The 69,521-nt window shown below is 39.9% G+C and overlaps 5 protein-coding genes across 13 annotated transcripts in view; 3 read left to right on the forward strand and 2 right to left on the reverse strand.

Annotated features, from left to right (window-relative positions):
* The first annotated feature begins 13,209 nt into the window (after positions 1 to 13,209).
* CCDC110 (coiled-coil domain containing 110) lies at positions 13,210 to 18,475 on the forward strand. Its single transcript, XM_075149761.1, has 6 exons — positions 13,210 to 13,285; positions 13,583 to 13,635; positions 14,899 to 14,964; positions 15,628 to 15,738; positions 16,505 to 16,919; positions 17,025 to 18,475. Exons 1-6 carry the CDS (start codon positions 13,210 to 13,212, stop codon positions 18,473 to 18,475), a joined length of 2,172 nt encoding a protein of 723 aa, XP_075005862.1.
* Positions 18,476 to 21,745: 3,270 nt separating this feature from the next.
* CFAP96 (cilia and flagella associated protein 96) lies at positions 21,746 to 35,319 on the reverse strand. The gene is made up of 7 exons (XM_075149224.1): positions 35,134 to 35,319; positions 33,865 to 34,084; positions 28,477 to 28,614; positions 28,313 to 28,388; positions 26,913 to 27,092; positions 23,744 to 23,916; positions 21,746 to 21,890 (listed from the first exon to the last, which is right to left on the reverse strand). Exons 1-7 carry the CDS (start codon positions 35,228 to 35,230, stop codon positions 21,842 to 21,844), a joined length of 933 nt encoding a protein of 310 aa, XP_075005325.1. The 5' UTR covers positions 35,231 to 35,319; the 3' UTR covers positions 21,746 to 21,841.
* A 2,236-nt stretch (positions 35,320 to 37,555) lies between these two features.
* On the forward strand, positions 37,556 to 53,653 carry UFSP2 (UFM1 specific peptidase 2). Of its 3 annotated transcripts, none has more exons than XM_075149227.1 (12): positions 37,556 to 37,666; positions 39,531 to 39,609; positions 41,749 to 41,929; positions 42,013 to 42,079; positions 42,405 to 42,562; positions 43,381 to 43,573; positions 45,079 to 45,225; positions 45,683 to 45,847; positions 47,202 to 47,326; positions 49,422 to 49,498; positions 50,981 to 51,105; positions 52,552 to 53,653. In XM_075149227.1, exons 1-12 carry the CDS (start codon positions 37,625 to 37,627, stop codon positions 52,636 to 52,638), a joined length of 1,446 nt encoding a protein of 481 aa, XP_075005328.1. In that variant the 5' UTR covers positions 37,556 to 37,624; the 3' UTR covers positions 52,639 to 53,653. The 3 variants fall into 3 exon arrangements, with proteins under 3 accessions (XP_075005328.1, XP_075005327.1, XP_075005326.1); XM_075149226.1 differs by having other exon boundaries at positions 37,572 to 37,666; positions 42,408 to 42,562; positions 52,552 to 53,644; XM_075149225.1 differs by lacking the exon at positions 37,556 to 37,666 and adding an exon at positions 38,224 to 38,308 and having other exon boundaries at positions 52,552 to 53,644.
* Positions 47,322 to 56,580, reverse strand: ANKRD37 (ankyrin repeat domain 37). 3 transcript variants are annotated; one of them, XM_075149230.1, is made up of 5 exons: positions 55,679 to 56,027; positions 55,222 to 55,374; positions 54,429 to 54,520; positions 53,711 to 53,940; positions 47,322 to 49,252 (listed from the first exon to the last, which is right to left on the reverse strand). In XM_075149230.1, exons 1-5 carry the CDS (start codon positions 55,703 to 55,705, stop codon positions 49,179 to 49,181), a joined length of 576 nt encoding a protein of 191 aa, XP_075005331.1. In that variant the 5' UTR covers positions 55,706 to 56,027; the 3' UTR covers positions 47,322 to 49,178. The 3 variants fall into 3 exon arrangements, with proteins under 3 accessions (XP_075005331.1, XP_075005329.1, XP_075005330.1); XM_075149228.1 differs by lacking the exon at positions 55,679 to 56,027 and adding an exon at positions 56,310 to 56,580 and having other exon boundaries at positions 49,146 to 49,252; XM_075149229.1 differs by lacking the exons at positions 47,322 to 49,252; positions 55,679 to 56,027 and adding exons at positions 53,346 to 53,433; positions 56,310 to 56,577.
* A 2,834-nt stretch (positions 56,581 to 59,414) lies between these two features.
* Positions 59,415 to 69,521, forward strand: part of LRP2BP (LRP2 binding protein) — a 10,198-nt gene continuing 91 nt past the window's right edge. Inside the window, exons 1-8 of one of the 5 annotated variants that reach the window (XM_075149254.1) lie at positions 59,415 to 59,625; positions 60,003 to 60,115; positions 62,163 to 62,276; positions 63,827 to 63,969; positions 64,050 to 64,155; positions 64,607 to 64,830; positions 67,463 to 67,628; positions 69,479 to 69,521. The exon at positions 69,479 to 69,521 is cut by the window's right edge and continues 91 nt beyond it. In XM_075149254.1, coding sequence (XP_075005355.1) covers positions 59,562 to 59,625; positions 60,003 to 60,115; positions 62,163 to 62,276; positions 63,827 to 63,969; positions 64,050 to 64,155; positions 64,607 to 64,830; positions 67,463 to 67,628; positions 69,479 to 69,521 — 973 coding nt within the window. In that variant the 5' untranslated portion in view covers positions 59,415 to 59,561. Of the gene's footprint in view, positions 59,626 to 59,656; positions 60,334 to 62,162; positions 62,277 to 63,826; positions 63,970 to 64,049; positions 64,156 to 64,606; positions 64,831 to 67,462; positions 67,629 to 69,478 lie in introns of those variants that run through there. The other 4 variants (XM_075149255.1, XM_075149253.1, XM_075149257.1 and 1 more) reach the window with 4 other exon arrangements.

The raw sequence follows: 69,521 nt of genomic DNA on the forward strand, positions 1-69,521 counted from the left end.
TATCAATTGTTCCAAGTCAAATGCTTTTGGTCTTTTAAGTAATACTGAAGTGTTGCCAACAATTTGAAACCTAAAAAGTTCTCTAAAGCAGTTAAAGGAAACTATGTTGTTTCCATCGATTTAATAACTTTTTTCAGTTTTTTAACCACATTTCACCATTTAAAAAATTAGACTAACACTTTTGTTCAGATCAGAAGTATGCCATTGAAAGTAAACCCCCCATCACCCCCGGTTCCTGCATTTTGGTTGACAACACACAACAGCTTCAGAATGCACAAAGTGGTTTACTTTATGATGAAATTCAACTAGAAGATGATCTCTGGGAGCACTGCTAATGCGCACCAACCACTAACGGGAATTCAGTCCATAGAATCAAACCAGAGCTAAATAGCCCCTCCCTGAAACACATATTAGGGAGATGCCAGGTCCTCAATACCAACTGATCTGCTCCTACTGCACCACACTGCCTGCTCACCCAGACATAACTTGAAGCATTTCTTGCAACTTTCATAGAGAAAAAGTTTCTTAACAGAAATTAAATTACTGACTGTTTAAAACTAGAGATATATCCAGTCACAGAATTTGGACCCGGCTTCAGATGTTCCAAAGCTCAGAGGTGTTTGATCAAGAATTTTGGTTCAAATTCCTATAAACCATATAAAAGGGAACAATTGTACTGTTGGGTATAGATCTGACTTGTATGTAAAACACATACACTTGATTTAAACTCTATTTTAGGGGGGCTTTTTCACGAGGACAAGATTATTATTTACCTAGTGGGTTCATACATTTATAAATAAAATGGTGGGAAATAAACATGTTTGTTGGCATACATCCAGCAAATTTTATCTCTAAAGGCAACCATACTCTGCAGATTTTCCCTTTTGTGTTTCTCTTTATTCTCCTCTCATCCCAGCTATTCAGATTTCTTTTGAAATTGTTAACAAGAAATTTCCACAAGCAGATTATTCCTTTTTTCTTAATACATGAAATTTTAAAATAAAATGCATACAACAAGTCTTCAGCATATGCTCAGTACCACCGACTAAAATCTTTGTCTCCACAGTATAATATGCTTGGTAAGTAATATTATCTACATAATGTCCAAGTTCACAAAGGATTTTGTTTCTCTATATGGTAAAGCACACATTTGTTTTAGCATACATGAATGAGTGTTTTTAGTTACACTCAGTCTACTTAATCCTCCCTTTCCCCACACTAGGGCATGATCCAAACACCAGTAAAGCTTTTAGGAGCGTCTTGAAAGATTGTATATTATATTACCCTGAAAAAAATGCTCTCTTTGGCACAGGCTAGGACAGTTGTTCAAATTAAAACTTTAAAGAAACACTGTTTCATTCAGTTCATGTGCTGACAAAATTACAGCTGTGTTGGAGTGACAAATCCAGAAACACAGAAACTCTAGAGTAGTTAAAGATTATTATTTATTACTCAGAAAACAAAACATTCAGTAAATACCAAGAGGATTCTGAGGAAGAGGAAAAATCTCTTACAAGCTTTTCACATTCTTTCTTTTCCAGACACTGTTCAAAAACAGCGTTTTATAGATGTCTCATTCTCTGTATAATGATTTTTTAAAAAAATCTTTTTAGTATATTCTTGATTTAAGCGGTTTATTATTATCCTGCTAAACCAGCAGCCTATAAAAAGTCAAATATTAATTAGACCAGATACACTAAAGAGATATGACTGGAACAATATGTTCAATGAAAAAAAAAAAGGAAAAAAAAAAATACATGCAGCCAAATTGTCTCAGGACATTCAGGCCAAAACCAAGTTTCCATATTACAGCGAAGAGCAATGTTGTTTGTGATTTTATGCAAAACCTGTAGGGCGTCAATAGCAACACCTTACACTCCTGCCACAAGGCACAGAAATATTCAGTCCATTTGCATGTAGAAAGGAATCTAAGTTTCCCAGCACCAGCTTTGCAGCCAGTGTAATTACAAGGTGCTTGCAGGTTGTGCAGATACACAAAGCACAGGCATAGGTAGTTTTCTTTGAGCAAGAGTAAATCCCAAAGAGGATCAATGATTGCACAAATTACAATCAGTCTTTTGGTCTACTTACAGGTAAAATATCCTTTTCATATATTGCCTATTCAGTTTGAGTATAGAACTCATTCAACCTATTAATTATAAATGAATGCTATTTAGTAATCATATTTCTGACTAAAATTTCTCTGATTGGAAGCATCATAAATAATTCTCACCACTGCTATACTTTGCAGAGATTGGACTTGTAACATTTTTACTTATACAGCTTGCACATTTAAGAAAGTTGGGAGTGGGTTAAAACTGTCAAATATGAGACACTTAACTAAGACACTTTTATTTTGGCTTTCTATTATTTTCCAAGAATTGCATCCCTTTCTGCTGTTTTACTCTTGCAAATTCCCTCAATTTCATTTTACTTTCACTGCAAGAATACCCCTACCTTCCAAACCACAGTCACTTTTACAGAGAGCTCCTGTTCACTGCTCCAGATCTCTTGCACCTCTTTGAGCAAGCCAATTCAAAACTATATGCAAGTAGGATGTATGAGGTGAAAAGTATAATTGTTTCAAAGTGAGATTATTCCACTGTTGACCTTATCTCGTTTTATTATTTATAAGAAAAGCATATATTACAAGAACACTCAGAAGCAGAGATGGCCCAACTGTATCAGCCACTGTATAGAGAATAAGAAATAATTGGTAGCCCACAGTTTAAAATTCAGACTGAACAGACAAGGCAGTTACAGTTTGGAAGGGAAAAGACACAATATGAAGGATAAATGACATGATTTATAAACATTTTGTTCTTTTGCTTTTTTTCACATAAGGTTGGTGGACTGAGGTTGAAGTAAAGAAGCTCTAAGAGTTACAAAGTGAGAGAAAAAGGCACAAATAACCATTCAGCACAAAGAAAGAACACACAGTAAAATGTGTAAAAATTAGTCATATATCAAGACGCCAGCAAGATCTTTCATCAGCTGATCCAGTTGCTGGCTGGCTCATAACAATTTCTCTCTTCCCTAACCTCAAATGAATTGAAAAAATGAGAGACCAGGTAAGGATTCTGCACTGCGTTAACAGAACTAGTTCTCTACACTTCTGTTCAAGTATATATTAATTTATGACTACACAGTCTCAGGGATTTCAGAAGATTCTTTGATGCTATACAGGATTATAATTCTAAAAATGTTCACTTATTTCTTCTCCGACTCATAGTTCATCTATCCTTTTCCATTCTCACTATGACTTGTTATGAGATTTTTCTCTATGCATCCATACACCACGCAGCTCTGTTAATTGCCTTTCCTGCATATTTCCTATTCACTGCTTATTAACAGCTGACCTTTTTGAATCAAGAGCTACTCTCACCCTTGACAGAGTGTGAAATGATGCACTGAGATACAGTGCTGTCTTTCCTTACAGGTTCACAAAAATGCTAATGAGGTAAGTCCCTTTATTAAGTGTAGAGATCTAATGACCCTGTGACATAAAGGCTGTTCTTTGAAAGTCACACCTAAACACAGACGTAGCTTTTGATGTCTGTCAGCAAAAATTGTACCAGCTATTGCCCTGCTGTAGGCAAAAGTAAGGATTGAGTAAAATATGCTTTACAGTAGTAGTATCTGGGCAAATAATGAGCTGTCAAATCAATCATAGTTCTACTGTGGCATGTAAGGAAAAAGGCAAAATCTTTGAGGCATTCAGACTGCAGTGTTGCACTGGATCTCATTGCTGTTTGCCAAAAGGCTTTTCAAGGCAATTAAATTTCCTGAAAACAACCCCTCTTCTTGAATGCTGAAAAGCCTCAAACTCATGTTCTCACCATGATACGAAAGATAATATAGTAATCTGAAAGTAGGACAATCTCTTTTTCCCCCAAATTCCAAGGTCAGACAAAAATGTTAAATGTCTAATCTCATATCTTATGTACCAATAACAGAGGATATTGGATACATGGTAAAAATTTATTAATAGAGTAGAACAATATAATTACACACATACAGATTCCTACACAAAAAAGTGAGCAAGTTTGCCGCAGTGGTGATAAAAGAATCCTCTTTTGAATTTATATCTTAAATTATTCTGCCCTTGATACTTCAGAACTCCCTGAAAGACGATTTATGTAAGCTGACAGTAGCTCTGACTTATACATTACCTCTCAAGTTAGACAACCAAACTACATCTCCAAATATTTAACATATTCTGCCTCCATGATCACCCTGTCAGATCCCAATGCCTCACATACTTATATACTTACTGCTATCATGTTTTATAAACCTGTCTAGGTTGCACCTGTTCAAAGGTTCGTGGAACATGCCCACTCATCGTCTCACAATAATCAAGAGGTGGCAGCTGTCCCAGTAGCTGATTCTAACATTTCTATCATATTTAGGGACACAGACAAATTTAATTAGCTGTTCATATTTAGCCCACATTTCCCTAAGAAGATTCATGGGGCTATAAAGACCTGAGCCATGCAGTCTCAAGACAGGTTGGCATCTGATACTGCAAGTTATGAGAACAATGGACTGTTTCCAGATTTGTCTCTCTTCTTTTTTTTCTTTTTTTTTTTTTTAAATAATAACAACATACTGTTGCTGACTCTTTCTGTGAAAGCTTTTTTTAAGGAAGAGACAATCAATGTCAAATACCAGTTAAGGAAAATAATAGTAATCCTTGGCACTTCTAGCACCCTCATACTAAAATAGAAATGCCTGCCATTTTTCTGAAGTTTTGCATTAGATGATGTTGAAGTGTTTTGTAAAATAAATCAGTATTTTTGCAATCTTTTTAAGGGTGGGAAATGTATTCAGCATCAGTTTTTAAAATTATACTAATTCTGATTTTATTCAAATTATTAGCCTCTAATCATATCTGCTTATTGGAATCATAAAAAAAAAAAAAAGAAGGAAAAGCAGAATTCTCCTCAGGTCTTCAAGAAGAAAAGATTTACCTTCACCTTCAGAGAATGTCTCTTCCACCTTAAAATGACTACCTGTAAGAGGTAAGAGAAAGACTTAACTCATATCATAAGATTAAACACTGCTTCACATCACTGGCTATAGCAACCTCTTCCAAAGGTTTCTTTTTCGTGCTTAGCTCAGCAACTCAAGATAAGGGCCGAGCAAGCACAGGGTTTTTCTCAGGCAAAACATTCACCCAAAATATATCACTTGCCCCTCCCCCAAAGAAGAATGTTTTAATCCAATACAGATACAGGTACACCTTTTTCTAAGTATGGAAGAATTTTAGATGTTCACAGCTAAATGACTATAGCTGGAAGAGGCAAGAATTTGGTATGTAAAGGATGCTTACTTTCTGTTGCTTTGAGGTGAGACCTAAAGACTTCTCCTACCCCTTCTCTCTATCTGCTCTTGTCTAGTAAACCCACCAAGGGAGTAACTTCATGACAAACAACTGACTACTTTGTACATATATTTATCCAAAAAAGACATTTTGAAATTGATCTTCCTCATTTATTGGAACTTGTTCTACAGTTTATATACTCTTTCTGAGGCCTGGAATAGCTACTCTTTCTCAAAAAATAGTTATTTACTTTCTCTTTTCAGGATCGGGTTTTACCTCCACATCCACATTTTGGGGGAGAAATCAGCAGCCCACTCAAGTGCATCTATACCAATGCACGCAGCATGGGCGGCAAACAGCAGGAGCTGGAAGCCATCGTGCAGCGGGGTAGCTATGATTTAGTCGCCATCACGGAAACATGGTGGGATGAGTCTCACGACTGGAGTGTTGCAATGGATGGCTATAAGCTCTTCAGAAGGGACAGGCGAGGAAGGAGAGGCGGTGGGGTAGCCCTGTATGTTAGGGAGTGCTTCGACTGTCTAGAGCTCGATGGTAGTGATGACGAGGTCGAGTGCTTGTGGGTAAGGATGAGGGGGAAGGCCAACAAGGCAGATATCCTGCTGGGAGTCTGTTATAGACCACCTAACCAGGATGAGGAGGCACACGAAATGTTCTACAAGAGGCTGGCAGAAGTCTCACAGTCGCTAGCCCTTGTTCTCGTGGGGGACTTCAACTTTCTGGACGTCTGCTGGAAATACCACACGGCAGAGAGGAAACAGTCGAGGAGGTTCCTGGAGTGTGTGGAAGATCACTTCCTGACGCAGCTGGTAAGCGAGCCCACTAGGGGAAGTGCCTCACTTGACCTGCTGTTCACAAACAGAGAAGGACTGGTGGGAGATGTGGTGGTCGGAGGCCAGCTTGGGTTTAGCGACCATGAAATGACAGAATACTCAATACTTAGTGAAGTAAAGAGGGGGGCCAGCAAAACCGCTACCATGGACTTCCGGAGGGCGGACTTTGGCCTGCTCAGGACACTGGTCGAGAAGGTCCCTTGGGAGACAGTCCTGAAGGGCAAAGGGGTCCAGGAAGGCTGGACGTTCTTCAAGAAGGAAGTCTTGAAGGCACAGGAGCGGGCTGTCCCCATGTGCCATAAGAAGAACGGGCGGGGAAGATGTCCGGCCTGGCTAAACGGGGAGCTCTGGTTGGGACTCAGGAAACAAAGGAGAGTTTATCACCTTTGGAAGAAGGGGCAGGCAACTCAAGAAGAGTACAGGGATCTCGTTAGGTCGTGCAGAGAGGAAATTAGAAAGGCAAAAGCCCGGCTAGAACTCAACCTGGCCACTGTCGTGAGAGACAACAAAAAATGCTTTTACAAGTATATTAATGACAAAAGGAGAGCCAAGGAGAATCTCCACACTCTATTGGATGCGGGGGGGAACGTTGCCACCAAGGACGAGGATAAGGCTGAGGTACTCAACGCCTTCTTTGCCTCAGTCTTTAATAGTCAGAGCAGTTATCCTCAGGGTACTCAGCCCCCTGAGCTGGAAGACAAGGACGACGAGCAGGATAAACCCCCCATAATCCAAGAGGAAGAAGTTAATGACCTGCTACGCCACCTGGACACTCACAAGTCTATGGGGCCGGATGGGATCCACCCGAGGGTACTGAGGGAGCTGGCGGAGGAGCTTGCCGAGCCGCTCTCCATCATTTACCAGCAGTCCTGGTTAACTGGGGAGGTCCCGGACGACTGGAGGCTTGCCAGTGTGACGCCCATCTACAAGAAGGGCCGGAAGGAGGATCCGGGGAACTACAGGCCGGTCAGCCTGACCTCGGTGCCGGGGAAGATCATGGAGCGGTTCGTTTTGAGGGCGCTCACGAGCCATGTCCAGAACAACCAGGGGATCAGGCCCAGCCAGCAGGGGTTCATGGAAGGCAGGTCCTGCTTGACCTACCTGATCTGCTCCTATGACCAGGTGACCCGCCTAGTGGATGAAGGAAAGGCTGTGGATGTGGTCTACCTGGACTTCAGTAAAGCCTTTGACACTGTCTCCCACAGCATTCTCCTAGAGAAGCTGGCGGCTCACGGCCTAGACAGGTACACTCTTTGCTGGGTAAAAAACTGGCTGGACGGCCGAGCCCAGAGAGTTGTGGTGAACGGAGTTAAATCCAGTTGGCGGCCGGTCACGAGCGGTGTTCCCCAGGGCTCAGTATTGGGGCCGGTCCTGTTCAATATCTTTATCAATGATCTGGACGAGGGGATCGAGTGCTCCCTCAGTAAGTTTGCAGACGACACCAAGCTGGGCAGGAGTGTTGATCTGCTGGAGGGTAGGAAGGCTCTGCAGAGAGACCTGGACAGGCTGGATCGATGGGCCGAGGCCAACTGTATGAGGTTCAACAAGGCCAAGTGCCGGGTCCTGCACTTCAGCCACAACAACCCCAGGCAACGCTACAGGCTTGGGGAAGAGTGGCTGGAAAGCTGCCTGGAGGAAAAGGACCTGGGGGTGCTGGTTGACAGCTGGCTGAACATGAGCCGGCAGTGTGCCCAGGTGGCCAAGAAGGCCAACGGCATCCTGGCCTGTATTAGAAATAGTGTGGCCAGCAGGAGTAGGGAGGTGATCGTGCCCCTGTACTCGGCACTGGTGAGGCTGCACCTCGAATACTGTGTTCAGTTTTGGGACTCTCACTACAAGAAGGACATGGAGGTGCTGGAGGGTGTCCAGAGGAGGGCAACGAAGCTGGTGAAGGGCCTGGAGCACAAGTCTTATGAGGAGCAGCTGAGGGAACTGGGGTTGTTTAGTCTGGAGAAGAGGAGGCTGAGGGGAGACCTCATTGCACTCTACAACTACCTGAAAGGAGGTTGTAGCGAGGTGGGTGTTGGTCTCTTCTCCCAAGTAACTAGCGATAGGACGAGAGGAAATGGCCTCAAGTTGCACCAAGGGAGGTTTAGATTGGACATTAGGAGAAATTTCTTTACTGAAAGAGTGGTCAGGCCTTGGAACAGGCTGCCCAGGGAAGTGGTTGAGTCACCGACCCTGGAAGTATTTAAAAGACGTGTAGATGAGGCGCTTAGGGACATGGTGTAGTGGGCATGGTGTGTTGGGTTGACGGTTGGACACGATGATCTTAGAGGTCTTTTCCAACCTTAATGATTCTGTGATTCTATGACTCTATCCAATTCACCTACCCATAAAGCAGAAATTATTTTCTGGTGATGTGTCCAAGCAGTTACACACTTTCATCCCACAACTCTTTTTTTTTTTATTTTTCACCAAACCCTTTAATGTGACATTAGGTTTCACATTCACCTTTTGTAGCACTTCCCAGCCTAAAAGGCATCCAGTCAGCAGCCCTCAGCTCTTAAGGCAAACAGTGGGGAATGAGGTGAGGCCACCCTAGGTACCATACAAGCATAATGGCATCCACACGGTCCCATTCAGAAACTAATGCCAAAACCATCTTCTGGAGCACAAAGGGGATCTTCACCACTTGTACACGGAGACTGGGACTGTGCAACAAGTGTTCTGCTGAGAGATTTCTCCCCTGTTCCTGCCTTGGTGGCCACGGAAGTCCTGGTCTGGCAAGCTCTCTGAAAAGCCTTCATGTCCCAAGTCATGGGAGAACACGGGCAGCTGGGAGATCTTGAAAGTTACCCTTGAAATACTTCTCATCGCACAAGGTGCTGTACATCATTGTTTCTTTATCGGTTTGTACTGTTCCTGTTTGCTGGCTTTGTTAAGATGGGTTTTGCTCTTGTACATACCAACTGGTCACTGCATTTGTTTATTTACTTCCATTAAGTGCATGCCTAGCTCTTCCCTACAATGTAACTGCTTGCATCATATCATCTCCTCCTTACAATTTTTACTTTGCTTTGCCCCGGCATATGTCAGCAGATTTTCTTTCCTGTTTTTTTTCCCAAGATTGCAATCTGATTAATTACTGAAGCCTAGCAAATTCTAAAATATTATCTTTAAAGTGAACTTTAGGCTTCTTCTATTAGACTTTTTCCCCATTTTTTACTCTTTGATCACCGTTAAAATCTGAGGCTGAATTATGGATTCTATCAGCTCTTCCAAGCTAGCTTAACAGCCTGAAGATTAAGAATGTTTCATAAATTTCTTCCTATTTTAAATCTGTCATATAAAATTGATACCTTTTGGAAGTGTTTTTCTTTTCCTTAAACACTACATTATTCCTCAAACTTAGTAATACAACCTCATAACTAATTGCCTTGTCCTTACTCAGGCAACTGCATGCTGCTAAACAAATCCTGTATCTCAGAATCCTGACTACTCCTTTTCCTATTTTACTTGTCAGTGTTTCCTGAATTTCATCCACTCATTGCTATGTTTCTGGCAATTTTCAGATACACTGAATTTTTAGATGCTGCTCTATTTTATCTACTCCTGTCCTCGGTTTTCAGTTTATTTTCCCTCCACATCTCTTGTGAAGATTTTTAGGTGGTTTTTAATAAGAAGCCTGTTGCGTTGGAGCTGCAATTCAGATGAGTCTTTATCTTAACCACAGGTAACTAAAATATTATGGAAAAAAGCTCATGAGAGAAGGAAGGACAGCTACATATATCTCCACTGATGGCTAACATAAAACTAACTCAAACTGGCTAAACCAATTCTTCATTTGCAGCCGATTACCTAATGGCCCACTGTTGTTTTCTGTGATTTCGTGCAGCGTTTAACTTCCTGGCACTTCTTTCTCTACTGGAAAATTTTCCTGTACATTGCATAAGAAATCCAAAAAGAACATTCTGTTATTTTTCAGTTTTTCTTGCTGGAGAAATACAGAGGACCTCTCATGGGTCAATCTCCGGACGTGTTTATATAAAACGAAGTGCACAATATAGTTTATTTCTAAACAAAACAAGGTACTGGTCTTGTTTCAGACAAACATGTACATCAGAATTTTACAATGATCATGTTTTCAGGCCATGACTTCCATATGTTTTCAGGTCAAGACTTCCATGCCCATTCTCCATTTATCTCAAATTTGGGACTAGATGCTTCTCTCTATGTAGGAAACTGTTTTATTTTCAGTTTTCAAATAGCTGATCTTGTTTATTTAACTGCAAACAGGAGCTGAGAACTCCAGAAGGCGTTTGTTGTTGTCCTTACTGTTTTTACTGGCTTTTCAGGAATCCAGGAAGATCACAATGCGGATATATTAAGAACAGTCTCTATAGCACACACCCCCTCTGATGGCACAAACAGGCAGAATACCATGAAGAAACTTCCAAGGAAATGTTCTTTTTCAGGGTAGATTTATAGTTTCATTATTCAGAACCATTCTTTGGTCTTTAAACTGGTAGTATAGCACAGGATTTACTCTGTCACTGCCTGAGATTCACACACAGACTCTTGGTAATACTAATTTGATGTGTTGTGTATGTCAATTCCTACACGTATCAGTGGCAGAACTCACTGGTCTTAATGGTTCTATCTTCACTGACAAAGAAGATGCAATATTCTGAGAAATTTCTACAATTTGGATGGCTTATACCAGAATCATGAAGGAGCTGAGCCTGAAAATTATTTTTATATTTATTCAAAACAGTGAATTTTTCTTGCACCACTAGTTCATTCTTCTTCCTCTTGCACTGCTTGGCAGCAAAGCCTTCTGCCATCTTCCAGATCTTTCATGGTATAATATGGTCTTTTACAACTTACAAACATTTTGTAAGTTATCTTTGACAAAACAACCCAATGTAAAAAAAGTCATACTTGATTTGCTAGCATAGCTTAAGGACAAGCTGAAATGCCTGATTCAAAAATCAAAAACATTAACTGTTAAAAAGCCAAAGAAGTTTAAGGGCAAATTTCTCCGTCAGTGACTCCCAGTGAAAGGTTCTGATTCTAGTTCATGGAAGACTACTGAAGAAACACCTCTGGAGAGAACATTGTCACTAATGTTAGAATGGCATAAAAAAAACCTCAAAAATTGTAAGTGGGGGACAGATTCCAGTGACAGTTTTTATGTTCTATTAATTATGGATTGCAAACATAAGCCAAAACTTGTTTTTCCCCTTATGATGCCACAAAAATGAAAAAAAAATTATTTGTGGGTTGGAAAGTAAGTAGCTAAATATAAGATTTATGTTTGCTGGTGTTGTGTAATACTGCTGGACTAATTCCAGCTACTAAACTCTTCAGCTGTCCCTTGACAGGTGTAAAATGGTTTCACTAACCTTGTACTTCTGCAAAAACACGTTAGAACTATTCGGAGAGTCTGAAAACCTCGAATATTACAGCTATGCCATTCTTAAGGACTGAGAGTCATGATCCCAACTTAACTTTTATATATACATATTTGCAAACTATCCTTCCAAAATGATGTTCAAATGTGCCATTATCAACATCTTTGCTAGCCTGTGGCACTATAATCTTCTGATGCTATAAGCACATGTGTAAACTTTTAGCATAAGCACTGAATGACAAGTCCCATGACTGAATATTAAAAACCTCAAATTTCTTCAACATCTCCCACCACTAAACTAGTTAACCCATTATATTACAGATTTCATCCACTTTCTCTCTTCCTATTAAAAAAAAAGTTAAAAGAAATAACTACACACAATTTGAATGTGAAATAAAAAGGCTGAGGTTGAATTTGTTCTTTCATCAACAAATCCCACCAAATCTTTAGCGTTTATGCAATATTGGGTTTAAAACAAAATGTAACTTCCACCAATTAACTGTTACACATGTTTTAACTTAAAAGCCTGACACAGATCAAAATTAAAATAAAATTTAAAAAAACACTTTGCCTTTGGTAGTACTGCTTTCCAAAATAATGTCAATGACATATGGTAGCAGTTGCTTTTGCAACCAAAGGTTTCCCATGCACGTCAGCCTTAAAGATGCTTCAGGAGAAGCAATCAGGCTTAACAGCCGGTGTCTAGTATTACAGACTTTATACACCTGAGCCCCCCAGTTACGTGAGGAGTCTTTCAGTGAGTCTACTCAGGCAAATACCAGTTATTCATAGTGAACGTCTGCTTCTGTACTTCAAGCGCAGAAAACACTAACAATGAATATCGTTCATATACTTTTTAGGAGCTCCAAATATTTTGGTAGGGAAACTTTTTTCTCTTTTTTTTTTTCCTGGCAGGATGAAACCACACTCATGCAATCTGTTTAAATTTAAACAACGTATGGCAGAATATTACTTTTAAAACATAAACGACAAAATCACGTATCACAGCTGCGACTGTGCTACAGAGCAAGCCCACCCAGAGTGACAACACATGGAGGTGTGTGCAATAAAAAGTAAAAAAAAAACCGCAACAAACAAACCCCCCCTCCCCCCAAAAAAACAACCCCAAACAGCAAAAAAAAAAGGTAAAGAAAGAAAGGAGGAGGCACCTGGCGCACAGGCACGCTCCCCTCAGGGTTGCAGGCAGCTGGGGCCGGGCCCTCAGCGACGGGCGGCAGGCTGAGCCGGAGGGGCTGCTATCGCCACGGGGGCGACGGGGCAGTAAAGCCTCCCCGGGGCACTCACGTCCGACACCCGGCGGGCTCTCCGGGCTCTCCGGGCCGCCGAGGGGAGCTCAGGCCGGGCTGCCGGCGGGAAAACGGTGCCGGGCAGCGCCGCCGCGCGGGGGCGGCCGGACTCGAGACCGTTGGGGCGCGAGGGGCGGCTCTAGCGGGTCCCCCTCCGCGCGGGCGGCGCGAGGGGCGGCGTCACCGCAAACTGTGATGTCGTTGTCACAGAAGGGGGCAGCACGCCGCGCTGCGTCAGCGCGGTGAGGGGACCAGCGCGCTGGGCTGTCCCCCCTCCTGCTCTTCAGGGAGGGCTGGGATGGTGTGGCCAAAGCAGCCCCCCGGCATCGGAAAAATGATGGACACACGGTGCAGAGGGGAGCCAGTGCTGGAATGAGGGGCTGCCCCGCCTTCTCCGGCGGCCAGCCCCCACACCTGACCCGCGTGGCCGTGACAGAGGTGCCTCGAGGTACATGTTTTGCCTCGGCTGCTTCACCCCTTTCGAAGAGATACTGGCTCTTGGTGAGCGCCAGGGCTGCTTCCTCAGGGACCTTGCAGACGCTAATTCTCCTGCAGATGATCCCGCCTGTGCCAGGACCTGCAGCAGGGCTCAGACAATCCAGAGCGGGAGAAATAAGCAATTATGTCCTTCCTCAGGCTGAATAGCAAGCCTGAATTCTCTCAGTTTCCCCTTGTTAGAGCTGAAATCCCTCTCCCTGTGAACTTCAAGCACTGCTAATTGTAGAAGTGTCATTTTTACTTGCAGATAATCACACAGTAGGAGCAGAAGACCCAATTGACCCGCAAACAACATTGAAAGTAAGCTGGTTTCATTCTGACTGCAAACGGGAGGAGGATGACTAGGCATAAATAGTCTCAGCTACCAGAATTTCCGTATGGTCTATTTATTTAAGTGTATGGATGTGCCTAGTGCCAAAACACCGCTGACAAACTGGCCTGCACCAGACTTCACCAGAGCAGCAAGAGCAGCTCAGGCTAGCTGCTGATTGCAGGTGCCTTATTGCAGGAGCTGCTCGGGTGAACTGTTAATTCTCAGTATTCATAGATTCTCTAATTTAAAGCTAGTCTCTTCTACATTGCTCAGCAAAGTGGTTAATATGAATATAAATACAGTGGTTGTTTGTTTCAATACACTTCTAACTGTATGCAGGGCTAGGACCATACAATAGGAGCTGTCACTCTTTACTGATGTTTTTCAGTAAGAAATCAGACTTGCTGAAGTATTCTGAAATTGAGAGCATTACTTGCAAACTACAATTTCTACTTGAATAATGACTAGCAAAGTATGTTTGGGTTTTCGTTTTAATATTAGTATAGCTGCATAACTCAGGTATATGATGTACAGTACTTCTCTGCCTGCCTATTTTCTTCCTCTTTCATGTTTTGGGGAATTTTCTTCCAAAGCAGAACACATGGAAAGCTAGACAAATTTTGCTCTATGCACATGCTCATTCCTTTAGCTGAGATTTTCATTGAGCTTCTGAATTTCTGTGACCTAAGCATGATTCATTCAGAGAAAAATCCTTTGATCTATGTAAAGAATTTGCACTATTTATTTTAGAGCACTTCTAAGTCATTAAACTTAGCCAATATTATTTCTGTTATTGCAGAATACTAGGGTTTCCCTTTACTAATTCCAGAAACAGTCCAACTTTCTCATGTTATCCAATCAGTACACCACAGTCTAAACCAGAAAGATGATTTTTGGAGCTGGAGTATGAATTCTAACAGAAGCACCTTCGGTCTCACTGCAAAGACTAAGATCCGAAGTAATGCCAGATCTGACAGTGCTTTCTGTAACATGAGCAACTATCTGTGAAGAACGATGCTGAAATCCTTCCAATATTGCAACTAAGTTTCTAAATGGCTATTGAATGGTGAAAGAAGCATTTGATGAACTCCTGTTGACTCAGGCTGGGTGAAAACAATCTTGCACTGGAAAAGAAACATAATTTGAACTGAGAAAATATCCTAACTCATCTCAATATTTAAAACAAACAAACAAAACAGCAAAAAAAACCCTGCCTACCAATTTTCTGATATTTATTTTATACATTTTAGATTCTTCAGCAACAGCTGGAATCATTTCAGACGCTTCGGCGACAAACTGTGGAGAATATTAGCACGGTAAAAGTAGAAAACAAATGCCCTTAAAATACAAAAGCCTCCTGCTGCATTTTTAGATACTGCCATAAGTGTTTTAAGTAATATCTATTCTTAGACTATTGTGTACATTAAGTACACATTTAATCATTTGTCCATCTTAAAATAGCTGATAAGATAATCTCACTTCTAGGTTCTTGCTCTTTCTTAGTCACAGTATTATTTGGGGGCTTATAAAAACTATTTCAAAATGTTAGAAAAACAGAGGAAAACCAAAACTGAGTTAGGAACAAAAAAGGGAAGGACTAGATCCTTCTCTCACTTATATCACTGTAAACTGAAGGAAGCTCTGTTGTTTTGAAAGAAGTTAATTCTACATTATGTCACTGTCAGCAGAACCTGTTCTATTGTCGCAAATCGCCATGTTTCACAAAATGCTAAGCCACCTTTTGAGGAGCATTTTTCTGCCATCGTTTTATCTGGTTCTTTATATAAAAGCTAAATATCTGATGCTGGAAGGACACTTAGCTTTACATTTTGTTGGTTATAAACAATTCCATATTCCTACATGCCCCCTCCATCTGGTCTGTCCTTCCTAAGAGAGAACTTCCTCAGTAATAGGGTATTTTTGGAAAATTAAATATTTCTACATTTAAGTTTTCTGTAAACAACCTCAATCTTTTTCAGGTACAGTCTAAAATCTATGAGATATTAAATAAAAATATATTTGAAAGGAAAACTCCACTATGTAGTTCAGACAAGATTCTGATGACTTGCACACCAAGTGATGCAACTCTGGTATGTTTAACAATTTTTACCTACAAACAAGTTATTCTTTAGCTGGACCTTGGGTTTTGAGAGTGATGTGTTTTTTGGAAAATAATCCAAGGAGTATTCTGGATTTAAAAAAAAAAACAACGGTATTTTCTGCCTGAGATTTTTCTGGGTAGCAGAACTTTAGCCATAATTACATATACTATTCCCTCCCATCCATTATAATTAAAACTCAGTTTCTCTTCTGCACAGGTAAAACTGTAACCTGGTTTTCCCCAAATTAATTTGGATTATCTTCAGTGGGCATGGAATGCAATGCAAAGCATATAGGGAGACAGGGCAGAGAGTCAAGGAGAGAAGAGAGAGAAACGAGAAGAGGGAATAAATTTTGTCCCTCTCCTATGAAATGCTGCATAAACTTCACTTTTTCTGTCTATATTTCATGTGAATTCCAGTTTGCCCTTATTTCATAGGGACTGGAATGACAAAAACAATCAAAGACAAGCTATAGTCTCTCCTCTGCTGGAAATATACTTAATCAATTTAAGACACTTACTTGGTATTTTGTGCTTGCTCCAAAGCCCAGTACTGAATGAAATGGGGCCTACGATAATTATTTACATTCTTTTAATGGGTAAATGGCATTGGCAGAGGTAAACTGTACACATCTTGATTGATAAGTGGCTTTGATATAAGACAGTTTAGTTGTCTTATGCTTCCAGTACTGCAATGTTTCGCAATTTTTATAACATGACAGTTTTGTACATTTGTTTTTAATTTTGTGGGGTAGCTTATGGAAAACCGTGAATCACTGCCTTCTAAGAGAAAAGTTCATCATGATCAACAACCCTGTTCAGATGACCATGTGGAAACAAATTCCAATACTGGAAATGTTGTCAGTGATATAAGTATTCCACACAAGATTTCACTTAAAACTATGGCAACTGAAAAGGTTGAAAATTCAGAAGATCTGTTTGGAAACAACAGGATACTTGCAACAAAAAATGAACATAGATGTGGATATTTGCTATCTAGCACTGATTTGGAGACAGAAAGGTTGAATGCTGCCCATGAGAAGGTAATTTTGAGTGAATCTAAACATCATATACCTTTTCCCAAATTTGGGAAAGAATTTCATAAAATAGACACTACTAACTACCAAGACACTACCAAGTTGCTGAAACAAGAATTTCAGAAGTCAGTTCGTAATGATTTGGATTTGTTAGCAGATAATACAGAAAAATCTGGCTTTTTATACAGAGAAAAAATAAATAACTTACAAGAAAGTGCAGAAATTGTGACCTCTTTAGATGAATCACATATTGGTTTAGTTCCAGTTAAAGAAAATGGCCTCTATTTTGATCAAGAATTTTATAAAGACTCAGAATTTGCCAATGTATGGGGTGGGTCTCCTACGACAGTATACAGTGAAAAAGCAGAATCTCAAAGCAAAAATGTACATAAAGAATTTAGCATCAATTACAGTGAAGGTGACAGATTCCAGGTTAATTCTTTTTCCAAGATGGTGAAAGATAAGCTACTAATGCTTGATAACAAAGAGCAACTAAAAAAAGAAAAAGAACAACAACAGACTACTTTAAATCGAACATTACTGAGGCCAGGAATTCAGAAGTTCAGTGAAATCAAAGTAGTCTCTGAATATGATGGCACAATTGAAGCATCGCAAAAGTCCCTGAAAAATTCTAAGCGTTTGCAAAAAACAGTACATGATCTTCCAAATGAAAATTCAGCACTCAAGAACAAAGTGGAACTTCTTACTGTTACTATACAGTCTTCAAAAGAAAAAATATCAAAATGTAACACACAAATTAAGGATTTAGCTGAAGAAAAGAAAAGTGTGCAAATCCAGTTGGTTAAATCACAAGAAGATAACAAGGAACATATTAAGGAACCAAAGAACTTCTTAAGAAAATGTAAAGAACTCCAAAACCAGAAAAACATCCCTGAGGAAGAAAGGAATCAACTCCATAATGGAAACCAACATTCAATACAGACACAATATTATTTTCAAATTAGGAACCAGAAAGTAGAAGAAAAGATGTCTGCTGTTACCTGTGAAAGAGAGAGGCTCAGTGCAGTCCTAAAGTTCTTGCAAAAGGAATGCTTCAAGTTACAAGAAACAAATAAAAAACTTAAGATAGAAATATCCCAGCTCACAAAAGAAAACAGTTTCCTAGAGCAAGAGCTTGAAAGAAATCAGAGTGAAATGCAACAAATAAAAGAAAAAGAAACCGCGACGAAATCTGAACTGGAAACTTATCTTCAGTTAATGCAAACATTGGAAGCCAAAAAAACTAACCTTGAAATGACCCTGCAGGAATGTTCTGATACTAAACAGATGCTGCAGAAGGACTTTGAGAAACTCCAATCAGATAAAGCTTATACAGAAAAGAAACTCATGACTGAACTCCGAAATGCAAAAGCAGATATTGATCTTTTAAAGTCTAACTTGACCAGTGCAAACAGAGAATGCAAGAAGTTATCAACTGCAGTAACAAACATCACAGAGGAAAATCAGTTACTTAAGAAAGAACTGCAGGAATATAGACAATTCACTTCCAAATATGAAAGCGACATTAGAAAATTGACCGAAGAACGCTTACTATTAGAAAATGTCCTGTGGACTACTGAAAATGAGAGAGATGTATTACAGTTGCAGTTCTCCCATTTGCATGAGGATTATATTTATCTCCGACACCAAGCTACAGCTCTAGTCTGTGGGCAAAGGAAACCTGGTTAACAGGTACCATGATACTCATACTATGCAATATAACTGATACTCTGAATATTCCACTAGAATTTGTACAGAAATTTCTGTTCTAAGTATAAAGCCTTGGAATATGATTCACAAAGTATGAGCTTTATTCTGCAATATCTTATTAGCCGATTTTCTTTTCCAGGCAATTCCTGATAATCTACAACAGTCTATTGCTTCAAATAAATTGTAATAAACTATTTTCTTTTGTAAAACATATACAATTCTGATGTCCAGTCATGTCCATGTTTTTGTTATGTTCTAAAAAGAGCTGCCTGGTTTTTTGATACTTGGCTGAATTTCACAGATTCACAAAAGCAAATCCTTACACAATGTAAGTAGTATAAAGAAATTTAATGAAACTGTGACAGTTTACAGGAGATGATAGATTTCTGTCCCTAGGATTTCAGAGTGAGAAGGGAATCTTCACAACCTTTTAGCTGAACAGCTTAATACATGCCACAACATTTCACTGTTGAAAGTGAAATGCTGAAAGTCCTAAATTAAGTTTAATCTATGTTTACGTATGTTTTAGATTACATCTAATTCTGGTCTATGTTTAACCAACACAAGGTACCCTTTATCTCTTTATACTAGATACTGACTTAGAAAGCTTATTAGTTAAAACATGAGTTTTAACATTTTCGGTGTAAACATATTCAGAGAACATGGTCATACCTATGAAAGGTGCAAAAATTATCCTCTTAGATATAATCACTGCACAAATACTCTGATTTTCTCAGCCAAGGGACTATGGTGAGAAGAATTTCTCAAAAATACTGCATATAATATTCTGTGCAGTTGAAGCTGCCTGTATGCAGTGTCTCTACAACACTATTAGGACTTTTTTTGGAACTTCTTTTTTTACTCACTCCTTAATAAATAAATCCATGAAAGTAAAAACATGTAATTAGTTAATGGTGTTTCCAGAACAGACTTAGAGGTAATTATTTATCTTCACTTTCCTATTAGTACAACACTAAGTGTTCAAGCTCCTGGGCAATAAAGGGCATGATCTCTTCAGAGACATAGAAGTAATCCACTTCCTCCTATTTCTCCAATAATTCATAAAGACTGATTGCAGCAAATTAACAATTATTTATCTGGTTTGTAATACAGCACTGTAAATGTAATAGAGCGTGTTTTTGTTTCATGACTGATACATGTAGTAGAACTACTAAAAACTACATTAAAGATCTAAGTCTAGTTCTTAATGCTTTTTCCTGTAAAAAATGTTTAAAAGATACAAAAGGGTTTGTTGTGGTTTTTTACTGGAGATAGGCAAAAGTATTATGCCACAATTTTGCATTGCACAGCCAAAGTCAATATGGACATTAAAATGGTAAATACTTGGGCTATTGAGTAGATGGTCAGGTGTTTAATGGCATTTAATGCTTGCATAAACATGAAGTTGCTTCAGATTGTAACTATTAAATTGTGGTCGGAATCAGTTATAAAGGTGACTGGCTACTGTAAGGATATAGGGAAGCGGTTATTATGAAAACAATGTAAGTAACGTCTAATGTCCTCCTTACCTTAGATAACTGGGTAACGAAATTTAAGAAAGTTCTAAATTCCACCATCACAGTCAAAGGTACTGCTAAGAAGCCAAGGGACACAGTTATCATTTGTATTAAAACAACATACTGAGGCCCTAGCTAGAATTGGGTGTCAGCTCCTTGGGACCACACGTTTCCTGGTGGGGACTTATCAGGTGAAGTTATTGGCTCCCATGATGCCCACACGAGGCTAGTCCACATACACTAACATATTCTCAAACAAGCTGGATTGATTTTTTTTTTTAAATTAAGCTCCATACATTTTAATCAGCTTTCAGTATTTCCATCTTGTAAGTGAATGAAAGATTATTGAAGATATTGAAATACAGAAGAAAATAGAAGAGGAAGAATTGCAAAAAGAGAAAAGACAGAAGGACATAAAGCAAAACTTCAGAGCAGTCTTCATCAGCTGTACTTCATCAGAACAGCAGTTAGGAGGAAGTACAGAACAATTCAATCTACCTACGAATGCTGTGTCTGCAGACTTCACAAGTGAACAACATGGCAAATGCTCCATAGATACTCCGTACAAAGATGACACTAAGGTACCTGAGGTCAGCATCAGTACCATTATCTAATACAAAGTCTAAACAAAGAAAGAAGGAATTCTGTTATAGGTCTTTAGATAGACAAAACATCAAAATTCTTGTATAAATTAATATTTCAAAATATTGTTGGGTCCTGTTGATCTCAAGATAAGGGCTTTTATGCTTCAACACATGCTGGAAGACCTGATCAACAATTCTTGGTTTTATTTTTATTTTCATTGATGTGAGGAAATGTGAGATCCAGTCTGGAATTTCTTTAAAAAATATTATCCTGTGAACAACAGTAAGGATACAATTTCATGAATATTATACAGTGGTAGGATAAATCTTTAATAAAAATGAATAAAGAAATTTTGTCTTCATGTAATAATTTGGATAAATACATGCTAAGAATTTTTTTTTTAAATAATAAATTAGCTTTGATTTACATGAACTAATTTCTTGGACTACATATAAAAACCTGACAAAAATTATTAAGATGGAGGTAAGATGTACATTTAGGGTCACAGTTCCATCTGAGAAGAAGCTAGCTTGAAAGCCAGATCAGATTCGTTAGGAACCTTCCATGTACGCAAAGTGAAATTAAGCTGCTCTTGGAGAATATGGCAGCACTTACAGTTGTCAGGAAATTGAGGAAGAGCGGTAAATAGATGCTGGTAAATAGAGATGAATCCTCCCTTCATGACAGCCTGCTTGTGGTCTGGTTTTGAACAATGCTTGATATCGGTCATTTTGAGAAGGTCATCAAAACTAAAAATTATATCTTTTTAAGACAGTTCTTGCACAAATTTATAGTTGAAATAAAGTACAAGTTGTAATTCTACCAAAGGGAAACAATGACCTTAGTTTCACTGTGGGTCACATGTGACTAACTTGGTTAATACATACACTGATACTCACTTTAAAATATATGCACTTTCTTCCACTGTAATATATAGTCAATTTGCAACCCAAATTACTCATTAGAAAGTATGTTTTCTGAAAGTACACTTCAAAAGTCCAGTTAAGCAATAAGATGAAAATTTATATAAAAATACAACCTTGGAGCTAAAAAATAAATGATCTTAAATTATTTGTTATAGCTTTATATTTAGAAACAAAAGATTGCATTCTCAATAATTAAACAGATTGGATTGTCCTATATACTTGAATTCCACTTTTCACATTTTCATTTGGTTTGTTAACAGTTTACAGAGTCAGTGTAACGGTACACAAAAATGTACCCTTCCTTTCACCTTTTGTACCTAGTAAGATGTCATCTGTGCAGTCTTGTAGTTCTTTACATTTAATGATCTGAAATGTAAACGAAGATAAACTTATTAGATTTTTGTAGAATATCACCATAAAAATTAGAAGAGTTTTTGTAAAAATGAAAAACTGTGGTACACCCAGTCCTGTAATTAGATTTAATGACTTGAATCCTCATGAAGTCAAATTTATTTCAATAGAGCTCTGCGTGACAGCAAGAATCTACGCTAGCAAATCCAATTATAGGATTATGGTCCAAATAGCAGAAGATAAGCTTTCCATTGGAAAGTACATAAAGAACTGTAATTCACTGGGGAAGCAGATGATTTGAAAAATGTCTCACCACATTTCTTAAAATCTGTGAGCTATGAGCTTCATATTTATAATAAATTCAGTTCACAATTCTCATTCTATTAAACCTAGGAATAATGAACCAAAAATAAATACATTCTTTAAAATTCTGAGGAGAGAAATACTAGTGGAGAATTTTAAATACTAGTTTTGATTTCTCTCTGTGGAATTTCTGTTGGATATGTGAAATTAAAAATATTTGTAAAGAGAAAAATGAATCCATCATAACTGTATCTGTGACCATATAGTGGTAATTCACAATCAGTCTCCCCCTTTCAATTTTGAAACCTACTTCACATACAGTTAGGTTTTTTTCCCAATAAAAACATTTCATTTGGGAACATGAATTTTTATTCTGTTGATAAAACAACAATACAAACAATTACAGTGATAAGAAGGCTACTCAGACTTTTTCCCTTTTACTAGTTTAAAAACACCAGTGCATACATGGAAGGTTGTACTTTCTTACATCGGTGCTGGTAGTTACCATGCTTTTTGGTGTACCAAAAAAGTTACTTTCAATTCTTTCTTACTTTCCATTATGTAATGAAAAGCAATGTGGAGTAATATGTAGCTTCTGGTTCTGCCTTGTCAGTGTAAAAAAAACTTCAAACTATCCCTGCAACTTAAAAAGTGATTATGCAAATGCTGATACATGTTGAAATAAAGTAAATAGAACAGCAACGGGTGAATAAGGGTGGTATATTTCTTAGACTTCATATACGATATGTAAAAGACAAATCACAAATATGAAGCAGATTCCTTTAAGACAGTTCTTCAAATTTTACTCAAGTATTTCTAAAATATTTCATGTTACTTATGGAGTATGCAAAATAATATGCTTAACTGTTCTACATGCAATCTTAGAAGTCTGCATTTGAAAGTGATTTCTCAAAATAACTCTGAAGAACAGAGTCTTGATTTTCTGCTTGAATTACAACAGAGCCAAAACCAGAAAATAAATTTGTTTAAATACAAGGGTTATAGCTTAGTAAGATAAAAAACTAAAGAATTATGTGCTTATCTACCTATATACAGACACTGTGTACTATAAATTTCTTCTAACATTGCACAGTGACATGTTTGTAGTTAGGAATCCAATTTGAGTGCCATTGTTTCAAAAGTTTCACAGGCTTAGATTACCTAATATTATGTTTGACAGCAGAGGGAGCCAATTTTATTCCATAAACATAAGGGAAAACAAAAACAGATTTTTTTTTAACAGGAACATTCCTGGTCTTCTTGTATTTATCGAGTCAGAAAAGAATAAAAAATAATAATTTTTCAGTGACATCTGTATACCATGATTTTGAAGGTCTCTACAATACGTGTAGCCTTATAAACCTGAATTTACAGAAGAAAACCTGAATTTACAGAAGAAAGTAGGAATAAATTTTAAAAGCCAAATTCCTTATATGTTTCTTATCCTTTTGTTAATAATTCATTGCTTCATTTATTCAATTATTTTAGACAGTAATAAACAGCTGTGCTAATGACTTTTGGTAGACAGCATACACGAAACATAAACTCAAATTAAAGGAGCTTACCTTGTGACATTTAAAGTTATTATGCTTGTAACAGGTCTGCTTTTTGGTCCAGGAGGAGGATGAAAAATCTGTCGTTCTTTATTAGTTGTGACAGCCTTAGATGTTTTAGTTACATACGGGTCAGTGGAATGGCTTGGGTAAGGATCAAATGTGCCTCCTTTCATGCCCCCTGACTGAATAAAAACAGAACTTTTCGAAGTGCCAATTTACAATATAATTGAGTTAATTAAAATATTTTTCATGCAAAAGCAAGTAAGAATACTGAATAACAGACTGTATCATATTATACTGTCCTGGTTTCGGCTGGGATAGAGTTAAATTTCTTCCGAGTGCTGTGTTTTGGATTTAGTATGAGAAGAATGTTGATAACACACTGATGGTTTTAGTTGTTGCTAAGTACCCTATAGTCAAGGACTTTTCAGCTTCCCGTGCTCTGCCAAGAGCACAAGAGGCTGGGAGGCAGCGTAGCCAGGACAGCTCGCCCAGTTGGCCAACGGGGTATTCCATACCATATGACGTCATGCTCAGTATATGGTCCAGGAAGTAGCGATTGCTACTTGGTTACCTGTCAGCATCACTCACTTTATATATTCTACCACTATTATTATTATTATTACTATTATTATTATTATCCCTTCCTTTTTTGTTCTATCAAACTGTCTTTATCTCAATCCACGAATTTTCCTTTTTTTTCCCCCGATTCTCTCCCCCATCCCACTGTGTGTGGGGGGTGGGAAGTGAGCAAGTGGCTGTGTGGTGTTTGGCTGCCTGTGGGGTTAAACCACAACATATATATAAAAAAACCCCCAAATATTCCTTAAATTTGCAAAGGAAAATTTTAGTCTTTATTTTGATGAATTCTTAGTTTCAAATGTTCTTTCATAAGTCTGGATTTTGAGGAAAGGATCTTAAAAACGTGACAGAAAAAGTAAAAACATAACTCACTAAAATGAGCTATGTTGTGGCAAAAGAAGGGAATTCCTATGTCACTATTAGTTTACTAGTACACCTCCATGTCCAGTACTGGTGTAGGGATTGTTATGTACAGCAGGGCTTGGACATTATTATCAATATGCTTTCTGACACATAGGATTGAATACAGCGTTGGCTTTTCCTCAAACATTATATCCACTAGTACTACAAGAGTGGCAAATTTTAGTTAAAAAACATGCAGAGACCTGATTAATTCTTTGTAATCCCCTAGTACAGCTAAACCCCACAGTCTGCTGAGGCTGCATTCCTGAAAAGTGCAGCAGTAAGCGATTCAATCAACAATAAAGCAATTTTTCCCGTAAGAATTTATACAGCAGAGAGGGAAAGTGTGCAGTAGCTTGGGAAGTACACATAATTTAAATATATGGGGAAAGCATATATGGTGTGAAGGATGGAGAGCCTGGAGCAGGATCACCAGCACTGTCAGCCAGACGAGGTGCTGATTTTCTAGCAGCTAAATTTTCTGAACGGATTTCCATTCTGAAAGATCTCAGCTGCCTCATCTGTGAGGCCAAACACCCAACACAATTATTCGTGTGTAAGCATTTTTGCTGTCTCTTTCTGAATAGTTATATTTTCCTTGCTGTCACCATCTTCCTCAGATGAATCAATGTCAGTCAAATAAGCCAAGGGTGAAGGACATAATAGTAGGAAAATAGTGGTTAGCAGAGCACAGTATTAAGTGACTAACAATGGAACTTCAAAATGAAGAGCTGAAAAGTGACAGATTAAGGGGTGTTACTGTATTAGGTACCTGGAGTCATTTAAGAGAGAGATATTTATGCATCTTAAACCCATTTCAAAGTGAAATTAAAGTTTAGCCTAAGGTGAATGGCATAAATCTAGTATCTTATCTTAAAAAAATGTATCAAGATGGAATGCTTTATGGAATGGAAAAATAGCCATTTAGTTTTTAAGAAATAATGACACTAAGCAACTGGAACTAATGAACTGTGTTCCTATATATCCTTCATACTAACTCCAGGCTTTATTTCTTATGCCGTTTAAGACCTTCCAGGTATATTTATTCCCATCCTTTTCCTCCTTTTCTCCTAACTACTGAAGAGTTGGCAAATTCTAAAGCGGGTTCCAAATTTGTGTCTGCTGATGGACAAGCAACAGATAACTCCTGAGCTTATTCTTCAGCCTTTCCCTGAGCAGAGGGACTAACCTGAGTTTTTCCGCTCCTTCCAGCTATCCATTCCCATGACACTTCTAGGATGTTTATCTATATAGGCTGAGAGTAATTAGCTGGTTCAAAAATGATACGAGCGACTGACAGAGTACAAAATAAATGCTACAGTAATCTAGTCTTACTGTCATTCATTGCATAACCTTCTTCTTTGTATGTTTTTGTGATGTATGCAGTCAGTTAACTGTATGTTAACAGCACTATGCAGATTTTAAACAGAAACACTTTTTAGGTTACTTGAAACTGTTAGCAGTTTTTGTTGGGTCAAACAAGATTTCATTGCTTTGTAAATGGAAAAAAAAGTAGGAGGATGTTGTGGTTTAACCCAAAAGGCAGCCAAAAACCACGCAGCTGCTCGCTCACTCCCCTCCTCCAGTGGGATGGGCGAGAGAATTGGGAAAAAAAAGTAAAAGTCGTGAATTGAGATAAAGACAGTTTAATAAAACAGAAAAGGAAGGAAAAATAATAATAATAATGATGCTGATAGAATATACAAACTGAGTGCTGCACAACGCAATTGCTCACCACCTGCTGACTAATGCCCAGCCAGTCCCCGAGCAGCGATCGCTGTCCCCCAACCAACTCCCCCAGTTTGTATACTAAGCATGACGTTATATAGGATGGAATACCCCATTGGTCAGTTGGGTCAGCTGTCCTGGCTATGCTCCCTCCCAGCTTCTTGTGCACCTGGCAGAGCATGGGAAGCTGGAAAGTCCTTGACTAGCATAAACACTACTTAGCAACAACTAAAACATCAGTGTGTTATCAACATTCTTCTCATACTAAATCCAAAACACAGCACTATACCAGCTACTAGGAAGAAAATTAACTCTATCCCAGCCGAAACCAGAACAAGGGAATAATATCTTTTGTAAGAAAAATAAGAAATGAATAGCAAAACCAAACATTTATTTCTATTTTATGGACTGTAAGCAAAGCTTTTAACAGGAAATATCTGAATATTTAGCTATAAGACAAACCAACCTTTTTAGCAGGAGAACTTGGTTTGAAAGGTGGTGCAATTGGCTTCTCTGGAGGTGGTTTCTTCACAGGTGGCAAAGGTTTGTCATTAAAATAGGGATTCATGTCAAAATATTCCTGGGGATATAGATTTAACTTGAAAGGCCCTCCTTTAACCAACTGTTTATGTTCCTCTTGCACTTTCTGTAAAACAAATACTTTGAAAGAAACAATCTTGAGGATTTTTACTGTCTGTTATTCTAAGAGAAAAATGGAAAGCATTTAAATTTAGTCTTGGAGAATGTTCACTCTAATTTTCTTTGCTCTTGTTTGATGATCGAGGTATTTTATATACCCACCATGTATAATGGAACATAGATTCACTGACCAGGAAGCACAACAATCACTATGAAAGTATGGTAGGAAAATGTCAGGAAAAGCACTGTGCATTTAAGATGTGTCTAACAGTATTGTATACCTGTATCTTGGGCATACATGCATACATACATGCTTGAAAATTCTGCCTGCATGCATCCCAGCTGCTCACACTTGTGAACCTTGGCCACTACGATTCCCAGATTCTGAGCACCTTATTAAGCTTAGCTTCTCTAGGAATTGGTTCTTTGTATCATGGGAGATATTGACTACTCTTCCCAGATTCCATTTCAAAATAAATTAGGTTACAACATTATGAACAATTAAAAGAAAAGCATAAAATGTACCATCAGTAACAGTATCATGTGGTAATTCATGCTAATGTCTCAGAGCAAATTCCTTTTTTTCTATCCAGTGGAAACAATCCCGCCTCCCTCTTTCCTCTGTTCTTCTCATTTTCTGCACTGGATAATTAGTTTTGACTGTGAATTTGTCTCAACTGCAGGTAGCTGAATTGTTTCTTCTAATCTTCTTCTTACCCTAGACCAAAAAATGCCTTCCTGCTGCCATTTTTCACTACATATGATGAAAATAAATACACAGGATAACCAAAATCAAGCAAATTTATGAGTTTTCTTAGATTTATGAATTTATATGAAAAAAGGAACAGGGTTTTTTTTATATAGCGTCTAGGATAATAAGGTCCCATTCTTCTGACAACAACATGGAAGTATTCTTGTTCTTGCTATTGGCATTGTTTGGTCACTATTGCATTATAGCTTAAGGTCTCCAAATAAAAAATTAAGGTCAAATCCTGAATGGTAGAACTTGTGTGGGATACTGCCAAATGTCTCAAACAAAAACTAATAAATGAACAATACCTAAATCTTTTTTATACAGGTTGGTCATTAATTTGTTTTCCTTCCTCCACTTTGTAAATAAACATTAGTGGTTTCAAGCTAAAGGAAACACCACAGGGGACAAAAAGTTCATGTAAATTGTAATAAATAATCATAACACTAAAACATAATAAAGACAAATATTTTTACCTTTGCATTTATTCTTTCTACTTCATACCCATCAGGTTCATGCGGATATTGTTCACCTATGGTAAGGTTTGCATAACTGTAAAAGCAAAATGAATTACTTAGGTGCTAAAAACTCAAGAAACACTTAATAAAATACTCTGCAAGAAGCAATATTGTGAAGTTACCCATATCCAGTTCCTTTCTTTCCTGGATTAGTATAAAAATTCTTTCCAGGAGGAACGTATCTTTCTTTGGCTTTCAGTTGTGGACTGAAGTATGCATACGAACCTCCTATGGTTCCATAATAGCTGCCCAGTCCACATCTAAAAATAGCAAATGAACACATTAATTAGTGTTTTGCAAATATTTCAGGCTTTCCGTATCTAGTGGGCTAAAACAACAGTAAATAGAAAACCCAAACAATATATACGTCTCAAGAGTTAAATATCAGATCAGATCCACTGTCCCTGGATCTACTACTACAGCAATTCCATGGACAGTGTTATGAACAAAACAGAAACAAGATGGCGGCAAAGATGAAGTTTTAAGGTATCTTAATAATATAAATAGGCTTAATAGAGGTTGTCTCAATTTTGCGCCAACAAGGTGAAGTAACACTGGTAGAGACAGATTCACAAAGACCTAGAGGAATAGGTTAAACGGACTTTATGCTTGATGACAAGAGGACTGTCTTTCCCACAAGTTTACAGGGAACAGTAAGTTAGTGTTGATAATGGTGTGGCAAGCAACGTGGGGTATCTATCTGAAAAGTGTTTTTCCTGGGAGATGTTAGGACTAGTTAACTTTCTGTCTTGTCACAGAAGGAAAGTAAAAGGAGGCACAGCTCATTTAGGAGAAATACCTCCACCTACAAAGCTGCAGGAATTCACAAAGACTCTTTTTTAAAGACCAACTTGAAAATCAGTATTTGCTGATGAGTGTACGACATGCTCTCAAAGTACATGATCATACAGCCGCTAAAGGAGAAAAGGGCCGAGGCAAACTAATGAAATAGCTGAATGGCAATTTGGTCCACTGCAGCTACAACGGTCCAAAACACCCCAAACAACCAACCCTCTGTCCCCACGCCTCAAAAACCCAGAACAGGACAGGAAAATATAAACAGGGGCTACTGTATGAGATCTGTCAACTGCTCCAGATAGCCGAGGTAATCTGCTTTGCTTGTACTGTCTGTGATTATTGTGGGGAGAGAGTAAAGTGTCTCAATGAGTTCCTACTTAAAAGGGCCATTAATGAATACTGACAGGATTAGGATGCCAAGATAACATTTGTCATCTTTGTACAGAACGCTAATCTGCCTGTTCATTACCCTCCCTTTATTTAGGGACTTCATAAAGCCATATATAGAAAAAAATGGGCAAACAGACAGTGCACAGACCACCTTTATCTTGCTGTTTCCTAGACCTTAAGTGCTTTATTTCATATTCTTTAAATGTCTCTTCTGTGTGTAGGCTTTTTATATGCCAGTAACAAAATAACAGAGAACAGACATATGAAGAAAAGAAAGGCCCAGACTTCAGTCACATCTTCAGAATATGACATCTTTGCAACCCTTCCGTTTGCAGCCAACAACAAATGTGGCTCCAATGTAAAGGAAAGATTCCCAAGAGCTGCTTATCATTCAGGCAGCCAAGGATAACAACTCAATGAAGAGCAACAGAGCTCCACACTAGTTTCTTAGTTCCAACGGGAGTCGGTTTTGGATATAAGAAACGTATAATCGTTCTCCATAACTGCTTCAGGATTCCATTAAAACACAACCTAACCACTTTCCCAACTTCTGCTTTGTACTACTCTGCCAGTACAGATTTAGGGGAGGATAAAGGCAATAAAGAACCTGTCCTAAAGTTCATGTCTAGAATTCAAAAGACTTATAACAAGAATAAGAGCACGAGCTGCTGTACCCACAGCCAACAAGTACATTTGTGAAGGCAGTAAGTGGAAGAGAACACACTAGCAGGTCTTCATTGTAAGCAAGACTCCCACTGTTGGACTCAGAACCCAGAAAGTAAGTGAACAGGACTCTCATTGACTGACATGGATTTGAAATCAGTGCCTAGGTGTTTCTAACAGTTAAACCCTTATAAATAATTTGGTTGCTATAGAGTCAAGTTGTAGTTGAAAGAAAGGTTCAAAGGGGGAAGGGGATAAAACCAGGCTCACTAGAGAAGAGCCTAGGGGCGGCATGCAGGGGAAGAAATCGGGGGAGAAATCAGCAGCCCAGCTCAAGTGCATCTACACAAATGCACGCAGCATGGGCGGCAAACAGCAGGAGCTGGAAGCCATCGTGCAGCGGGGTAGCTATGATTTAGTCGCCATCACGGAAACATGGTGGGATGAGTCTCACGACTGGAGTGTTGCAATGGATGGCTATAAGCTCTTCAGAAGGGACAGGCGAGGAAGGAGAGGCGGTGGGGTAGCCCTGTATGTTAGGGAGTGCTTCGACTGTCTAGAGCTCAATGGTAGTGATGATGAGGTCAAGTGCTTGTGGGTAAAGATGAGGGGGAAGGCCAACAAGGCAGATATCCTCCTGGGAGTCTATTATAGACCACCTAACCAGGATGAGGAGGCACACGAAATGTTCTACAAGAGGCTGGCAGAAGTCTCACAGTCGCTAGCCCTTGTTCTCGTGGGGGACTTCAACTTTCTGGACGTCTGCTGGAAATACCACACGGCAGAGAGGAAACGGTTGAGGAGGTTCCTGGAGTGTGTGGAGGATAACTTCCTGACGCAGCTGGTAAGCGAGCCCACTAGGGGAGGTGCCTCGCTTGACCTGCTGTTCACGAACAGAGAAGGACTGGTGGGAGGTGTGGTGGTCGGAGGCCAGCTTGGGCTTAGCTATCATGAAATGACAGAATACTCAATACTTAGTGAAGTAAAGAGGGGGGCCAGCAAAACCGCTACCATGGACTTCCGGAGGGTGGACTTTGGCCTGCTCAGGACACTGGTCGAGAAGGTCCCTTGGGAGACAGTCCTGAAGGGCAAAGGGGTCCAGGAAGGCTGGACGTTCTTCAAGAAGGAAGTCTTGAAGGCACAGGAGCGGGCTGTCCCCATGTGCCATAAGAAGAACGGGCGGGGAAGACGTCCGGCCTGGCTGAACGGGGAGCTCTGGTTGGGACTCAGGAAACAAAGGAGAGTTTATCACCTTTGGAAGAAGGGGCAGGCAACTCAAGAAGAGTACAGGGATCTCGTTAGGTCATGCAGAGAGGAAATTAGAAAGGCAAAAGCCCGGCTAGAACTCAACCCGGTCACTGTCGTGAGAGACAACAAAAAATGCTTTTACAAGTATATTAATGACAAAAGGAGAGCCAAGGAGAATCTCCATCCTCTATTGGATGCGGGGGGGAACGTTGCCACCAAGGACGAGGATAAGGCTGAGGTACTCAACGCCTTCTTTGCCTCAGTCTTTAATAGTCAGAGCAGTTATCCTCAGGGTACTCAGCCCCCTGAGCTGGAAGACAGGGACGACGAGCAGGATAAACGCCCCATAATCCAAGAGGAAGAAGTTAATGACCTGCTACGCCACCTGGGCGCTCACAAGTCTATGGGGCCAGATGGGATCTACCCGAGGGTACTGAGGGAGCTGGCGGAGGAGCTTGCCGAGCCGCTCTCCATCATTTACCAGCAGTCCTGGTTAACTGGGGAGGTCCCGGATGACTGGAGGCTTGCCAATGTGACGCCCATCTACAAGAAGGGCTGGAAGGAGGATCCGGGGAACTACAGGCCGGTCAGCCTGACCTCCGTGCCGGGGAAGGTCATGGAGTGGTTCGTTTTGAGGGTGCTCACGAGCCATGTCCGGGACAACCAGGGGATCAGCCCCAGCCAGCACGGGTTCAGGGAAGGCAGGTCCTCCTTGACCAACCTGATCTCCTCCTATGACCAGGTGACCCGCCTAGTGGATGAGGGAAAGGCTGTGGATGTGGTCTACCTGGACTTCAGTAAAGCCTTTGACACTGTCTCCCACAGCATTCTCCTAGAGAAGCTGGCGGCTCACGGCCTAGACAGGTGCACTCTTTGCTGGGTAAAAAACTGGCTGGACGGCCGAGCCCAGAGAGTTGTGGTGAACAGAGTTAAATCCAGTTGGCGGCCGGTCACGAGCGGTGTTCCCCAGGGCTCAGTACTGGGGCCGGTCTTGTTCAATATCTTTATCAACGATCTGGACGAGGGGATCGAGTGCTCCCTCAGTAAGTTTGCAGACGACACCAAGCTGGGCGGGAGTGTTGATCTGCTGGAGGGTAGGAAGGCTCTGCAGAGGGACCTGGACAGGCTGGATCGATGGGCCGAGGCCAACTGTATGAGGTTCAACAAGGCCAAGTGCCGGGTCCTGCACTTCGGCCACAACAACCCCAGGCAACACTACAGGCTTGGGCAAGAGTGGCTGGAAAGCTGCCCAGAGGAAAAGGACCTGGGGGTGTTGGTTGACAGCCGGCTGAACATGAGCCGGCAGTGTGCCCAGGTGGCCAAGAAGGCCAACGGCATCCTGGCCTGTATCAGAAATAGTGTGGCCAGCAGGAGCAGGGAGGTGATCGTGCCCCTGTACTCGGCACTGGTGAGGCTGCATCTCGAATACTGTGTTCAGTTTTGGGACTCTCACTACAAGAAGGACATGGAGGTGCTGGAGCGCGTCCAGAGAAGGGCAACGGAGCTGGTGAAGGGTCTGGAGCACAAGTCTTATGAGGAGCGGCTGAGGGAACTGGGGTTGTTTAGTCTAGAGAAGAGGAGGCTGAGGGGAGACCTCATCGCGCTCTACAACTACCTGAAAGGAGGTTGTAGCGAGGTGGGTGTTGGTCTCTTCTCCCAAGTAACCAGCGATAGGACGAGAGGAAATGGCCTCAAGTTGCGCCAAGGGACGTTTAGATTGGACATTAGGAGAAATTTCTTTCCTGAAAGAGTGGTCAGGCCTTGGAACAGGCTGCCCAGGGAAGTGGTTGAGTCACCATCCCTGGAAGTATTTAAAAGACGTGTAGATGAGGCGCTTAGGGACATGGTGTAGTGGGCATGGTGGTGTTGGGTTGACGGTTGGACTCGATGATCCTAGAGGTCTTTTCCAACTTTAGTGATTCTATGATTCTATGATTCTACAGTTTTGAACACGGGGCTCACACATTGTCAGTCCCATCAGAAATAGCACATGTATATCCAACAGAAAGCCTACACACCATGTCCTACATTCCTATTAAAAGCCAGAACATAGCTAATCCTTGCATCCTAAAATATATATATATAAAATAAACAAGTGATTACTCTCAAAACTTTCTAAAAGCAAAGCTGCAGAAAGATATGACTAAATATAACCATAAGACTGTAAGAACTAGGCCCTGTACACAGACTGAATTCTCCTGTATTGCAGCAACAAGAACAAAAGATTGTATAGTTATAAATGAGTAACCAGGCTCTATCTTTTTTTCACATGTGAATAATAATAGTTATATGACACCAGTGCAACAATATTGTACTCTTATTACAGGTTTTATAAGCAATAACCTGTGAAAATCATCTTTAGCATACAGAAAAGAAAAAAGGTCAATTTAAAACATTTTCACAACACTTACGGGAATTTGTCTCCATTACTGGGAAGGAAAGCTTTGCCCAAATTTTTCTTTGATTCTGCCAATCTATGGCGTCTCCTTAGCTGAACAGGGTTTGAGTAGGCTTCACCACCGAAAATCCTCACAAACTGGGGCTCAAAATAACCTGCCTGCAGAGCTGACAATGTTTTGGTCCCCCCAGGTAACATCTGTCTGTTCTTGCTCGCAGCTTCGTTAAAAGGGCCTTTAAAAAAGTAAGCTCTGTAAATAAGTGTTCGATGTTAGTGCTTCTCTTAGCCTACGCTAAAAAACTAAAGTCTGGATCTGGGTGGCTCAAAGAATGTACTACACAGCATTTAACTTGTAAATCATGCATGTAAATCGTTGTGCTGAAAGACAATGCTATGAGAAGGTATTCACAGCACCTAGTTTTAGTTTTCTAACCCCTGCACTTGCTTTACAGGCAATGGAGAGAGATTGGTTACTCCAGACTACCATTCAGAGCTAGAGCTGATGCCTGTTTATATACTATGAGTAATACTTCAGAGGAGCATCTCTCTCTCCCACTGATTACAGACCAGGTAGAATAACTTAAGTGCCTCCAGTTGGGTTTTGGATCCCCAGCAGCTCGGTGTAGAAGTATATTAGCCAGGGTTTTGGTGGACATGTTCGTCACTGACACAACACCACAGCAGAAATGTCTGTACTGAGAATCCAGGATTATTTTGCATTATCACTTCAAAGCAGCCACTGAGAGTTAACCTCTGTAACCTTACTAATTACAAAAATTACCTTTCTCAATGAGTATTCCCATTAAACAACAAGAAAAGGAGAATACTCTTTAAAAAGACAGGATGGGGAATCTCACACACATGAGTCAGATCAGAACAGAAAAAAATTGCAACGCTAATTTAAAAATAATGACGATGTAATTGTCAATAACAGAAAACCTGCTGAAAGAGCACACAAAAACACTTGTTTTTCACAAAAGCAGGAAAATACTGGTAACTCGCAGATAATTAATATTAAGAAGAAATGTATACACTAAAAGATTTTATCAGTCTATTATGCATACATATTTTTCAGTTTTACTGGATTTTTCCTTTCTTCGATACATTCATTCCAACATATCAAGCCTTTCTCTTAATAATACAGACCTGAGCAAAGAAAATGCATGAAAAAGCAGTTCTCTCTAACAAAACAAAATACATTAGAAAATAGTGATTCTGAAAGTAGATGGATACTAGAGGTGGTCCGTATCACTAAATAGTGATTAAAATTAAATGTACTTACGCATATAATGTGATTGATATTTATCTCCAATGGTAACATAACCCATTTCACTGAAGAGGCCAATCCTCTCCATATCACTTTTTCCTTCTGCAGGCATGGCTGGATCTGTGACAGTGCACTACACTAAAAGGGTTGAAGTATCTTTGTTTATTTGTTCAACCGCAAAAGTCTATAAGCAGTTCACACCTGTAAACAAAAAGTTTATTTATGTAAAATGCAAGACACTTTGGTTAAAAATATTAGCAATAAACATAATCTGAAGAAAGTAATCTACAATATGACTGACAGTTTTGGTGCTTACGGAATAAATGGACTATGTGGGATTTAGACACCATTATAACTCTATTAAACAAATTCAAAACATGAGCAGAGGGAGAAAATCAAATGCATTTGTAATACAACTGGTGCAATTCTTACTGAATTGACATAGTTTGGGTCAAAATTTATAACAGGTATCTTCAGAATACTAAGATGAGAGGTTTTGGTGGCATTAACAGCTAGTATTAAAATATGCTGAGCAGCCTCCTTCTTCATCTTGTGGGTTACCTCTAGCAATGGTTTTCAGTCACTTTCTAATAATGGTATAGAAGGTCAGTGTATAGACAGTGGAAATTTGGAAAAGTGGAATTTTGGAAGTCCTTTAACTGATCCAAGACCTGGTCACGGTAAATATCTCCGATTTCTTCTTGGTTTTAATGCAAACGATTTACAGTAAATGTTAGGTTTTCCTCATCATCGCCCTCATTGGAGCCTGACAGAACTAAGGAAAATGCCCAGTCAAGTGTAAGGAACTCAAGGGCTTGAATAGAGAGCAGGCTTAGCACTAAGATTACCAGAGATCTGATTCCCAGAATGAAAACTAATAGAGATGGGAATCAGAATCAGCTAGAGGAAGAACTGCCTTGAGAAGGAAGATAACAATATACGGTATGTTCACCAGGAATGGAAATTGGTTAATATGTTAGGAAAGGTAGAAGCAATTGGTTAATATGTTAGGAAAGCTATTTCCTGAAAGTTGTGAAATATAAGAATTATCCAAAAAATCAAGGATATGCAAACAAATAGCTGAATTATCTGTGTTCATACACCTCGAAAGAGAGCAGGGAGGACATTAGAGTGGAATACAGATTAAAGACAATGTAGATCAAGTCCCATGTTGGTATTAACTATGGGGGCAAAAGTAAGATGGAAGATAGGAATGAAAATAACTCAGGCAGCAGAAAACTCTGAGAGATTAATATCACACATTAGCTGCATCTGGCATATGGGTGCGGAGTAGAAAAGCGGCAGCAGCACAGCAGTGGAAGTATATGTAACAATATAGATTTTATACATTTTATTATAAAAAATAGTATGCTGGAACAACATGTATGATGGAAGGGCTAGCCACATTTCACTTATGCTCAGCACACAGGACAGACAGCATGCAGAAGTTTTAAAAACCCTGAAGCAATTTTCTTTTGCAGTGTGTGGAGGTTCACCCAGTGTAATATGCACCATTGCTTCATCAGGTAAACTCGGTGCTGTGCTTTGATTATTGGTAGATCTAGACATTGGGGAAGGAACCAAAGGGCAGGCGACAACAAATAGCACTGAAAGAAGAGATGACAGAAAACTGACCCTTGGAAACAAACTTAAGGGTTTGCTGTTATGAAGCTAGCTGGCACTACTGATGAGGAGGATATGAATAATTTATCGAAAATAGATAGACCTGGAATTAAATTCTACAGTGTGAAGCAAAGATCGTTGATCGAGGGATTAATGGGAAGGATTTTTGCACCTCAGCAATTGGCTGCGACTGAGGAGATGTAACGCGGTGGACGAGCCTGGCCTTGAAGCAGCAGTATTGCGAGGCAGCAGGCGGGCAACCACGATTCTGCAGCGTCTCCCAAGGAATCTGCAGGAAAGGTGAGGGAATACCGTATTTTACCACAGAGCGCTGATACCGCATAAACGGGATGAAGTACAGCTATGGTCGGTTGCCCAAGCTCAGGGCAGCTCAGCTCTACGCACTGCACCACAGTGCGCCGGCCCACCGGTAAGGGCGGCAGCACCGCAAGGTGTGGAAGACCGGTGAACCAAGGGGGAACCGAGCGGCACGGCGGCACCTACTTGCCGGAGCCGGTACCTCACTCGCACGAGTCGGCCGCCGCCAGGCGCGGGAGGCGGCGGCGGCGGCGGGGAGCGCCCAGGGCCGCGCCCGCCCTCTGTTGGTGCCGGTTGCCCAGGAGGCGGGAAAGTCCAAGAGGCAGAGCGGGCAAGTCTCGCCTATCCCCCGCCCCCCCCCCCGGATCCCTGCATTGGTACGGCCCAAGGCGGTCGCGCCTGCGCAGCAGGGCGCTGCGGGTGTACGGACGGGGGAGCGGGGGTACTCGCTGTCACGTGGCTCCCGCCTACCGTTTCTGCCGGGGCGGAGCGGAGAAACTGGCCCCCCACCGCGCTAGCGCGCGCGGCACCTCCCCCCGGGCGGGAGCGCGCGTGCGCGGGGAGGATGCGGGCGGGCTCGGCCCCCGCTGCGGCGCTGAGGGACGTGGTGAGTCCGCCCCTTCCCCGGGGACCCCGCGGGCGGGGGGGGCCGTCCTCAGCGGGGAGGGGGGCGCTCCCGCTCGGGCTGGGCTAGCTGTGGGGCCGGGGGCTTGCCCTAGAGGCCCCCGCGGCCGTTCCCCCACCACCCGAAACGGCCGCGGGGGAGCGGTCTGCGGCGCTGCGCGGTCTGGTGGCGGGCGGGGGCCGGTGCCCGCCTGCCCGCTCCCGGGTGGGTGCTCCGCGGCGGCGTTTGGGCCTCCAGCGCCCAGGGGCACCTCGGGGAGAGGTGTGGAGGCCGCTCGGGGTGCGAGGCCCCTTCTGCAGCGCCCGGGTTTTGTCAGGCGGGGCAGTGGCACCTCCCGAGCCGCCCCCTTCATCCGCCCCTCGCAGCAGCCTGTCCCTGTTCCCCCTGGGGACCTTGGGGGTCTCAGCCTGCGTGACTTTTGTGAGAAGACCTCATCATCCATGATGAGCCGCTATCAAAAGGCCAGATCCTCTCTTACTCCTTTTGCAGAGCTCTGCTTTTCATTCGGGAACGTTATTCCTGCCTTGTAATAATTCAAATAAAAAACATCTTTCACATTGATCCAGGCAAACTTTTTTTCACATGCTGGCACTTGTGGATCCCACACTTCAAGACCTTTTTAACGTAGATAACGGTGTTATCTAAAATAGTTCAAGATTATGCTTCAGGTACCAAAACATTGGTTCCCTGTTAAACATGGCAATCTTGCCTTTTCTGTTTCTTGGAGTAAACTTTGGCACGCCAGAATCACGGAAACCCAAAAACCCTTCGTCCAAAGCTAAAAGTGTAGATCCTTATATTTCCATCAGGCATGCATATCTCTTCATGTATTTCTGCTTAGAATACCTTTAATGGAAAGAAAATTAGTCCTATGTTTTGATTCTTTTATTTCACGAATAACGATAGCATTGCACCTGGAAGTTTCCCATACTTTGTAAGCAAACAGTTATGCGATAAGTCTTCCCAAAGGGTCTTGGTGTAATTATTCTTACAGGTGTTTGGTGGGTTTTTTAGAGCAATTAAGGCTGTGAAGCATTTCTTTTTGTGGACTGTTAGATTGAGCAATACCCACACTCTTCTGGGCTGTCACCTTTTGTTCCTTTCTGTACTGGCACAGCTGTCTTTGTAGCGGTGTGTTGAACTTGACTGGGAATTGATCTGGCCGAAAAAGCCTTCTCTCCATAAAAGGGTGGTTTCCATCTGGATGAGTTCTCTGATGAAGTTCATGTTAAAATGTCTGCAACGAGCAGTTGTAGGGACACAGAGCAGGGACTTTGGAAGGGGAAAGAAACAGCTGGGTGGCCTCTGTGCAGGCATAAGCAGCTCTTCCGTCAAACGTGAAACTCACCCTGGGTTCTAAAGGTTGTATTCCCCCCCCTTTTTTTTTTTCTTCTCCTTTCCCTGAAGCTGTGACTTCCTAACCAAGATGAATGCACACTTACAGATGTGCTTCATGACCTTTTTGCTCTACTGCTCAGAGCAGTCCTTGGTTTACTTGAACTGGAAGACGACTCATAAGAGAAACACAACATTTGGATTGAAACAATGAGAAACAGTGACATTTTACCCAAAATATTTCAAAATGGTAAAACTATAGAATTAAGACTTTCTTGTTTAGGGAGGAAAGGTGTTTTAAGGACTGTTTGTAGCAGCACTCATGTAATTGAGGTACTGGCTCTGGCAACTATGTGCTGCTGTGCTGCTCGGTTCCCTGTTTACTCACGGGTCTTTCGTACCCTGAGCTGCTGCAGTAATTACCGGTGTGCTCGCATAACAGTCAACTGTAACTTGAGAGAAAGCCTGTTGAAATAAGTATTCATTTTCATTGCCTCTTTTTTCTCCTTAGGTAATTCTAGAAGCTATGGACATACTCTTTAGAATAAGAGGAGGCTTGGATCTTGCATTTCAGCTAGCAACTACTGATGGTGTGTCTATAAGACTATAATAGATTTCTTAATAAAAGGTTATTTATATAAATGTTAATTAACTAGCTGTGATGTTTATTTTCGTGGCATTTCACCAGATGTTAAGTGCTTCTTCCCAAACCCCTAAAGATTATGTCCAAAAAATTTTATTCTTTATCTTCATTAATTTTCTGACAGTCTTTTTCCACTGTATGTTTTTTATTTTAATTTGAAGTAGTTTAAATTGCCATTTTTAGGTCGTTTTATTTACATATTTTTCCTGCTTTTGGATATGGTATTGGGATCACTTTTCAGTTTGATCCCGAAGTTGACCCTGAAATTCTAAGCAAACAGAGAATAACTTAATGACAATGAATTTGGTTATAACAGGATCATATTAATAATACAGTTTTGAAATTGTGGTCTAGTCTTTCTAGGGTAATAGAGAAGATGAACAGGCTAACTAGTTACTCTACTGAATTTAGGTGGGATTGGCTGCTGCAATTCCATGTGATAAGAAGGCATTAGACCATATGGCATTAAGAGGCTCCTCTAGTTCCACGTTCTTACAATAATGTGAAATTAACTTCAAAAAGTCTGCTCAAGGCTATCAGTGGCCGTTGAGCTGTTGCAGGACGGGGTTCGGAAGGAGGGTGTCTTTAGCTCAACTGTAGCTCATTCTGCATTTTAGAAGGACGTGTCTTTACTAGAAACTCTGAATTCAGTGCTAGTGAACCTTGAAAAGGAACTTTGGCTCATTTCAGTTCATGGTGTGGAATAGAAGTGTTGAATAGGTTGGCCTTATGCAAAGCAACTTTTTGTGAATTGCATCCTCAGAGAAAGGCTATTTCTTTGACTTTGTTAACAGTGTAGCGAATTTAGCCACAGCGAAGCGGAGTGTTACTGAGATTGTCCAAGTGCAGCATAATATTCTATAGAGAAATAGTATGTGAATATGACAGACCACTCCTTTGAAGGCAGTGAGGTTTTTCTTTTGGAGGAGATTTAGCTAAATATGTTGGCGTTTGTTTAATTTTTCTAATACTGTAGTTTTTAGTAGATAGACTTCTAGTGCAAAACTCAATTGATAGTGGCCAAATCTAAGTTAATGTGTTAAAGAAATACAGTTCGGCATAGTCTTTGATAGCTTGTTAGGCTTTGTATAGCTTGTTGCATTCTAAGTAATGGTTGTTAATCTCCTCAGTGAGGAAGACAACACTGGTAATGTGCAAAAGTTGCTCTGTCATATCCAGTATTGGTTCCGGTTGTAAGGAGTGGGTGAAACTTAAAAAGTCAAGTCAAGCTCTGAAAGACAGATGTCTATACCAGTAATAAATATTCAGGCTGACCAGTGTGTGGCTTACAGTTACAGGTGTACATTGGCCAAAATTTGGTCTGCAGCTGGAGTGTAGGCCCTGCTTTTCCAAAAAATTAGTACGTTTTTGATTTGTATTTCTGGATAATGATTATAAAGTCAGAAACATGTGACTCAGGTTGAATCTTTCCAGCATTTACTCAAAAGACTAAATATAACCCATATGTAGAAGTTTGTACATAGAAATTTGTTTGCAGCTGTAGGCTTGGTTAAGAATTATTGATGTGAGAAACGTCTATGGTGCAGGTTATTCTTCTGTAATTCATTCAGTTCTTCGTATTTGACAGCATCTGAGAGAAACAGTACGCTTTTGTTCAGGCAGGTACGAGTGTGAGTGTTTGATCTGCTAAGTCAAGGACGAGAGGAAATGGCCTCAAGTTGCGCCAAGGGAGGTTTAGACTGGACATTAGGAAAAATTTCTTTACTGAAAGAGTGGTCAGGCCTTGGAACAGGCTGCCCACGGAAGTGGTGGAGTCACCGACCCTGGAAGTATTTAAAAGACGTGTAGATGAGGCGCTTAGGGACGTGGTGTAGTGGTCATGGCGGTGTTGGGTTGACGGTTGGACTCGATGATCTTAGAGGTCTTTTCCAACCTTAATGATTCTATGATTCTATAAGTGAAATCTTATCTCATTTTTTGTTTATATAACCATTTTTCTGATCATAACAGCACTTATGTTTTTATTCCAAGTCAAAAGATAAATTTTTTGTTTAAATGTATGCCCAGCAGCTATAACAAAAATGAGGGAATTTTCTAGGCTAATTGTATCCTTACTGTGTTTCAGAGACATCAACAAAAAAGGCATTAGGATATGTTTTCAGTGATCTTGCAAACAAACTGTCCTCAGATGTTCTTGTATTAAGAATTTGCCACAGTTCAGTCTATGTGTGGCCTAACAATGGTATGAACACTGTTCCAGAGCTGACTGATGATTCTCCTTGTAAGGAGATAAGGCAATTTATACAGTGAGTATATTTTAAAAATATATTTTTTTTTTCAATATATTAATTTCATATTATAGAAATTTCTCTTTCTATTGATATTTCAGATTTGATCAAGATGATGAGACCAAACGAAAGCTTGGCAAAAAAAAGGATAAAAAGTTACAAGATACGGTACGTGTCTCACCACACTAATAAATTATATCAGACGATGTATCATTTAAAAATTTTTACATCTGCCCTCCGTAGGCTTTTCTGTACACAAATAGACATTGACATGACTTAAAAGAATCCTTTTAAAGTCATTGATACTTGGCATGAATGCAGAGATCCATCTACAGTAGATCAGCACATAGAAGTTCGTCTTTAACATTACTAGCTTTTTTTAATCCCAATTATTTCATTACTGAATTTGATACCAAATACCTGCAATCTTACTTTTGCCTCCTTGGTGCATGTGTTGTTGGAGGGCTACCATTGGTGTCTTTATTCTCTGCAGCAGCAGATAGTCAATATAGACCTCATGTTGGAAATGACGTCTTCATTAGCTGCTTTGGCTCCAGTCATTGAAAGGGAAAATAAGGAACACCACTACATTAATATGACATTACCAGTTGATGTTGTTGTATCTGTTTCTCCAGAAGAAACATGGGGAAAGTAAGTGTTATCCTGAACTTGTAATTTTTCAGCTTCATTTCTGCTTTTTCTTGAAATAATGAAATAAAGCTATCATATCATTAATCAGTTTAATGAAGTAGCATGTAGTATTTTTATACTGGAATTTTAACTTTATAAATAATGAAAGCTCCTATAGACAGTTGTTAGTTTTAATAATCTTGAGACACAATCTTTTTGCTATCTACAAAAAATTCAGTTTAGCGATGTCGGATAGATTTGATAACTTGTAACTGTTGCTTAGCAATGAATTGAGAAAGTTAGGAAAATGTTCTAAAAATTCTTGTAAGTACGTGAGTGTGCATAAAAGAGTGAGAGTTGAGTATTTGATGAGTCTTTGTAATCTCAGTACTACGTTAGGGGCTGCAGCTCGGTAGGTGAAGGTGGAAAACATGAGAGTCTTCCTCTTTTTTTTTTCCTTGCACTTTTTACATAGGATTTGACTCTGAAGGATGCTAAATGGGGTGGGGTGGATAAAATGCAAAAAAACCCCCATATAATCATATATATGAGTGTTATTTCAGCAAATGCTTGTAATGGTTGCGTTTCTGATACGAGACCAGGGTACCTGCTCTTTGGAGGGCTGGATCACCAGGGAGTAGTTTCTGTGTGCAGACATGCTTTGAGTAAAGCACAGTGAGGTTCTGTTTTTCTCTGTGGGAATGGAAACATGGAAGTGGTAAGTTCATCAGCCCAGGTGCAAATATGCCTGTAAGTACTGTATAACTATCAAAGCTATGAGAGAAAATGATCCACCATCACTGTTCTACTTCTTAAATATTCTCCCTTTTACTTTGCAGGGTACAAAATCTCCTAGTGAAAGCAATTCACAGGCAATTAACTGACATGGAAAGATGTATCATGAAATACATGAAGGGAACATCAATTGTCGTACCAGAACAATTTCATTTCATGTTACCAGGAAAAAATCACCTTGTAACAATCTCATATCCTTCAGGTATTTCAGATGATCAACTGGAAAGTTACAGAAAGGTAAAGCCAACAAATACGAACAGAACCTGATTTTTTTTTTTTTAATTATTATTATTATTGTAACTGAAGCAGTGGTAAAGCTTTTCATTTAGCCAATGTAGAATAAGTACTAACAGATACTGCTATTTTTTTAATTTATTTTTATGATAACTGAAGCAGTATACTGAATGTGGAAGCTCGATTTATTAGAAGTTATTTTATAAAATGTGTCAGATCTCATTTTTGTAAGGGAACAATAGAAACTTTAAAACTATATAGGATTTTTTTGAGATAGGTTTTATCTAAATTGTACTTCTGTTACTGTATTCTTTGAATTTCTCCGCTTCCATGGTAGATTGCTTGTAGTGTGTTACTACTTTCAGGCTTTAACAGGTGTCCTGAAAGGGTTAGGGTTGGGGTTTTTTTGTTTGTTTTGGTTTCTTTCTTGGGGTTGTGTGTTGTTGGGGGGGTTGTTTGTTTGTTTTGGGGGGGCTGCTTTTTGTGGCTCACAGCTGACCAGCCTTAGCTAGCTTTTGTTTGGTTGGTTTTTGCCTTCTGGGTTGGCACATCTAGAAAAAGGAATATGGATGAGGTGGAAAAATGTTCTGATGTGGCAGTCCTTTCAGACTGAGAAGTGTGCCTGGGAGATACCAGTTCAGGTCACAGAGTTACACACGCGGAGACTAGGGAAAGAACCTTCTGCTGCCTTAGAGGTGTAGAAGCCGTGGGGATTTCTCATTTTCTTCTTCCGTGTGAAGCATTACTGAGTATATAAAGCCTCATCTATTCCTTGCATTTGCAGAGGCCTCAGGCATTCATGGCACGTTAAGTCTTTCCTGCTCTCTGTCTTCTCTTCACTTCTATCCACTGATTGCTAAGTGTTAGTGTAGCTAATGTAGTTGGGTTCAGCGTTGGGGCATCAGCGTAAAATGTATTACCTGTATTACACACGTTATCCTAGATGATCTCAGCATTCCTTTCACTCTTAAGCTCTGTGAAATAAGACAATATATCTCTTTAAACGTGGCTGCTGTGTTGTAAACAGTGCTTAAGAGATTTAAAAATAGGCTGAATCTGCTTAAACCATAAACTCAGCATCTGTACTTTGTCTCAAGTATGTAGTATTTGTATGTCTTCAATATTAGTTAAGATTATACTTGGGACTGTGTGTATCTATACTACTACATAGATAAAACTGTAATCGTTTTCTGTTATGGTGTATTTTATCATACTTTCATAAGACACTTGTCACTTATGATACCTTCACTGGGGCTCCAGCAGCAGGCGTAATGTAACAGGACTCCATAAAATAGCGGGCCCTTTAGATAGGAGGTAAGCCTCCATGAGCTTGCTTTGAGAGGTGAGATCTAGTAGTAAATGTACATGCTGAATATTTAATTAAGCACATTTTAATATATTTATTTGCTAAACTATGCTATTAAAATTGTTTCTTTATTGTTACTTACAATGTAATGTTTCTTTTAATCCAAAATTTGAATTGTGTTTTTTATTTAACTTGTATGTAGGAATTGCATGGGTTATTCAATCTCCCTTGTGACAGACCGTATTTCAAGAGAGCAAATGCTTATCATTTTCCAGATGAACCATATAAAGATGGATATCTCAGAAATCCACATTTACATCTTAATTCACCTGGTACAGAGTCCGGTATGGTAAGTTTGAATTTAAACATTTGTAAGAGAGTACTTTTTATTTTACTTGAGATCTGTTGTTAAAGGAAGTAATTTAGATAGTCAATATTGTATAGATCAGAAAGTGGAGTAACTAAATTGGCCTTTTAAGCAAAAGGGCTTCTCTGCACAAAATAGCATTGCTTTAGCTATATTTGTCCCAAAGAAATTGCATCTTCTTGGAAAAGGATGTACACGTTTTTAGCATATATTTTGAAAGTTTCTCAGAACCAGGGCAAGAAACTAAAACTATGAACGATGGTGTTTAGGAGACAAAAGCAGGAGGAGTAATCATGTGTGAATAACAACCCTTCAATTCTCCCAAAGATTTGCAATCCCCAGATGAAAGCTTTTACAGTGCAAGTGACAAGTCATATGACTTCTCTGAAAATTGATGCGCGTGTGATCAGATTCCTTTGTATTATCTCTTTCTGTGCAGGTTTATTTAGTACATGGCGTATATAGTTACCACCACTACATGCAGGATCGGTTTGATGACAGTGGTTGGGGCTGTGCCTATCGGTCTTTGCAGACAATCTGTTCTTGGTTCAAGCAGCAAGGTTACATTGATACACCTATACCAACACACAAGGAAATTCAACAGGTACAGAACATTTAGGCAGATTAATTATTTTATGCATATTTGTCTGGAAAAGTTTGTATAGGTTATTTTTAAAATACCAAATTCATATATTTTAGACTTCAGATTTGTGTGATATTTTTATCTCTTGAATTGAACTATAATAGTTCTGAATTACTACTCTTAACAAGTTTTATTATAGGAGATCTGTCTCAAAATGTTTATCAGTGTCGGGTGACACTATCTGTACAAATAAGACTCATTAAAATAGTTTTCTAAATATTTCTTTGGATTAATGTTCTATTAGAAGCTCAGATTATGACATTTTCACTGTTTTTGCCAAATGAGAGAAAACAAAGAAGCCGATGTGTCATATTAAAATCAGTTTTAAAACTGACTTTTGTCTTCAGTGACAGCTGGATTAGTCCCCAGATGCTATGCATTGATTTACTGCTTTCTTTTGCAACTTTGTCTTTGAGAGTAGTGGGCTTTTCCTGTTCCTTTGAATTCTCCTTCACTTCTTTTTCTGTTGTGAATTCAAATGCATACCTGAGTATGTTCATTTCTGTTAAAGAAATGAAGAAAAATTGTAGGCTTGGGTAGCCAATATTGTATGCCTAGCAAGAAATACTGCAATTATTTTCATCTTCTAAAAATAGTTCTTTGCGTTATATTTATTTACTGAACATTTTTAGCAACGTTTGATTCAGTCCATAAAACAACTTTCATCATACTTCACAGGGACGTGAGCACTAAAGTTAAAACTGCATTCCCTGAATGTTTCTCAGTCCACACCTAAACCTAAAAGCAACTGAAGTCCGTGCACTCCTGTAGTATTTTTAGACCTCTAGGAGAGGGCAGTAGCCTTCAGGAGACTTTGTGGGCTTTTATCCTCAGCAGAAAAGTCCCCTTTCAAGTGCTGCATGTAACATACAAGCCTCAGAATGGAGAAGAGTTTAAAGTAAACCACAACCTTCAGTGTATTTCAGTGGCCTCCTCCTCAGAGCACTATTTTCTGGATCCTTTTCTGAGGCGCTTTGAATGGGAATCCAGGTACTTCAGTCTGTGATTGGATTCTGCAGTGCAAATGACGCACTCCGTTATTAGACAGCTCAGTGCTCACCGTCCCAGCCTGAAGTCTGCCTGTGGACCTGGGGTTATGTTCTGTGCTTGTAGGCACTGCTGTGTTAGTGTTCAAGTGACGTTTCCGAAGCAGAACCGCAATGAATGAATTCAATGTCCATTTGCCTGCTGTTGACCGGCTAGGTTCAAAACACATTCCCATATATATAAACCAACTTTGTTCACAAAAAGTGGTGGAATTGCCTACTATATGTTGTTGACGTTTGTTTTTCTTCTTCATCATGATGTTGCAAAGGCACTGGTTGATGCTGGAGACAAGCCTGCAGCATTTGTTGGGTCACGGCAATGGATTGGTTCGATTGAGGTACAGCTTGTTTTGAATCAGCTCTTTGGAATAACATCAAAAATATTATTTGTCAGGTAAGAATTAATACCTGTTTAATAGCTCAGTAATTATTAAAAAGACTGAATGCCTTAAATGCAAATTACCATTACAATACATTGGATAATAAAAGAGATAATAAATCTTTTAAGGGTTCCTTGTTCATAAACCCTGTATTCCTGCCTTTGGTTGTGCTAAGTGCTTATAAATGAAGGTGTTGCTAAATTGCTTGTGGGCTTGGGGTTCCAGTTGCTAGAAATTGCTTAATGATATGCAAACTGATGTGGAATTCAGCCTATTCCTTTGCATCTCAGACATAATTTTTGAAGCAGGCACACAGTCTGGCGCTTATAATGAACTGAATGCACGCTGACAGTAAATTATTACTTCGTCCACAGAGCTAACCCATCGATTCAGGATTGAGGCAAATTGCTGAGCAGCCTGGAAATAGTGTTCTCTTTTCTCAGTTTGTGTGACAGATAAAACAAGGGATTTGTTTCCATTCTGATGATCTGACGCTGTCATACACAATAAAGAACCCTACAAGTATATTTAGGAGAAAAAGAATGATGTTCAGCATGGATCAGAATTAAAGTTACTGGATTTTTATCACTTAGGCAGCACTAAGCAGACTAACAAATCCCTGAACACTTTGTCAAAAATACAATCATGAAATAAAAAATATATACTAACTTAGCATGTGTGAAAATTCTAGTCAAACAAAATACTACTCATGAGTTATATTTATTTAGTCTAGATTCTACTGTGGATATTCTAAAACAGCATGTGACCACGGTGATGGTGACTTTTAATGGCAGGAAAACAGTTCAGTTCTTCAATATTTTGTAAAGCTTTATACAGCCAATTTTAATCGTTTTTGTTCCAGAGCTTATATTTGCAGATGATCCACCTATTATTTATAGCAGCTGTGACAAGCCCTGCCAGTATGAAGTTTTTTATTCCTGCACATAAGAACATCAAAAAGATTCCTTTGTGAACTGGGTAGAAATGCTCATAGTGCTGCTACAAGAGAGCACCAATGTTTTTCAGCGTTATGAAAAGCCAACATCACTACCATGCTGAGAAGGAGTGTCATGCATCTTTTTCAGCTGGTCAGTGGCAGTGGATAGCATTTTTCTTGGGCTTATTTCCAGCTAGCACCTCTAACTCTTTATGGAAGTAAGACTTCCCAGCTGCACCAGCAACGCTAGTACTGAATCCATTATTGTAAATGCACCATTTCCCAGAGTTCCCATTTTGTATTCTGTCTGCATTTAATCCATCTCTCCAGGAACTTGAGAAGCAAGCACATAAGCTTTCTTTGACTTTTCAAGAGGTTTACCATTATATGAAAGAATACAAAGACAAGATAATAAAAATATCTGTATTAATTTCCTTGCCTAGCTTCTGTCACCACTTTTGGGAGTACTGTCAGCCTTCTAAGGGGAGTATGAGTCTCCGTCAGACACATATCTTCAGCTCTGAATCCTGGAGTATGTGCATGTATTGTGTGTGTGCCTTTCTCTTCCACGTAGACTACTTTTGTCTGTGGCTGGTCCCCATAGTTGACAAGGAAAGCAGGGAGATAACAAAGCTAAGTTCAGTGTTGCTTTAAACAGATTATGAATGTTATTTAAGATTTGATTTTTCTAAAGCCAGCTTGGGTATGAGTACTGCAATTGCTTGTGTCATTACAGTGGAAACCTGTCTTAAGAGACATCATTATAAACACCTTTATCAACACCTTATTTTTGTTATGTTTCTGATGAAGTTCTGTTACTTCAGACTCCCCCTTGCTGACAGACGTAGCCAGTCTGTTTTTCAGCCACTTGGAGGAAGCCATTGGGGTTTACTGGCTGTCCCCACTGTGGGAGACAAGCAGCAGACAATTCATAGAAGCTGGGTGACTCCAGGTGCTCCAGTGGCAACTGGGCTTACAGCAGATTCATTGGTCCAACCAGAACCTGTAAATTGCATTAAAAAACTTTTTTTCAGATTGTCCCAGGATGTTTACACGGAAAAACTCTTAAGCCACTGTCTAATCAGTTACCTATGCAGTTAATGAGTATAATGGGTAATTAGAGAATTAAGCCTAGTGAGGATAACAAATCTATTGTTGTTTTTCTTACCTAGCCAGGGTTCTGAACTTGCATTGCAGGGAAGAGAGCTTGCTAATCATTTCAAGACTGAAGGAACTCCGGTTATGATTGGTAAGTGCTTGGGTATCAAAGAATGCCAATGAAAGTGCGTGGCCTCCCTATGCTAAATTTCATTTCAGTTAGAACTCATTCAGTTTACTATACAAGAGTTAATCAAAACTCTAGATTAATTGAAAATTATGCTTCTCCAAAGGGAGCCTGGAAAACGATACAGTTTAGTCTGGCTGGTATCTTTTCATTTAGTATTTCTCCCAAGCTCAGTATTAAATGTGGTAACAAAAGTCAATCCTAATGGTGTTCTTAAAAACTGCTGTTAAAGTCAGAACTGGAGAGCTGACCTCTGCTCTCTAGAGGAACAGAGGTTTGTACAGTTCCCTGAAACTTCCCATCACAGAAGAGTAGTGTTTATCTAGCTTTGAAGAGAAGGGTATTATCCAAATTCTTTTTAAGATCAGTTTTAATAAATTGAAATGTTGGTAACATAACCAATGGTATTCATAAGTATGCTGTAACTTTAATTGAGCTATTTCCAAGACAGCTGTGGTTTAGAAAATAAAGAATATTGAAAATATCATTTTCAGCTTTAATAAAATTTTAATTTTAGCAATTTTCGCAATCCGTATTTGGCACTCCATAAAGCTGGTTACTCTCTCAAATTAGAGGTGCCAGAAGTCCAGATTCTGGTGTGAAATATTATTGGCCTTTCAGCAGCCTTTTTGTCTGAATTTCAAGAATTTAGAATCCTATATTGAAAAATCTTCTAGTCTGTAACTTATCCTTCCCTGTAATGCTCTCTTGTGGATTGATTTAATTTTTGTTGTTGTTGCTGGGGGCAGGGGGCAGAGGTTGTCTTTTTGGGATGGGGTTGGGGGAGTTTTTTGCTTCTGTTATTTTGGGATTTTTGCAATTCCTGTTTGTGGTGTGGAGTAATTACTGCAGTATCCCAAGGACGTAAACTCCTCACGCTATTTGAAAGAAACATGCAAGAGTCAGCCTGTGGCCAGCTCATCAAAATGTCCCCTTTCCCTGTTTGCAGGCTAGAGAAAGGGGAGTCAGAAATTACTACTCTGCCCGTAATATCCATTGATGTAATTTAGTAGAAAACAGCAGATAACCCTTATCCAGAAATTCTGATTTCTGTTCTAATTTTAGTCCTTTTACAACCAACAAGTTTTCCAGATTCCTTTTCTACAGTTAAGTTTCTTTAAAGGAAAAGTGAGCAAAACAGGTGTTTGAAATATTCTTGACTTCATCTGGTGGAAGTGCTGAGGATTTAACCTGCCTTGCTGACATGGAAGAAATTTGGAAAGTAAATTCTCTATTGTAGTAAGTGAAGTAAGATAAGTAACCTTCCCTAGTTGTAGTAAAGATATGTTGTTTAGTAATGCAAAGAATCTTATGTGGGACAGCTTCAGAATCATTTTGATAACCAAGCTAATCAGTTAATAGAAAGTGTTGATGTTTATTTTAGGCTTCAACATTTAGCCAATCTCAGTGAAAAATTTTTAGCAATTTGTCTTTCTCCTATTTTAGGTGGAGGTGTTTTGGCTCACACGATACTAGGAGTGGCTTGGAATGAGATTACGGGGCACATAAAATATTTGATTCTAGACCCACATTACACTGGAGGAGAAGATCTGCATGTTATTTTGGAAAAGGTGAGGCTTGATGCATATGCACATATAGATATATATATATGCACACACACATATGTATATACATATATTTTGGCATTAAACAAATAAAGTACAGCCAAATACAAATTGGCTGTTCTGTGGCTTCTCCATTCCTTATGGAGGAAGTGCTGATCCCAGTTAACCTGCATATATACTTATTGGTAGTTTCTGAAACTTAGTGTCTTCGGAGAAGATATATTGGGTCAGCGACTACATAAAGTTATTAGAGTACAAAGAAATGTTCTTTACTTTCTCTGAATTAAACCATCTCCCTTTTTACCAGTAGTATATACAATAAATGTGTTTGATTTTGAATGGAACAGAAAAATCTGTTCAGCCTGTAAAATGCTGTACTGAAGCAGAAGAGATTTAAAATTTAAAAAAATTTTTTAAAAATCCAACACTAGGCATTGTCAAATCAGGCCTTGAACTAAGCTGAAAGGGCAAGTACCGAGCCGTTTTGAAAATCTGGGAAACTAAAGGGTATATAATGTTATTTCGGTATTTAAAGCTACTAAAAGGGATGACATGGCATGTTACAAAACAGTAAACATAGCGTCAGAAACTTAAACTGTGAAAGTGGCTAAATCATCCTGTAAGTGTTAAGTAATCAATTTCTTTTCTGTTCTTCATATTAAGTTGTAAATAGCAACTTTTATTTCATGTCTTTATTTAATACCCTTGGGTTTGGCCCAACTAGAAAAGCTGTTGAAGAAACATTTTGCTAGCCCCATACTGTTCAAAGCTTGAAATGAATACATAAAGAAACAATTTCCAAAGAACAGGTAGAGCCAAAGGCTGTTACCGCCACAAGGTGTTCAGGCATGGTCCATGCAGAACCCCCTTTCCTCATCAAAAGTGGCAGGGGAGGGGAGGAACTGAGGTGGACTGTAAGTTTGTAGCTCTTTTCTTCAAAAACACCTCATATAATTATGTGGTACTCTGCAAACTAAGAGCTTTGTTAGACTTTTTCTGCTAAATCATGATCAACAGCACACCTTCTGATATTAAGAGCTCTGTTTGGCTCTGAAATATCAACTGTTATCAAAGAAGGCAAAGAATCAAGACAAGAGAAATGGAAACAGTGAGAATGACAGAGTTTCAGAATAATATTAGTCTCTCTGTAGCAGCAGAAGTAGTGGGAACAGGGGGTGGGAGGGAAGAGATGCTACTTTTTAGGAACTGAGCTGGGGTAGGGAGGGAGGAAGGGGGAGAGAGAGACTCTGTAAAGTGTTTTCTGTTAATGTGTTTCCAGGCATGTAGAGAACTTTCTGAAAATTGTGTGTCATTGTATTTATTATAGATATTTGAAAAGAATTCATACAGCTTAGATTAAAATTAGTAAAATCCACACATATCCTGTAGTGGTAGATAAGAAAAACAGAACTCGTAGTAGATTTAAATGTTATCTTGCTTTTTCTTGGACAGGGTTGGTGTGGATGGAAGGGCTTGGAGTTTTGGAACAAGGACGCCTATTATAATCTGTGCCTACCTCAACGACCAAGAACTATTTAAATTCCACTCTTATGCTGGAACATGCTAAGCCAGAATACTAGCTGATCTAGATACAACTGTCTTGTTATTTATCAAAATAATGCTTTAAGTCAATCAAAACCCAGTTGAAATATAAATGTTGCTTGAGTAATTTAAATTAAGAAATTTTTTTTTTAAAATGAAACCTCTAAAAATAAGAGTTGTCTGCTGGGAACTGTATTTCTTACAAATACATTTATTAGGTAACGAATACTCTTTTCTTTTGGCTAGGACAACTTTATGTTTATATAGCATTTTTTGTTATGCTAAAATCTTTACAGATTAAATGCCCAATCCTTTTATTTTATGGAATGCTTTCTTTCAAAAAGATGAACTGTCCTCTACCTTTCAGGTTCCATATAGCCAGCTGTCTTATGCGCTATGAATCTGTTCAAAGGCATCGTTTGCTGCTGGTACTGTTGATAACAGCATCTTAAAAGAGGAGTGGGAGAAAGATGGCTATATGTACTGAATTTTATGAACTTTGTTTTCATCTTTACACAGAAAAAAAATGTGAGAGAATTAATTTTTGTATGCTCATTTATTTATAGCTGTATGAATACAACTATTCTAGGGGAAAAAAAAAAACCAACACAACAGTCTTCTGTAAGAAGTAAAAACAAACGAGCTTTCCTCCTTCTTAGAAGGAGACAATGTACCAGCATACACATCTGGCTGCTCAATGCATAGTCGAGTCATGTTTCTTCAGACTTCAGATTCCCCTTGATTTCATTTTGGGATTACAAGCTGTTTCTTTTGTCAGCTAGGAGACAAGATCTGTCATATGACCAAACAAGAATAAGTCTGTAGCTACTCCCTTTTTTTTTTTCCCTTCCCTTATTAAGTAGCCTTTTTGGTGGCATTCCCCATGTACTATCCATTTTCGATAAGACCGTAACCTTAAATACCTATGCAAGTTGATCTTTACTAGCAGGCTTCTAAGTGCAACTGCTATGTATCTAACACCAAATTTATTTACTTAAATGCTAAAATCGTTAAAAAAAAAAAAAAAGAAAAATATTCTGAATTGTAGTAAACCAACAGTATTACACACCATCTGATCTTCTCCTCTTCCTGCTTACGGATCTGCTGCTTTCACTTTCTTGTTTCTGTGCAGCTGGATCCTCTCTGGGCAAGCCATGTTTGTCACTTAGTGAGTAGCCAGGCTGTCCTCTTGGTTTCATTGTCTGAGTGTGCTGAATTGTTGCGAGGAACTTGGCACATTCCAGAAAGCCATAAGCCAGTGCGAGGTCTGCTGCTGTTTGTCCGCTGTTGTTGCACAAGCTGAAACATAGAATTAACAATAAACATTCAATTAAATTGGAATACATATTATGAGCAAGCACTGATCAAGATTAAGTAAGTGGTAATTTTAGACAAAGGTATAAAAATCACTACAGAGGATCAATACCAAGAAGGCTTGTCAAAGATAGTGTGGGGCTCCACTCGTACAGAGGGCTGGTATTAAATGCAACAAGGAATAATTATTTTTAAATAAATTTGTCATCAGACTGTGACTGGCTAAAACTAATGAGAACGTACGATCAGGAATATTCTCCTAGCAGTTACTATAGAGGTTTTTAACGCGGAACTAAACGGCAGCATATGGTCTATGCTACTTTGGTGTTTATGTCTATGACAGTTTTTAATGCTGGTCTTATGACTAGTCATGCTATATTTACAGTCTTAGCATGCACACTGTGAGGAAGAAAAAGTACTGTGTAAAATACATGTATCCTTTGACTGAAATTACTAAATGTAGCTCAACTTACTCAATTTTGGCATCGCCAGCAACAAGGAGAGCAAGGCATTCCAAACTCCCAACTTTTGCTGCTTTATGAATCGGGGCTTCTCCAAGGCAGTCCTAAAAATACAATTTATATATAGCAGTCATTTGAAGGAAGGGGAATAGGACGAAGCTATTGTGTTCTCCAACATGACTGTTTACGGAATGTTACTCTGTATACCAGTCTGCTGTGAGTTGAGAGAGAGATGAAAGGAAGATAGCTAGTAAAGTGTACTCAGTAACTGCCATTATATGTATTCATCACAGCAAAATAGAAATACTGCCCCATGCAATACTCATTAACCTTTACCTTCTAAAAGATTATTTACACAGAATACACTCCATGCACTGATTAACGGCATCTTTCAGCACCATTCAGGGATTGCTGTGACCAACAGCTTGCTGCTACCAGCTCAGAGGTATGAGCAAATTAAACTTTGCAGCTGGAGGAAGAATCCTTATGTTTACTGGAAGTAGGGGCAAAATTTGCGAGGAAAACACTCATTTGTGTCAAAGAATGAAGTTCTTTTGACATCTGCATGCAGCACTGTAAGTGTGAAAATTGCATTATACATAGCAAATGAAATTGCTAACGCAATATAGACAGGATTTGTGGTTCATGCTAGAATAAAGTTACTCTAAGCAACCCCAGATACCTCATGCAATACAACTGTGTATAGAAAACCGCTCTTAGGTAAAAAAAAAAGGTCAATAATATAAATTGGATTTATTGACATGCCAGATTAGAAGTGGGAGAAACAAAACTTCTGTATTTTTACCTGTTGGTTCAAATTCGCTCCTGTCTGCAGTTGCCAAAGTAGGAAAAAAGCTTCACCGCCACAAGCAGCCAAGTGAGCTGGAGACTGACCAAAGGCATCTGCAGGTGCATTCACACCGGTTCCTGCCTCAAACAGATTGCTGAAACTACCGGACTAAAATAAAACAGGATACCAAAAAAAAAGTACAATGTTAATGCCAGTCTAAATCTTAAGAAAGCAGAAAACATCCCCCTCACACATCATCGGACCTTTATGTTCCTTGAGAATGTCCTTTTTAAAAAAAGCAATCCAAGCGTGGCTTTTTTGGCTTTTAATCCCTTAACCAGAAATACTGATCGACGTCGGCAGTGCCCCAACATACCTAGCAGCAGCTCCAGGCAAACTACAACTTCATACAGTTCTGTAGCTGGGCTCCCGGTCAGGCAGAAGCAACAGACCGACCTTCCCCAAACCTCACCTCTGAATTGCAATCCAGCGCCAGCATTGCCTCCCTTTTGCTGAGCGCGCCTGGCTCTCGCGGCTGCGGACGGCCGAGGCGGCGGGGCCCGGCAAGAAGCTGTCCCGCCTCACCGCACCTCGCCCGCTCTAACAGAAGGGGAACCCCCGGCTACAGCCCCGCCCGCTGCCGGGGGCCGGCTGCCGCACGTACACAAACAGGAGCACATGGGCGGGAAGCCGCCCGGCAGGCCCCGCTTGGCCTCCCCCGGGCGCGGCGGGGCCCGGCGGCGCGGTGCCGGGAAGCACGGCTTGCGGCAGGCGGGGCGGCCATGGCGCGCGGGGTGGCCCGGCACGTCCCGCACACGCCGGCACAGGCGGGCCCGCGGCCGCAGGAGCGGAGGGCGGGAAGGCCGCCGGCCCCCCGGGGCGGGGAGAGCGCGGCGCCGCACGCAGGCAGCCGGCTGCAGGGGGAGCGAGGGCCAGGCCGTGAGGAGGCGTACCGAGAAACTCCTGCTGGCACTGCCATCAAGGGACAGAGGGTTTCAGTCGAAACCCAGGCCCTTCCAGCTAGGCGTGCTGCGTATTAATCATCTCATGTGCTTGATGCGCCCTTGCCTAGCGCAACGTCCGACGTGGTTCTGCCAACGTACCTTAACGCTGGCTCGGAAAGACCACATCCAGGCAGGCCTGGATCTAGGAAAGAAAAAAAAAAGAGGATTAACTGAGAATTTTTTCCCCAAAAAGCTTACGTCAGCATAAAGAAATCCCTGCTGGCTTCCTGCCTGAGCTCTGCCACTAGGTTGAAGGAGTCTGAGCAAGTGTGACAAATTCAACCGTCTGTGAAACCCAAGGCTCCCGTCCAGCCTATACATTACAGCAAGTTCGTCACCAGTCCGAGTGAGGCTGGAGGTGGAGGTGATCCCGGGGGTCAGGATAGCCGCCTGTCACATCTCTGTTCAAAACACATCTGCAAAAAATGAATTTTCATTTTCACTTCCTTGAGCACTGAATATCTCACAGAGGGTCAGACGTACCATATAGGCCAAGGTCACAAACAACGTTTCCACCAATAGACTGGTCTGTGCTGGAAACCAGAACCAGCCACAGCCACACTCAAAGGCAGTCACCATCAAAAAGAATTGCTTGAAAACTATTTTGAACATGGTGACAGTGACATTTCATGCTGAAACCTGCTTTCCCCCCGCAGAGCTTTAGTACTGGATGTCCATGCTTGCTGGGGAAGGCAGGGGTGGCAGAGGTGAACGCCCACGCGCAGAGAAACCACTGTCCCCACCACTGGCTGCTTTGAGTTTTAAAAAACAACTGCGTAACTTCGTTTTGCATGGATGCGGTCTTTGCCCAGATTCTGTTTAAAAGTAACTGCCTGTCCTTTCCATGCTATAAAATCCAATTTGACAGAGGATTCAATTACCACTAATCGTGCTTCACAGTTAAAAGCCTGAAGAGAAGTGAAGAGCATCTTAATGCAGTGTTCAAGGTATAGAATTCTGTTTCCTGACCACTATCATATTTCCTTCTGTGTCAGTTGCCTACATGTTTGTTATGGAAGTTACTCATAACCACTACCATCATTTAAAAACAATGGAAATCAAAAGTCATGTGTTTGTTTTAAAAAAAAAAAATTGCATGGTTTTGATAAACAGAGTTAAGGGAAAAGAAGCCTAACAGTGTTCCTTTAGGGTATATATAGTTCTGAAATAAACCTCCAGCTTCTCCTTTGGGAAAGCAAATATAAATTATGTAAAAGTAGTGGAATATGAACATATACAGTATCATTTTTAAAGGTGCAGGAATCCAGGTAAATAGGCAGTGTATCAATTCAGCAGAATTATTTCAGTAAGTGACAGTTTTCACCTCTCCTTTCATTTGGAAAGAAATACACCTGTGTAATTACCAAATGTTTTTTTTCCTGAGCAGCTAGCCAAGCAAATTAGTTAATAAACACATAAAATCCCTACACTTCTACCTATGCATTGTTAGGGATGAAATATCTTTGCACAGATGCCAGAAATCCACAGTCATTGTTTATGCAACTATAAAGACTCTTCTGAAAACACACATATCCAGAAGTAGCATAAGACTAAATAGTCTTGGATCGCCCAAGAGGTTTTTCTTTAAAGGCCTTCCCTCCCCTGCATTACCTCAGCAATTCATAGGTTTCAAGCTGCACCCGAGGAATCCCATCTTTCCAGCCTAACCACCTACACAAACTCTCGCATCCTGCCAGCCGCAATTCTCTTCAAATGTTTGCTGTTAATTAGTTCTTGAGCTTTGTGTCACATTTTGCTCACCTCATTAGTGCCTGTCTCTGAATAACTGATACGGTATTGGTTATAAACACAGATGCAACAATTTTGATCTATTTTGTATAGCCCAGCCCAAGTGCTACTTCGGGACAAGGCTGGAACACAACTTGCTACAAATTCCTCTGCGCTTCGTATCTCAGACCACACATCCTGCATAGGTATCAAGAAAATGAAATTGGAAAAATTGGTCCTAATAAATGTGTGTAAGCAATCGGATAAACCAAGGTGTGCTGTTGAATCTCGCACCCTTCCGCATCAAAAGCAGCAACGCAGCCCAGTGTTAATTGCCTTTCCTGAAGGGTATCGTTGCTTTCACAGACTATTCTCCACTCTGCCTGTTAAATCAAGTAATTCATTGATGCGTCCAAAAAAAGTTTATTTTCTTGTAGACTTCTTAGTCATTTGTACATTCATTTTGTGTACAAAATGAGTTTTAGGAGTTTTTTGGCACTTAAAGTCAGTTGGGACTGATGGAAAACATCATGTGGAGCCCACAGGTTTAACCACACAAATCTGCAAGCATTACTCTCCTGTTTTGCCTGTTGCCTCTGTCCCTGTTGCTATTGAAACAGATTGCACTGCCAAAAATGGAAGGGTGATAATCATCTGAAAAAAAAAAAAAGAAAAAAAAAGCTGGCAATGCAGCTAAAGATTATTTTTAAAGCACTCTCGCAGCATTTTGGTATTATATCCCTTTTTATAAAAGAGGCAGCCAGAAGCTATCAACAGAAGTGGAAACAATGCCTTACATTTCAGGAGTAATCAGCTTCAAACAGCATTTTCCCTCAATTATCCTTCTAAGTTTTGTAGTATCTATATGGGGAAAATAAACTACGTTATAGCAAACGGTTTCTGATCACCGCAAGTAGTGAAGCCCCATTTGCTAGACTGAATTTTCATGGCCTATTGCGCTTTTAACGGAATTGCATTCAGAGTTTCCATTATTTTTGCCTATAATCGCTTTGTGCGGAGTGTTTTGGGCTTCTGCGTTTAATGTGCACAGGGCCGCCAGCAGGTAGTGGGAAAGATCCAGTGGGTGCCCAAACGGCAGCCTGTTCTATCCCATCATGTATTTTCACATTGTTTGGCACAGGCTAACAGCCAGAAATGTTATTTCCACAGACCCCTGGCCTACATGACGCTGTCACTCCCCTTTCTTTCGGAAAACGGCCCAAAAAAGAAGGGAAAATACCAACGTTACTTTCCCCGTCTTCCTCCTTTTGCCTTGTCGAAGGCCGTGGGACCTCAGGGCCCCGCTGCGGAGCGGTGCTTGATGCTGCCGCAGTCCGGCCTGGGCTTTAGGACAGCAAGCAGGACAACCGCCAACGGCCACCCGCCAACGGCCACCCGCCAACGGCCACCCGCCGGCGGCCTCCAGGCGCCCCGCCGCTCCACGCGGCGGGGAGGCCGCCGTCACGCCCCGCCCCGGCGGCTCGGGGAGCCCGACTCCAGCAAGCGCCGCTGCGGAGCTCCCGAGCCACCGTTACCCGGCGGAGCCGGCGGGGCGGGCCCGGGTTCCCGCCGCCTGGCAGGCTCGGCCCTCGCTCCCTCCCGGCTGCGGGCCGCCCGGGAGGGATGAAGCTGCGTAGCGAGCGCCTGCCCCGGGCCTGCAGCGGCCAGCCCGCCCCCGAGGGGCCAGGTAGGGAGCCGGCCTGCGGAGCCGCCCCCCCCGCCCCTCAGCCGCCCCGGCAGGGCCCCGCGGACCGGGCCGGAGCCGGGCCTGCGAGGCTCCCCCGGCCCCGCTGCTTCCCAGCAGACACTGAAAGGTATTTTGTGAAGTCCCCTCCTTTGTTGAGGTTCGCTTCTAAGCTCCTCCGTGGAGAACTTAACGTTCGCAAGGGTCAGGCTCTGTTCACTGAGCTTTTCCTTTTTTTAAAATAGCCTTCTCTTCCATCTTAGTCTTTTAAAAAATGTAATAAAAAGGGGACACCACCAGCTTCAGACCTTTAGTGTGCTTACTGATGCTGCGCCATCTGTTTTGGGAAAAAAAACAAATGTACGTCTATTTTTAAGCAGAGAACTGCAGCCGTGCTGCTTTATTTGCAAAAGCAGAGGAGCTGTTGGCGAAGAGAACGGCAGGTGGAGATCCTCTGGCGCGTTTTCTGAAAGGACAACTGTACTACGAAGAGGTTGTGGTTTCTTTCTTTTAAGTAAATATTATAAAGCTGACAATTTTCAATACCATTTCAGTGAAAAAAGAGACACCTTAAAAAAACTACAAGAGATGCCTATGCCTGTGTTTTCCCATGAAAATCGGCAGGTGTTCACCCTAAATAAGTTTTTCCTACACTTTCCCCAAGCATCTAGTGGTGTCTTCCAGTTCCCTCCCAGGTCTCCTAAGGACCAGGTAAGTAAGTGGCAGCCTGTCCCTACAGCTAACTTCCAAGCCAAGTTGTTTTTTGGCCAGCTGACTGGCCAAACACACCAGTTATGTGCTACTGCTCCCTGACCCAAGATGCAGCTTTCGATCTTTGCTCCCTACCTAGCCACCAGTTTTGATGAAACTTGTTGAAACATATTATCTTTAAGGTTTCTGTCCCTGCCCACTTCGGCTAAAATTGGTCACCCATGTATTTGAAAGTAAATGCTCAGGGAATAGTGTAAGACTGGCTGGCAGGTGAACTTAAACCTCAATTTCTTGTAAAATTAGAATAACTCAGTTCAGGAAAATGGAAAAGAATGTAGTACAAGTACTGATTCCCGTATTTGCAAATGTGACGTGCACGGATTCAGTCCACGTCAGTACTATTCAGTACTATTTATAGTGTAGCTAGTGGCACAGTGTAAATCAGTCTCAGGGTTTGCAGCAGGAACAGAATTAACTCACTCAGGGTTTCTGCTTTCTGGGCCCTGTCCTTCTTAATGTTAATTAATTGCCTGATTTTGGCATGATCTAGACTGACCCCATGGAGCAGAAGACCTGTCTGATTCTTGATGAGCTGGCTTGGATGTCCATGTTACATACTGCTGTCCATCCCTAAATTTATTCTTTGAGCGGGTTTTAACTTCCAGATTTTTGGATGTATGTCTGTAGTGCCTAAAAATGCATGTTCTCATAGTACTGCAATTTCAGATGTTAGAAAAAATCACTGCCTGATCAGAGCCATATGATTCCTTCTTACAGCACTAAATTCTCAGGAAAGGGGAGAGTACAGGTGCCTCCCATACTACTACTTCTGATACTCAGGACAGCTGGTTGTAAAAAGGCACTGTTTTTTTTCCAGAGTTCTTTAAAAAAGCAAAGCCCACAGAGTCATAATGGCTAAGCTCCTGAGACAATCAGTAGTTTAAACAATTAATAGTTTGGACAGTATTAACAAGGGGCATTTTGTCATTGTGAGGATGTTTGACTGACTGTCAAACTATTTCTCAGTTCTAAGCTTTTGCAGTCTGGTATTTTATCAAAACATACAGAAAATTTGAAGGAAAAGTATAGAGAAGAACATTTTAATTTCAATATTGTTTTTACTTAGTATGCTGATATGCATGCATAAAAATAATTTAGTAAGGACACCAGGCTTGGTTAACTGTTACATTACAGTTGTTTCACTGTGTATTTTATATACCGTTTCTTCTTTGACTTAATGCAGAAGCAAATGCTCTCTAAGATTCTTTCTTAGAAGTGAAAGTATCTCTGCTGTTGCAGGTGATGCCTTCATAAGAAATGTGGGGCAGACATAAAGTCTTCAGACACCTGTGTTTAGTCTTTGTGAAACCAATCCTTAATTGAGATGTAAAAGCAGACTCTTAAACCCTCAAGGTATAAGAATAGCTCACCTAAGTTAAGGGATGTCAGATAGATAGGACATCTGAATAAGACCCTTATCTCCTTAAATTAAAAAGATGGCGTTTTGGGGGAGGAGAAGAAAGGTTGTCAGAATGTCTTTTGGTTTCAGAGATGATGTTTGTATAGCACTACTTATATTTAGGGTTTTTTTAATATATATAAAAACAATGAAAACTTGTTTTAAAGTGCTAAGTGCTTCCATCCAGTCCAACTTTCTCATGGTTGTTGACTTACTCTATTTCTGTTTTCTGCCTCTTCTATGGTTGCCATTTTTTGTTCTTTGTTCATGAGGGAAATGCTCCAGGTTGAAAAATTGTAAGAGAGTATATACTGGAGAGTTAAGCTGCCATACGTTCTGTGTATTTCACTGTTCATTCTGTCTTTCCCAGGGGTTGTATGAAGAAGCATTAAAACAATTTGAAAAAATCAAGGATACGGATTTTCAAGCAATGTATCAGCTTGGTGTAATGCATTATGATGGACTAGGCACTAAAGAAGACCCTGTGAGTAATCTAGCTGTACACTTTTTACTTTTTTTTTTTTAATATTAGCTGATAATTACTAAGAGCTTCTTTGTAAGCTTGATTATTTAGTTTAAAATAAACAGGTCTTTGATTAGAATTAGTTTCATAAAGTACAAATGTTTACAAAGCGTCATTAAAGAGGGATGGTTCTGGGCTGAAGAAGTTCTCAAAAATAGCTATAATAAAATAGGTTTATCTGAAAAATACTTACGATAATTTGTATTTTAAAATTTAACTTCTAAGGGTTTGTTTGTACTTTGTGTGGAAGCTATGTTTAAAAATTGCTATTAATTTGTTATTTTTTAATAAGCAGTGTACATAAAATAAAATGTGTAAAAATGGAAATCAAACAACTGTATTTCAAAGTGTAAAACATCTGTTGCACAAAAATGTTTTTTAAGGTACTTTCTATTCTCTTAACACGGTTGCTAAAGAAGATTGTGCTTCTGCCAGTGGTTGGCAGTAATATTTTAAAATTAGACAAATAAAGAATTACATTTGCAAGAATTTGAGGAATTCAAATTGAAGAATTACATTACAAAAAAATGAAGACAAAGGAATGAATTGCTACTGTAAGAAAAGAGTTAATTCATTGGAGAACATGATCTTAAAGAGTGGTATGAGGAAAGAATACAAAGATGAAAGAAAGGGTAGATGACAAGACAGGAGGGCAAGAAAATGAACCAAACAATATATAAATAAATGGGATTCTTGTCTGGTGCTTAGAGGATTGTCAGTAGAGCAGAATATATTCTGCTGGTTTTTAGAGGTGGTTCATTTGTTCTGTATGTCTGTATAATTACTGCATTGGTTTACTTGCAAATAAACATTTTAGTAAAGTTTCTTTCTTTTTTGTGTATTACAATATGAGAGGTGAATAAAAGGGGAACCTTTTATAAAAAGACTATTTCTAGTGTATTTAAACAGGATGTCCATGCTAAATCCTAACAGTGTAAATCTTGTTTCCAAAATACTTAGGAGGTCCTTGGGTGATACACCATACAGCTGCTCGTATACAATGTTCTCCACTTGCTTATTTAATATTATCGTTTTTCGTCCATTATGAATCTAAGGTACTTTTAATGGAGGAACTACAGTGTGCTATCACTTTTCCTTCTGTTAAGGTTTTTTTATGATTTCAGATACTTCATGCAATGTGAAAAAGATTACAGTAGTCTAAAATTGAAAATGTAGCAAGTTTAGGATATGACATTCATTTATGTAAGCACAAGAATATTTTTGAAAACATTTTTATTAATGAAGAAGAGTACTATAATATCAGATAAACATTTATACGGAAATGTTTCACAGTAAAAATATGCTGGAGTCAAAAATCTAGGGGCTGTCTAGTAACCAAAGATCAGTTCTGGTTTGGTATGACACACTTCTCCAGACTGTCCTACCAGTATGCCTCAGTCTTTCTTCAAAGTGGAAAAACTACCTGTCTTGCAGAAGTTAGTGGATTCTCAGGTTCTTTATTTCATCCTCTTCCCAGTCTGAATGTAATAATTAAAATACCTCAATTTTAGGAAAAGGGAGTGGAATACATGAAGAAAATTCTCGACTCTGATTCCCTGAAAGCAAGACACTTGAAGTTTGCAGCTGCATACAATCTTGGCAGAGCATATTATGAAGGATGTGGTGTTAAGCAGTCAACTGAAGAGGCTGAAAGGTAATGGCAGTCAGTAATTTTCCTGATGAGTATAAGATGCTAAGATGCTGTGTTACTTAAACTTTCTTTGTCCCCATTAGGTTGTGGCTTATTGCTGCAGACCATGGGAACCCAAAAGCAAGTGTGAAGGCCCAGAGTACTTTAGGAATGCTTTATTCTGTGTCAGTTCTAAAAGATCTGAAGAAGGTAAATCCCACTTGTGCCTTTTGAGTTTCATGAGTCCCAATTAATTTTTAATTTCACAGAAAGAGTACAGTGATATATTTGACTCTGAAAACTGTATTTTAAGTACTGCTAGGCATTATCATCCATTTAAGCCCATATGAACAGATGGCCAGAATCCCTCATATTGACACCCTTGACACTGCTAGCAGAGATTTTTGGTTTTTTTTTTTTTTTTTTTAAATTGGGAGTATCAGGGAGAAGGATATAATGGATGAAATTTTTGTCAGCAGGTGTCACTGATTGGCAGCTCTGACAGTAAATGAAGCCGGTTTAAAAGCCTTACAAGGATTCTGCTTTCTTTTATGTGTGAGCACTTCTTATAGGCTGGTTAATGTAAAAGCTTTTATGGAAACAGTATGCAAGAAAAGCAGCTAAAGTGAATATATACTCCAACTTTCTGCCTCTTGTTTAGGCCTTTTTCTGGCATTCAGAAGCATGTGGCAATGGAAATCTGGAATCACAGGGTGCACTTGGTGTTATGTATCTCTGTGGACACGGTATATGTCAAAACACTAAGGCTGCTTTGGAGTGTTTGAGAGAAGCAGCAGAACGTGGAAACATCTATGCTCAAGGCCATCTTGTGGAATATTATTACAATAGAAAATTTTACTCAACAGCTGCTGCAGTAGCCAAAAGGTGAAGTTAATTTCACTGTATTTTTTATTATAGTTCTTCATGTAAGACCATGGAACTCAGATTAAAATGATTCAATTTATGCTCTTGTCTCTCAAACTCTAGACATTTGAGATAATGAGTTGCAATCCTTCATCTTTAAAGACGGAGCAGCAAACCACAGACAAAATTAATACTATAAGGTTCTCAATTATTTAGTACAGTTGAACTTTTCTTTCTGATCCTGTGAAGCAAAACAGCCTTGAACTAGAATCCCAAGTAGAAGCCCACACTCAACCCTGCCTTCCCATCTCCTCAGTCCACAATCTGCTCTAGGCTCCTGCCCTCACCATTCCCTTTTAAACCCCTACAAGTATTCTTCATGCTTTGGTCCAGTTTCTGCATCCTTCACAGGAAATGCAAGCATTGATACTGGGTGGGATCCTGCAGTAAGCACTCTGAGCAGCACGGCCCAGGACCTAGAAGTAGCTGCTGCACACAGTGCCAAGTTATCGCCCTTTAGCTTTTCAGCAGTTGCTGCTTATGGGCATGCATACCACATAGGCATTTTCCAGCCTGGACAAACCTCCAGAGCTGACCAGCATATGTTAAACGTTCAATCTGTCAATCAGATTATTAATTTGCTGGAAATAAGATGCAGATAGACTAAATGACTACTTATACAAGCTGCACACAACAGCATTCGTGCTTCTTGTGGTATGTTTATGAAGCTGCTGCTGCCTAGCAATAAACGTGTCACAACTTACCCTCTTACAGAAGCTGCCCCCTGTGTATACCACTGCATAGCAGCAGCTCTGGTAATTCAGTAGTTCAGTAATGAATGCTGTTTGCTATACTCATTGACAAAAAGGGTTGTTTTCTCTCTGAACTGCTGCTTTTCTTTCTTTGGCACTGTAAGTAGACTGATAGCTTTACAGTCTAGTCTAGCTCTTCTCGCTTGGAATGCATGCCCTCCAGTCAATGCTGCACAGTAGATAATTCAGACAAGTAAACAGTGCACTTCATCAGCTGCAACTGTGATTGCAGAAAATAGCAATGAAATCCTGTACTACAGCCAGAAATTACAATTTCTGAACCAAAAGATACTGCCACCATACTGAAACAGTTCCACTTAATTGGACTGCAGTTGGCCCTGAGGCAAAAATCTCATACCAGTTCAACCAGTTGTATCAAGCATCACTACCTTTTCTGCTAAAACTTCTTTGTCCTTCTATGTTCATACCAACTACACAGTTTTGTTACATTATGTACAAACATACAAACATTATGTGATTATGTACAGTATAACCTTGCCTAATATTTGGAGTCTAGATTAGCTACTGACTACCACATCAAATAACAATTTTGTTATCCCATACAGTTCCACTTACCCATTGCTATGGTATGTTCTTGAAGCCAACTGTGCTGAACTAGAATTTTTGCCTGACTTGACTGGGTATTGTTATTTGCATCAGCATCCTGTTGTGTATCTTTTGGAAAGGAAGGCAAAAATGCTATATCAGGAAAGATAAAAGAGGTAATAGGTTATGTTACTATATTTGAATGTTCTTGCTAATAGTCTTTGGGGTTTTTTTCTGTTGTGCTACTCTATTTGTTAACAGGACCAAATTAGGTGGGAGAACATTGCTCTGAACACATTCAAGTGATTTAGCAAGTACCAACTTGCAGAGGGTTACTTCTGAACAATCTTTCATAAACACTGATTTATAGGGAGTAGCTATAAACTGAAATGACTTGCACTTTTCTTTCTTTTTTCTGTCAAGTCTGCTACTATTTGACGCAATAAAAAACTAGAATGCTGTGTGAAGAAGCATATAATTACTGTTTAGTATCTGGAAGGGATATGGGGCTTGAGGGTTTCTGTTCTAAGACAACAGTTAGAGAAAAATCAATTCCCACTTAGAAAATGTTGTACCTAATATTAGCCTGATAGTTAAAACAATGTTCACTTTGTCCCTCTGATTCTTAAAACGGTTCTTAGTAAAAAGAACATGCTGAAAATAAAGTCACAGCAAGCAGACAGATGCACGTAGAAGAAAGAAAATAATTGAGCTGAAACAGTCGTAAGTGGTTGTCATAAGTGGGTCTTATAACCTGAGGCTTTCAAGTATGTCCAAGATCTTCAGATCACTATAATTTGCCACTATCCTAGTAAGAGCTTGGAATTTTAGAATCATAGAATCATGGAATGGTTTGGGTTGGCGTTTAAAGATCATCTAATTCCAACTCCCCTGCTGTGGGCAGGGACATCTTCCACTAGATGAGGTTGCTCAATTATATGAAATAAGAGCTTTGCCTTTCTTCCACATATATATTAATCTCCATGAAATATTTTAATAGGAACAATTAGCATAAAATATGCTGCCTTTTTTAACTAGTATAACTAGTTAAACAGTGAAAGTGACTGCAAAAGTTACGTATCTGTTTGCTTAATATCACAATATTCAAATAAGACTAACTTCAAATCAAATATTTAATAGAAGAATCCTCATCAGGCTGCTGAATACATGTAAATTTCAGCTTATTTTGGATAATGACATAAATGGAAAGGAGGCATTGTTAATTCACATATGGTCGACTTAAATTATTGCTTGAAATAGCATTATCTAACCTAATGCTGTAAATTCCACAACAGGATTACCGAAAATGATGACATCGATATGCTAGCAAAGATAACTGATTGTCTTCCTACATATGTAGCCAAGGGGGCTGCTATGGCTGCTTTCTACTTGGCTAGATGCCTCCAGCTTGGCCTAGGTGTAGAGCAAGATCAAGCCTCTGCTAAAAAATACTATTCTCAGGTAAGCTGGGAGAGTCTTACAGGCTAATTTTTATCTCATGAAATTGAGTGATACCTTGGATTTGAGTCTTTAGACTTGCTGTTTCGTTAAAGACTCCAATATTATTTATGTTAAAAAAAAAATCTGTGTAAGAAAATGAAGAGAGATAGAAGCATATTGAAAACCACTAAAAATAGTTTTGAAAGGATACTATCTGCTCACTTGCTTAAGCAAACAACGCATTCTGTCAAACAAAACAAAGAAAAAAAATCTCTGATAATCACCACAGCAGAGAGCTTGGTAACTTGCAAGATAAATTAGCTAAATGATTTGAATAATTTTATTCCCAACTAATTTGCTGTCTGTCATTGTCTCAAACTGAAAAATCGTAACTTTTCCTCTGCTTTAGATTTTCTAACGAGTACAACCTTCATTAACGATACTTAAATTGGTCATAACTGGTTGTCATGCTTATTATGTTTACGTTTTTAGTGATAGCTGAGGATTTACTGTTACTGATACATAGGGGAAAAAAAAGGTCACATTTTTTGAAAGTTCTAAAGTTGAAGTAAGATTTATTGCTTGAGGAAAAAGATCAATAATGGCTTCTAGAAGATGAATCTGCTAAATAGTATCAGTGATGCCTAAAGGTACAGTCAAGGCAAGATGATTATGACAACTGAAGGGAGTGTAGCAAGATTGGATCTGTGCTTCAGAGATACTCTATGATTTCTCTGCATGTAGAGACCATTTGTTTCTGCAAATAGAATACTTTGATGTCCAGCTTGGTGCAATCCGAATAAATGGAGAGTTATGTAAATGATAAACTATCAAATAACAATTTTTGTGGCTCCTTACTTAGGGAAGCCACTGATACAAGAGGCCTAGCAGAGCAGGTGATCCTTTGAATACCTACATTTTAAACATTTTGTTCTCCTGCTGTGAAAAGTATTATAGAGGATAGGATGAAGAGGAGATCAGGAAAGGAATCTAAGTTGGGGTGTTATGAACACTGTAGCCAATATCCTAGGTAAGTCTTAAGGCATGGAAGATGCCCATCAGGATTAAATTGCTGCATGGCTTTGTGCGAGTATAGCCCTTCCCACTGTCTTCCATCAGGTCTAACGTAACCACCACAACTGAAAGAAAATTACAACTTTCACTCATCATTCACTAGCTGTACGTCTGAGACTGATCTAGGAATGTCACTAGCTTCTTGGTATAAAAAGAGATTATTTCTGTTGACTGGTGCCATGCATCTCTACATCAACAACAAAAGAGAAGGAACAGAAAATAAACAAGGAAGCTACCTGAAGCAGTAACTTTAGAACAAGTAAAAGACAAGAGTTGTAGGTGTGTTCAGTTTCTTTTGTACCTGGAAAATAATTCTCATGTTAACTGTACAATTATACCCACTTAAAATTAAAATCATGTTCGCTTTTTTAATTAACTACTCAGCTGCGGTTTTGGCCTACCATTCTTAGACCCAGTCAGTTTTGAAAGAGGCAAGAAAGAGAAAATGGGCATCCCAGAGGGTACTGAAATAGATGATAGAAGTGAATGAAACTGATCCAGTCTGTAAGCAGATTTATATTTGACTGTGGTGCCAGCACAAGCCATACCAACAAACAGGATAAAAAAAATAAACCCAAGCCTAACACTATAGTCAAGTATGCTCATTTCAAATACTGAATTTTTCTTACGTGGCATCAGAAACAGGGATTTAAACCTGAATGTATTAACTTTTTAATATTTTAACAAGTTGATTATCTCAGATAATGCCAACATTAAAGACCTTATTAATGTTATATTGAAAAGATACAATTTTATTTTAGCTATAAACTAGAACTCCCTGTTCTTTGTTTTCAAAGGCATGCCTTCTGGATCCTGCTGTTGCTTCTGACCTTGAACTGG

Source organism: Calonectris borealis, chromosome 4 (assembly GCF_964195595.1).
Source record: "Calonectris borealis chromosome 4, bCalBor7.hap1.2, whole genome shotgun sequence".
In the NCBI taxonomy this organism is placed as follows: Eukaryota; Metazoa; Chordata; class Aves; order Procellariiformes; family Procellariidae; genus Calonectris; species Calonectris borealis.

What these genes read in the sequence shown, in the direction of transcription:
- CCDC110 (XM_075149761.1), top strand. Translation starts at nt 13,210, where the DNA reads ATGAGGGGCTGCCCCGCCTTCTCCGGCGGCCAGCCCCCACACCTGACC. An exon ending in ACCCGCAAACAACATTGAAA is followed by an intron (nt 13,636 to 14,898) that starts GTAAGCTGGTTT and finishes TATACATTTTAG; the next exon opens with ATTCTTCAGCAACAGCTGGA. An exon ending in CTGTGGAGAATATTAGCACG is followed by an intron (nt 14,965 to 15,627) that starts GTAAAAGTAGAA and finishes AATCTTTTTCAG; the next exon opens with GTACAGTCTAAAATCTATGA.
- CFAP96 (XM_075149224.1), bottom strand. Translation starts at nt 35,230, where the DNA reads ATGCCTGCAGAAGGAAAAAGTGATATGGAGAGGATTGGCCTCTTCAGT. An exon ending in ATATCAATCACATTATATGC is followed by an intron (nt 34,085 to 35,133) that starts GTAAGTACATTT and finishes ACTTTTTTAAAG; the next exon opens with GCCCTTTTAACGAAGCTGCG. An exon ending in AAGAAAGGAACTGGATATGG is followed by an intron (nt 28,389 to 28,476) that starts GTAACTTCACAA and finishes TTGCTTTTACAG; the next exon opens with TTATGCAAACCTTACCATAG.
- UFSP2 (XM_075149227.1), top strand. Translation starts at nt 37,625, where the DNA reads ATGCGGGCGGGCTCGGCCCCCGCTGCGGCGCTGAGGGACGTG. An exon ending in ATAAAAAGTTACAAGATACG is followed by an intron (nt 42,080 to 42,404) that starts GTACGTGTCTCA and finishes TATTCTCTGCAG; the next exon opens with CAGCAGATAGTCAATATAGA. An exon ending in AGGAACTCCGGTTATGATTG is followed by an intron (nt 49,499 to 50,980) that starts GTAAGTGCTTGG and finishes CTCCTATTTTAG; the next exon opens with GTGGAGGTGTTTTGGCTCAC.
- ANKRD37 (XM_075149228.1), bottom strand. Translation starts at nt 56,531, where the DNA reads ATGTATAGGCTGGACGGGAGCCTTGGGTTTCACAGACGGTTGAATTTG. An exon ending in GAGCGAATTTGAACCAACAG is followed by an intron (nt 54,521 to 55,221) that starts GTAAAAATACAG and finishes TTGTATTTTTAG; the next exon opens with GACTGCCTTGGAGAAGCCCC. An exon ending in GCTGGCGATGCCAAAATTGA is followed by an intron (nt 53,941 to 54,428) that starts GTAAGTTGAGCT and finishes TCTATGTTTCAG; the next exon opens with CTTGTGCAACAACAGCGGAC.